The 66149-nt window shown below is 66.9% G+C and overlaps 1 protein-coding gene across 1 annotated transcript; it reads right to left on the bottom strand.

Moving 5' to 3' along the window:
• Positions 1–19360: 19360 nt before the first annotated feature.
• On the bottom strand, positions 19361–55028 carry TPO (thyroid peroxidase). Its single transcript, XM_055327672.1, has 16 exons — positions 54899–55028; positions 50274–50358; positions 44649–44818; positions 43885–44017; positions 38881–39010; positions 35699–35905; positions 33505–34014; positions 30497–30755; positions 29914–30084; positions 28025–28262; positions 27310–27518; positions 26378–26548; positions 23982–24113; positions 22611–22710; positions 20197–20328; positions 19361–19421 (listed from the first exon to the last, which is right to left on the bottom strand). The coding sequence occupies exons 1-16, from the start codon at positions 55026–55028 to the stop codon at positions 19361–19363; spliced, it is 2838 nt and encodes a 945-aa protein (XP_055183647.1).
• Between the last annotated feature and the right edge of the window lie 11121 nt (positions 55029–66149).

Here is a 66149-nt window from a genome sequence, read left to right as displayed (position 1 = left end):
CACTGCTCGTCCGCGTGGGCGCCCTGCCCAGCGTCCCGGGCCGGTGCTCTCCTGGACTTGCCCGGGGTGTCCTGCGTGGACGTCTGCTGTCCTGGAACCAGGACCACGTAATCCTAAGCGGTCTGAATGGTCCGAGAAGCAGCACGGGGTGTCTGCGTCCCCATCGAGTTCCGGAATCTTCCGGCTGCGGTGCCGTCTCTGTTTGGAAACCTTGCATTTGGGTTCTGGGAAGCGTTGGTGTTTCGTGGCCGCTGCAGCAAATGTGCTCAGAATTAACCCTGGAACCACCCGCCTGGGCTTCTAGAGGCTTCTAGGTCTCACCGGGGCGTCTCCTTCCTTCCGCAGGACGGCGCCGCTCAGATGTCTCCCAGCCCTGGGCCCCACCCGCGGGGAGGCCACTGGGTCCCCGGGGACCTGACGAGAGGCCGCAGCCGTCCTCCCCGACGGCCGGGCGGGTTTCTGGGGCCCACGGGCAGGGTCGTCCTACCAGCCAGACGGGGCCTCCCAGTGGCGCCGGCCAAGCCCGCGTTTCCTGGTGGGGAGTGGAGGAGGCAGCGTCTGGCGCGGCCACGCGGGCGGGTCCCCGGGGCATTTCTCCCACCCAGACCGTCCCGAGCTCAGGTCCCGCCGTGCACGGCCATCCAGCAGGAGGTGTCCCTGCCCGGCCCTGCCGCTCCTCCGTGACCCACTGTCCACCCGGAGTTCCGAGGCGGGGCTCCAGCGTGTGGGTCAATGTGTGATCCGGGACACACGTGATGACTGGCCCAGCACACGGGGCGCCCCCACGTCCAGCCAGCCCTGGGTCTCCTGGTTTCCGCAGGGGGTCTCGGGGCTGGGGCTGTGATCCCGACTGTCCCCTTACCCCGGTGGCGTGGCCCAGGCCCGCACACCTGCCCGCAGTCCCCTGAGGCGGCCCAGGGTCCCTGTGGTGCTGGCGGGGCCGTGTCCTGTGTGCTGTCCGCGCGACGGGGCACGACCCCCAGCTGCATCGCCCGTGGGACCGCGTGCTGCCCTCCCGCCCCCGCTGCTCGGTGGAGCAGAGCCGCGGTCCTCCGGGGGACACGGGCGTGCCTGCAGCCCCCTGAGCGTGGGCAGCCGGCGCCAGTGGGGACGGGGCTGCCGCCGGACGTCCAGCCTGCCCGCGACCGCCCCACGGAGCGTCTGGTGGGCCCGCAGCACAGCCGGACGGGCGCCCCGGGGTCGGATCGCCGTGACCCCTCGAAGCCCCGCGGGGACTCAGCCCCGCACTCCGCCCCGGCCTTCCTTCTCGGGCTCTGATCGCCTCACCAGCTCCGCGTGACACCCCTTCCTTCCCCGGGAGGGGTCCAGGCCTCCACCTGTCCCTCCCTCCGCGGGCCGGTCGCTAAGGGGGACTCCAGGTCAGCCGTGGCCCCGGCCTCCTGCGTCTGCCCCAAGCACCGTCTGTGCACCCGGCACCTCCTCCTCTGCAGCCGCGCCCGTGGGGACGGCCCCGCTGAGCTTCAGGGCCACAGCGCCCCGACCTGCGGCTCGGCTGCCCTCCCGGATCGGCTCTGCACCCCTCCGCACCTATTCTGGGCGGGTCCTTCAGACACACCTGCCCAGACGCCTGCTCTCCCTGTGCCTGTGTCCTCTCCAGGCGTCTCTTGTTTTTCATTTCACCAAGTCCTACTTCTCGATCTTCCCACGTCCGGGCTCCTTCCATCCGGGCTGAGAACTCTTGGGGAACATTGGTACCTTCTCTTACGCGGCCCTCTTGGACCTTAACTCCCCCTTCCGGATTTCGTTCTACAGTGTGTTTGGGGAGTAGTTTTTAAACGATTGATCTATGGGACACCTGGGGGGCTCAGCGGTTGAGCGTCTGCCTTCTGCTTGGGGGTGATCCCATGACCCCGGGGTCCTGGGATCAAGTCCCAGGTCGGGCTCCCTGCATGGAGCCTGCTTCTCCTTCTGCCTGGGTCTCTGCCTCTCTCTGTGTGTCTCTCATGAATAAATAAATAAAATTTAAGAAAAAATAAAAGATTCCTTTATCTTAGAGACAGTGGGAGCGTGAGCAGGGGGAGGGCAGACGGAGAGGGAGAAGCAGGCTCCCCACAGAGACCCCGACGCAGGACGCGATCCCAGGGCCCAGGGTCACAACCTGAGCCCCCAGGGGCCCCCAGGAAGTATTTGTAAGTAGAACACACCCAGGGGACCCAGGCGGGGGCGCGCCCATGCCTGTGTGTGGCGACCCGGCACCCTGGCCCTGGGGGTCCCGGCGTCTGAGTGGGGGCTGCACACGCGTGGTCTGTCCCTGGGGGGTTGCTTCGCCGGGTTTCCTGCGTGGAGACCACACGGCTGTGGCTGCTGTAGGTTCACGTCTGGGCGTGGAGCTCCCAGCCGTGTCCCCTTCTTGAAGGTGACCTGGCCGCTCCCCATCCCGTCCCCCGACACGCGTCAGCTTCCCACTGCCCCGCGAAGGAGAAAGGTCTGCAGGGATTTTGCTTTGCCGTTGCTTGGAGTCTACGATTAAATTTGGCCTCTAACTGATGTTCTCAACAACGTTCAATCCTCTCGTTCTTAAGTGCGAAATGTTCCTACATTTATTTATGATTTCTTTGTAGTTCGCAGTGATTTTTAGGTTTCCTAAACGTTTTGCACATTTTGGTTAGACATTTTCCCCGTTACCGCTATTTCATGCATTGCAAATGCCGTTTCTCTGAACATTTCACTTCCTAGTCATGTGCTGTTTCGATATGGAAACGCAGCTCAATTTTGGGCACTGGCGTCCAGTAAGCTTGATAAATTCAATTATTAATCCTAATGGCTTTTTAAAAATATTCCTTTCGATTTTCTGTATTTACAATATTTTTTTGTATGTCAAGACAGTTTTATTTGCTTGCTTGCACCCCCCTGGCGGTGGACGCCCTGCTGGCCGGAGCCTGGGGGTCTCACCTGGACGGTGGCTTCCAGGCAGCCAAGTCCCCGTTCTCACCTGCATGCAGTCGGCGCTCAGTCATTATTTGTGGCCTATTTTTGGATCTAACTATTAAAGTAAATTTGGGGTTTTTTTTCTGCATGTTTAGTATCCTTTTAAAAATACTTTCTTTGCGGTGTGTAAGTGCACCAAATATCCGCGTGGGCAACCTCACGGCTCGCGAACCTGGACCGCACGTGTGGTTTCCTGGCGTCAACGACACTTTGTGGCACTAAATGTTGAGTCTGGGGCGCGAGCTAGTCTGGCGGTTAGTGATGTACGTGCTTCCACGTTCCCTACTGAGTTCAGTACATCTTGGGCGGGAACAACCTCACCGACATTACTCCTCCCTTTGGAAGTACACGCCCACGCATGCACACGTGCAGGGTAGGTTCACACACACACACACACACACACACACACACTGGGCACGTGCACACACTCACACCCCCACCCACACGCACAGGGTAGGTGCACACACGCACCCACATGCCCGCACATGCACACACAGGGTAGGTGCACACATGCACTCACGCCCACCCCTGCACATGCACACACGCACATACATACACACAGGGTAGGTGCACACACACGCCCACATGCCCGCACATGCACACACAGGGTAAGTGCACACATACACTCATGCCCACACCTGCACACGCACAACATGCACAGGTAGTGTGCACGTGCACCCACACCCACACATGCACACACACACACGCACATGCACAGGGTAGGTGCACACACGCGCCCACATGCCCACACACGTACACACAGGGTGGTGCGCACATGCACTCACGCCCACACACGTACACTCACAGCCCACACGGGTGAACACACACACTTCGGCGTCCTGCGCCCAAGGGAAGGTCAGCGGCGTGGGAAGTGGTGCGAGTATTTCTGCGCCAAGAAGGAGCCGTGGCTTGGAGCTCAGCTCCCCTGTCTTGCCCACCCCTCTCCTCCCTCCCATTTATCTCCTCTCTTGTCCACTCTCGCCCAGCGGGTGGTTGCGTCCTGTCCTCCTTCTGAGAACCCTCCTGCGCATGTCTGTTCCTGGCCAAGCTGGTGCCCCGAAGGAGAATGTGGGCGCTTGGTCACCTGCCGATCTGTCCTGCTGACGGGTCCTGTGTGCAGCCGGCAGAGGGCACGGGCGCTGACTGACGCCGCTCCCTAGGCCCCAGGTGGAGAGCGCTGCCTGGGGGCCTGCGGGCCAGCTCACGCCCCACGCGGGACGGGCAGCCCCCCGGTGTCGTGACTCTGGCTTCTTTCCCTCAGCCTGGACACCCGTGCTGCAGCCTGGGCGTTTCGGGGCACGCCCCCGCCCTGCAGGTTGGTGGCCCACGCAGCTGACCCGGCGCTGGGCAGATCCCCGGGGAACCGCCCACGAGCCCGCTGCGCGCAGCAGCCCCTTCCCGGGAAAGACGAAGTAACCGGGCAGCCTGGAGGACCGGGGCCCCAGCTGACGCAACTTCGCCATCACATTGAAAAGCTTGGCGGCTACTTTGGCAATAACCTCCGTAACAGGGATGTCCCGTGCCACCCGGTCCTGTCCTCGCCGCCTGGAGTGACGGCAGGGGGCTCCTGAGGGCTGTCACGGGCGAGCTGGGGACCTGCCACCGCAGCAGGGCCAGGTCCTGAGGAGCCGACCCCGGAGCCGGCGGGCGGCCCAGCGCGGTCCTCCAGGCGCTGGCAACCCTGCCCTCCCTGCGGGCGCCACGCCTGCCTCGGAGACAGGCACCCAGTCGGTGAGAACCGTGACCGTGATGCCGTTTGCTGTGTTGCGGGGAGCGTGTGGGGTCTCCCCCTCCGTGCGCCTGCCCCTGGGCGCCTCGGCCAGCCTGCCCCCCGTTCCCTGCTGAGAACCACACTCTCCCCCCTCTAACCGTCGGGGTCCGGAGTTAGTCCCGGGTCCGCCTCCTGGCCGTCTGGGGCCGTGTCTCCGCGGCAGGCTGGCCACGGTTATTTTGCTGTCTTTTTCAGAATTTCCGAAAACCTGTGCCAGTTGCTCATTTCTCAGTATTAATTCCATACAAACTTCATAAAATGAAATCAAGCTTTCTCTGGGTCTCGTAAGGAAAGCCTGCACGAGACAGCGGTGCGGAGAGCTCTGAAAGCCTGTTGTGGCTGCGATCGTGTGCCCCTCTCGCGGGGACCGTGACAGCCTCACGCAGCCGCCGACATCACCGCCCCAGGCTCTGGCTCGCCCGCGCAGACTGAGCGTGAACCCAGAGATCTCCTTTTCCTTTTGTTTGCTGAGGTCACGATGTCCTGGTCCTTGAGCCGCACCTTCCCGAGCTGTGCCCCCGGGGGTCCATCAGGGCCGCACCCCACAGTGAGCGGCAGGTGAAGCCAGGGTGCTTCCCCCCAAAGGGCCCCAACCCCATTTTTTTGCAAGCGGAGCCTCAGCTGAGGGAAGTGACGCTTACACGCTGGTAAGTGAACAGACTCCAGGGCGCGTCACACCCAGTGTCCAGTGGGCTGGTTGGGCGCCCAGGGGAGCACAGGCCCCGCGAGCCTCTGGCCGCAGTTTCACCCACAGGTCAGCACACTGCTGCTCTGTGCTCCTGATTAAAGGCGCCTTAGGGATCCCCGGGTGGCGCAGCGGTTTGGCGCCTGCCTTTGGCCCAGGGCGCGGTCCTGGAGACCCGGGATCGAGTCCCACGTCGGGCTCCCAGTGCATGGAGCCTGCTTCTCCCTCTGCCTGTGTCTCTGCCTCTCTCTCTCTCTGACTATCATAAATAAATAGAAAAAAAATTTTTTAATAAAGGCACCTTACTCGGCATGGATCATGGATTCATTAACGTGCAAGTCACGGCCAACAGCGTGTGAGCCTGAAGGAACGTGCCTACTGGGTGGATTTCTCCTGTACCCAGATCCACCAGACGGCACCTCAGCACCGGGTGGGGGCATTTTAGCCAAAGGAATCCCCACCAAGAAGGATAAAATTGAAAAAAAAAAAACAAAAACTGGAGGGCGCCTGGGTGGGCTTGGTCGGTGGAGTGTCTGCCTTCGGCTCAGGTCGTGATCTCAGGTCCTGGGATTGAGCCCATGTTGGGCTCCCTGCTCAGCGGGAAGTCTGCTTCTCCCCCTCCTTCCTCCCCCCTGCTCATGGACTCTCTCAAATAAATAAATAAAATCTAAAAAAAAAAAAACCACACACACACAACAACCACTGCAATAAGCATGAAAAAGGCCCTTGTTTGCAGGATGAGCTGAAAGAAGAAGGGGGAGTGTGGCCTCGTCCCCCTCAGCCGGCCGGTGCACACGGCTGCCCGCGCCTCCCGCGGCTCTGTGCATGCTCACCGACGGCCTCAAAGTGCTGATTCGGGGGTCACAGACTTTAGCGATGAGCAGGAGGAGGAAGGTCCACGACGATCACGGGAGGCGAGCGAACTGGACGAGGCAAGGGACGTGTCTTCTCCCAGGCTCAGGGACAGTGCGTGTGTTGCCTTTGAGGGAAAGTGTGGTTTTGCACTGTTTGGGGTCTCGGCCCCAGGGCCTCAGCAAGCTCTGCTCGCACGTGGCAGACTCACGGGGGGCCTGGCGCGTCGGCACGGGTGCATCTCCCACGGCGTGCGGCGGACGTCCGTGGGCCAACAGGATGCAGCTGTGCGGCCCGAGGGGAGCGCTGGTCCCGGGGCAGCTTCTCCAACGCAGCAGCTGGTTCCCAGTGGAGGGATCCCGCTTTGTCCGGGTTGCTCCAGGGGCGAGGCCTTGCCCCCCGGGCCCGAGCTCAGCAGCTTCCCGCACGCGCCGCCGCCTGCAGCCCAGCTCCTCCGACGCGGAGTCGGGGCTCTGCGTGCACACACTTGGGCTGGAAACGATGAAAAGTGAAAACGGAGCCCAGCTCCCCGCCGTATGGAGGCCGCGCCCTTCCTAAAACCACAAACCGTACGAAAGATCGCTCACCAACCGTGGCGTCCAAAGCATTTTCAAAGGAAAATTGTTTTTCCAGTTAGGAGCTGGGGGAAGTGGGTTTAAGTGCTGCCAACAGAAAGCACTTCACACGGCAGTGGAGACGGCCCTACTTTCCCCAGGAGGAGTTTACGGCCCGGAGCCCGTGTGAGCGGCTTTGACCGAGTCTGTTCAGCATCCGAGGCTCTGGAAGCCCCGACGAGCAAGGAGTCCACCCACGCGCGGCCAAGTGGCTGGAGCCCGCGGCACCGTCGCTCGGTCGGGGTCTGACCCGCGCTGATCTGGAGCCGTGTCCACGGCCCCGCAGGACGGCCCACGTGGCCCGGGGCCCCGCGGGGGAGGGGGTGCAGCTGCCCCGACTTCCCCGCAGTGACGGCGCAGCTGAGCCACGACCGCCCGTGTGTCTGCCTTCCAGAACCTTCCGGGAGCAGGTGGGCTCCACATGGGCCGCGTCCCGGCTCCAGACCCTCCTGGACACCCTCCTGCTCGCAGGAACAGGAGGCGCCTCTCCAGGCGTCGCTCAGCCTTCGCTGCTTCCTCCTCGAAACTCCCAGAATCTTCTGAACCGTTCGGGATGAAGCGCCTGCTTCTCCCCGTTGAGTTGAACCTCCAGGCCAGGATGGAGACGGAGCGGCTGTCACCCGGGCGCCCAGTCAGTGCCCGGAACCGTGTCCCCGAAAGCCAGGTGCTCCCCTGTGCCTCCCGCCCCCCGCCCGTTCTGGGGTTCTCCAGACGGAGACCATCCGCATCTTGAAGCAAAATAAAGTTTGTCACCGAATTGTCTTCTCCCAGCGGGTTCGACACCCCCAGAGCGCTCCCTGCTGCGGCCCAACCCACCCACCTCCCCCCAGGACCCAGCAGGGGTGCGGGGGACCTAGCAGCCGGTCTGGGAGGCCGCCCACGGGTGCTCGCCTCCCTGTGCAAGTGGGGCCGTTCCATACACGGTGCAGGTAGGGCAGGTGGCTGGGCGAGGGGCGTCCAGGCCGACGCGGGGTCCCCACCTGCAGCATGACCATGAGAGCTGGGAAGCCTGGTCCAGGCGGGCCAGCGACCCGAGGGGAGGCGCCGAGACCCGCGTGTCCTTACAGCCGTTACCCCGGAGCCCCCGCTGGCGGGGAAGGACGCGCCTGCTGTCTCCCCGCAGCTGCAGTTCGGGATCTCCTGTCTCATGTTGGGGAGGCCCCAACCCCACGTCCTCTCCGACCACACCGGACACGCGGGGACCCTGCGGGGGACACCAACACGCGCTCAGCTCTGGCCTGGGCCGGGGGAGACGCTCCTCCAGGGGACGCAGCCGCCCGGGTCCCCCCGCTGCCCGGCACCCTGGGGCCGCCCTCGCCGCCGGAGGCCAGCGCGGCCACGTTCCCAGAGAGCGGGAGCCGGTCCGGGTGCAAGCCGCTGGCTTCTGGCGTGACCCGGAGTGAGCTCCAGAGGCTGGGAGGCCGGTTTCCGTCGGTCTGTGGAAAATCTCGTGGCGCGCTCTCCACCCTCTGAGAAAATAGCTTTTCCAGCTCATGTTTTCATTTTCAGCAGGGCCAAGTCTTGGGACGGCTTCTGGTTCCCGCAGGCCGGCGAGCGGGGCCTCTGCGGAAGCGGCCGGGCCGCGCGTTGGCACAGGCTGGGGGACGTCCCCGAGCCCCCGTTAGTTCTCCAGGCGCAGCGTCCTCGCCCCACAGCAGCCCAGGGCTCCGCTCCTCGTGGGAACCTGCGGACGCACAAACCACACTCCGGGAAGCAAAGCGTCCTGCCCCCCCCGGACTGGGAGGTGGCCGCTCCACGGAAGGGGGGGGGCTGGTTAGTGCTCAAACCTGGCTCCCGGGGGGTGGGTCCAGATTCCTGGAGGCTTCCGATTTCCCTCTGACATCACCCAGCTCCCAGACCTGGAGATTCACACGTCGGGCGCACCAGCTCCCGCACCCCTGGCCCTGGGACCCTGGGACCCCGGCCCCGAGAGCACAGCCCCTGCAATCCCACGCCTGCCCGGGGGCTCCCCTCCCCCCCGGACGACTCTACCCAAAGACCTCATGGGTGCAGGAGCCGGTTTGCTGCACCCTCTGGCGGCACAGCCACAGGACCCAGGGTGGGAGTCTCCTCACGGGGAGCAGGACCTGGGCTGGGCTCCAGCTGCGGCTTCCAGTGCTAAGTGGGCCTGGAGGCTGGGGTGGGCGTGCGGGGGCGGGCAGGGGCGCGGAGGCGTCATGGGGAGGGAAGAGCCCAAGCCAGTGCCCCACACTCCCCCGAAACCTAGAGCAGCGCCCAGCAGGACTGTCCCGAGGGAGAAACTGTGCCAACGCCGGAAATCGGGGGCGCCCTTTCCGGGCCCCGGCGCTCGCCGCTCTGGGCCAGCAGCCAATCTGAGCACTCGCCACGGCCACGCTCTGGACGCAGGCCTCCTCGGTCCCCAGGTGACCGCCCCGTGCTGGGGGACGGGGTGTCTGGGCAGCAGGGGGCAGGCGTGCGGACACCCAGCCTCTGGTGCCTGAGGCTGCGGGGGACCCAGGGCATCCGCAGGAGACACAGTGAGGGGCGCGACTCCCACCAGGACAGGACACGAGCTGTGAGCCGATCCCTCAGGACGTCCCCGAGCCCAGGAGGAAGGACGGGGCGTCCCGGGAAATCCCTGGTGTCCTGACCACAAGATGCGCTCCGCCTGCGGCTCCAGGGGCTGCAGGGTCGCTCCTCCTGCCCTTGACCAGGGCTGCGGCGGGGACGGCGCCCCGGGGAGGACGGGGACGGTGAGGGCTACACCCGGGAAAAGCCCCGGCAGTGGCCGGCGAGGGCTCCCTGGGCGCTTCCTCCCGCGGGAGAGCCTGCCCTCCGCCTCCCGGCCCTGGGGACCAGCCCACACCCTGTCTCAGCAAATCTGCATTCAAGGCCTGCTCGGCGATGACCCCCGTCTCCCCGGAGGGGACCGGCCTCCGCATGCGCCGCAGAACATTCCAGAAGGGGCCGCGAGGTGTTGAGGGCAGGGCTGGACCGACTGCACCGCCTCCAGCTCCATGGTTAGGGACGTCCTCGCCTGTGCCTCAGTTTCCTCTTGTGGAAACGGCCACGAGGCGGCTCCTGGCTCCGAGCTCGCTTGCTGTCCTAGGAAGGAAGCCACGGAGCCCGGGTGCACATGCAGGGCGCGACCCCACACCCGCCATCCCGTGGTTGCTCGCGGCGGAGTGAGCACCGGCCCCAGTGAGCAGGGCCAGGCCCAGGCCCCCCAACACCTGCTGCTCGCCTGAGGCCCCGGGCAGCGAGTCCCCCACGGGGTGTCCTCGTCCCTGGGCCGCTTCCTCCCGGTCCCCCACCCCGAGGGCCAGGAGCCACAAGGCCCCTCGCTCCAGGGCACAGCCCCCACCTTATAGCAGACGGAGAAGAATTTTCAGCCACGTGGCCAGGTCCGCGTCTGGAGGGGCCTCCCCAGCGCCGGGAGGAAATGACAAGGAGAGGACCCGAACCCTGGCGTCTGGCCCGGGAGGGCGGGGCTCCCTGGAATATGGGGTCCAGGATGTCGAGGATCCGGGGAGGGCGGGGTCCCGGGCAGCGTGCAGCGGCACAGACCACGTCCTCTGCCTCCGGAGCGCTGAGGCTCTGAGCACGGGCTCTGCCCACAGAGGGGCAAGTGCCTCCCTCAAGCGCGTGTGCACCTGTCGGGGTGACGTGTTCACAGAGGGGGGCCCCCCAGGTGCTTGACCCGGCCTGTCCTGCCCCTAACCCCACCTGCCCCTCCCGCCTCCCCCCCCGTCTTGGGCTAGAGGCAACATCGAGGCCCGAGCCCAGGGCCCTGGGGTCACTCACGTCCCTGGTGCCCCCCGGGTGTGCAGGGGGCACGTGTGCTGACAAGTGTCCTCTGTTCTCTGGTTGACCTGCCCTTTCCCATAGCCCCCCCCCCCACCAAGAGCTCGGAGGGGCAGAGGGGCCGTGACCACTCCTCCGGGGATGGCCTGGCCGTCAGGACACGCGGTGCCTCTCACGACCGGCCCAGGTGGGGTCGGGCCGGCCGCATCCTCCGAGCATAGGGAGCGTCCGTGTGGGGTCCTACAGGTGCGAAGCCGCCCCCAGACCCAGACCCAGCCCCAGACCCAGACGGGCCGCGGCGGTCAGCGCCCTCGTGTCCTCACGTCCATGCAGGTCCTGACGGGTGACGGGCTGAGTTTTATGAGGGACTCGCACGTCGTTGGCGAGGGTTCTGGTCCGCGGGCTGTCCTTCAGGGCACACAGTGCACGGACACGTGGGGGAGACCCCCCGGGATGCGGTCGGGGTGGCGTCCCAAGTGACGGGGCCCGTCTTGGACTCGTGCGTGTGATGCAGGTGTGATGCAGCCCTTCCTCACTGCACATCCGGCCTCAGCGGGGCCTCCCGCTCCCATCCGGCTCGGGGAGGTTGCTGCTGGCTGCCCGGTGACCGTCGCAGGCGTCAAGGGCAGATCCCGTCCGTCCCCGCCGTCGGGGGGCCTTCCCTGCAGCCACCGCGGCCTGTGCTGCGTCCCTGGCCCGGCCCCCCCACCTGAAGCCACCCCGCGGGGCGCGTCTGACCCATGGGGGTCCCCGGTCCCTTCAGAGACGGAAAGGAGGCACTGAAGCTCCCACCACCGGAGGAAACACCGCGCGTCCCTTCCCGACGATCGGCCCGCGGTGGCGGAGGTCACTTTGTCCCGGCGCCGCCCTCCTGGGCAAGGGGCGATGCGCAGCGCTGGTGGCCTCCACCTTCAGAGCCGGCCTCCCGGCCTCCTTGTGTCGGCCACGGTGAGCGGTCCCCGGCGAGGGAACCTGCGTCGTGAGCTCCGGAGGCGACAAGGAGGCGGGTGTGTGGGTGCCCGGAAGGCTTCCTGGAGGAGGCGCCACCTGGCTCTTTCAGCGCTTCATTTGCTCCGCAGGATTTCAACGGCTCCTGATGAAAACTCTGGTGACGGTGTTCGTGGTAAAGTAAGGACTCGGGCTCCGTGAGGAAACGTCACGGGGTGTCCCTGAAACGTGTGCTCCTGGGACCGCTGCCGACACAGGGTCGCGCGGGTCACAGCTCCGCGGGACAAGGGCGTCGGGGCCGGAGGGGAGGACAGCTGCTGGGAGGCTGAGGGGCTGGGGGCCGTCAGATGAGCAGGGGACGGGGGAGCAGGGCTGTGAACCTGGCGGCTGGGACCCAGGCAGGGCAGGTGCACAGGGGAGGCTGTGGGGGGGGGGACGGGGCCCAGGGGCGCCCTGCCCTGCCCCCCTCTGCAGAGGGTCAGCTCCCCGGGGCTGGCCTCTTCCCTGGGCGGGCAGGGTGGTCACCTGCAACAGGTGTGGCCGTGGACATGGGCACCCCCGAGGGCCAGGTCGCGGCTCCCCCAGCAGAGCCGTCCCCCGCCGGAATGGACCGGGGATCCCAGCACCCGCCGGGCCACCACCATGTCCCGGGCCGTGGCCACCAGGCTGGGGCGCATGTCAGGGGCCGCCGTGTGCCGCGGAGCGTCCTTCCTGCCGTCCTGGGATGGCCGAGGGGGCGGCCGGGTGTGTCTGGGCGGCTGCGCTGCTCACCGCCTGCCCCGTGGGAAGCAACCGCACGTCCCTGCCGCGCATCCTTGGTGCCCCAGGAGCGGTGTGGCCTGCGCCCCGCGGGACGGCGTGCAGACACGGGGCTCCCTGCGTGTCCCCAGCGGGCGGCCGGCCCCTCCCTGGGCCGGGGTGGACGGGGAAGCACCGCAAAGCCCACTCGGGGACCGCGTCCACACTTGGAGCCGCAGCCTGGGGCGCCACGCGGCCGGCGCCTGGGAGCGGCGTCCAGGGCAGGCGCCCCGCGGCCTTGGTCCCGGGCCCCAGCCCCAGCCACTCCAGCCACGCCGGGCGCGGGGACAGCGTCTCCGTCAACATCGGCACACGGTCCTGTCCTGCCGGTTGGCTCCGACGGGGACACGAGGGGGCTTCCCTCCGCCTGCAGCACCCGCAGCGGCGTCTAACCCAGCGGCGCACGCGGCTCAGAACTCCGGTCCCGAGCTTTGCGCAGCGGCAGTACCGGAGCCCGTGAGGCCGCCCCGGGCGCGGTTATTGCTGGTCCACGACTTTGGTTTATGGTTTACAGCTTCCCTTGGGGGCGTGGGGGGTCCGAGCTTTTGTAAAATTCTCAGAAAGTTTTTCTACTTTGTAAAAAAATTTTATTTGAGAAAGCGAGAGAGCGAGAGCGAGAGCACGAGCACAGGGAGGGGCAGAGGGAGCAGCAGGCCCCGCGGAGCAGGGAGCCCGACGCGGGGCTCGACCCCAGGACCCCCTGAGCCCAAGGCAGGTGCTGCACCGACGGAGCCGCCCGGGCGCCCGAGATTTCCTACGTTTAAAACCATGTGTGTGGGCAGCCTGGGGGGCGCAGCGGTTTAGCGCCGCCTTCAGCCCAGGGCGTGATCCTGGGGTCCGGGATCGAGTCCCACGTCGGGCTCCCTGCATGGAGCCTGCTTCTCCCTCTGCCTGTGTCTCTGCCTCTCTCTCTCTCTCTGTCTCCGTCTCTAATAAATAAATAAATAAATAACAAACAAACAAAAAAAAAACAAAACCCATGTGTGGTGTAGAAGTCACTGGCCGAACAGCACGAGTGGCCGAGCGTGTCCCCCGCGTGTCCCCCACCTCATGTGGGTGCTGCCGGGAGCGAGCTGCAGGGATGCGGGGAGGGGCCGACACCGAGGCCATTGCTCCGTGGACCCGACGGTCCACCCTCGTCCTTGTTCCGACCTTCATCTCCACCCCAGCCCTCTGCCCTCGCCCACGTGGTTTCCTCGCCCTGGCGCCTGCGGCCCCTGCCGCTCACAATGACAGCCGTGATGGTGCTGCACGCGGGCTGTGACAGTGCCTCCCCCTCCCCGCCCCGGGCCGGCTGGGGGGTCAGGCTGGGGGGTCGGGCTGTCTCTGCCCTGTCCTGCATCCTTGGGAATGTCCCTTCCAGAGGGCTTTTTGGGAAAATGCTTTCCTTTTCCTTCCAGGACGAGGGCTTTGGGCAGAAGAAGAGGATGCCGTGCTCCTCGGGGTTCTGGGACGCGGGGGCCCTCGGCCTGTGTGGCTCTGTGACCCCAAGCCCACCCCCTGCGCTTTGTGCCGCGTCCCCCGTGACAGCTTGTTCTGAGGCCTGCCGTCAGTCAGTCATTTGTCCGTCAGCGAGGGTTAGGACTCAGACGCCAAGCCACAAGCTCCCAACCCCGCGACAGCAGGGGCCTTGGGGCGCGTCTCTGTCGTCCTGGGAGGAAGCCGGCGGAGACTTCTCGGCAGCTGCAACCTAAAAATCGCCGTAGCGTCCTCAGTGCGATATAAAGAAGGGTCACGTTCCATGCAATTGAGCCTGAAAGTGATGGTCGCCGGCTCCCAGCAGACGGCACCGTGCCCAGGGCTGGCTAGCGACGCCACGGACGTGGGAACCAGGTCACGCCACGGTCGACTGACTGTCGCCGATGCTCTTTTATGCAGATTTCTCATCTCGAAATGAGGGAGTAACGAATATATTATAAAATACACCAAAGCCGGCAGATGCCATCACCCCGACGCGGATGTCTGGGACGCAGGGCCCGACGGGCTTGAGCGGGCGTCTGAGGGGTCCGGCGCTCCCCAGAAAGGAGGAAGGATTCTGAGCCGTCCTGGAGAAAGGGCGCCCTGCTGTGCACGGCCAGCGCCTCCCCCGAGGCCGGGCCGAGGCCGACTGTGCGCAGGACACGCTGCTGTGTCGGGACCAACCGCGTCCCTGGAGCTGGGGCCCGGGGGCCTGGGCCTGGAGCAGCCGGGACTCGGCGCCACCCCGGCCGGCTGGACGTGCCTGCACCTGTCGGATCTGCGGGGCTGAGTGACGGCGAAGGTGGCGGCTGGCGCGGGGGTGCGGGGGCTTCGCCTGAGTCCTGGCCCAAGTGAGGGTGAGCGCCACCCCCGCTGCTCGTCCCCATGCAGGCCATCCCCGGGTCCTTTCTCCTCCCCTCACGGGGCAGAGGCTGCTTCACCAGGACGTGGGTGGGGACCCCAGTGCACTCGCCCTCTCGACTCAGGGCTTGAAGCTTGGCTGTCCCCAGCTGCTGCCGTCACAAGCTCAAACTCCAGAGCTGCTGGCATGGGAGGGGCAGGATGGCCCGATGCCCCCCTCCGCTGGGGACCCGCTGTCTGGTCCCCACCCTGCCTGTCCCCACCCGGAGCGCAGGCCCAGATCCTGCACGCGTCCCTGCCAGCAGACGTGCTGTCCCTCCCCTCGTCACCACCGCCTGGACAGCCTCTCCTCGCCATGGGCGGGCTCTGGTTGGCCGCCAAAACCAGCGGGCAAAACACCAAACCAAACCAAACCAAACTAAAGATCCCACAAAACCAATAAACACAAACCCAAACCCCCAAATTCAACCCTTCTTCTCTGGAACCCGAAACCGCTCTCCATCTAAACCCACAAGGAAACGAGCCCTGCCAACCGCCTCCGATGCCGCCGGCCGGAATCCACCCCGCTCGCCCGCTCGCCCCCCGGGGCCTCCTCCAGCCGCCCAGGGGGCAGAGCCTGGCGCTGCACCTCGCCCCCTGACCCAGGGACGGGGGGACCGATGCTCTGTCGTTCTACAGTTGGCGCCAATTTTTGCACAGCATAGAACACGAACGCGCAATTGATACCAGGAGCTGGAGTCCTTGCGACTATTCATGGGGACAGCGATGCCCTCCTGCTGTGCTTGTCCTGATGGTTAGTGAGGCTGCAGCGGGCACATGGGGGTCGGGGCGGGTGGAGGTTGGGGTGTGTGGAGGTCAGGGTATAGAGGTCGGGGTGCCTGGAGGATGGGGAGCATGCAGTCGGGGCATGTGGAGGTTGGGGTGCGTGGAGGCCGGGGAGCCTGGAGGATGGGGAGCATGCAGTCGGGGCACGTGGAGGAGGTCGGGGTGCGTGGAGGTCAGGGTATAGAGGCCGGGGAGCCTGGAGGATGGGGAGCATGCAGTCGGGGCATGTGGAGGTTGGGGTGCGTGGAGGCCGGGAGCCTGGAGGATGGGAGCATGCAGTCGGGCATGTGGAGGTTGGGGTGCGTGGAGGCCGGGGAGCCTGGAGGATGGGGAGCATGCAGTCGGGGCACGTGGAGGAGGTCGGGGTGCGTGGAGGTCAGGGTATAGAGGCCGGGGAGCCTGGAGGATGGGGAGCATGCAGTCGGGGCATGTGGAGGTCGGGGTGCGTGGAGGCCGGGGCACCCAGAGGTCGGGAGGGGGTCCGTGTGCGGTGACTTGCCCCCGTGTAGTTTGCCCACAGAGGCGGAGCGCGGCCCCAGCACGTGCAGCCTGTGGACACGTCTGACTCACTCAAGACCTTCAGACCCGGGACCTGAGCTGGTCTGGGCCGAGGGCGGGGCTCCGTGCGGGGGCGGGGCTCCGTGCGGGGGCGGGGCTCCGTGCGGGGGGCGGGGCTCTGTGCAGAGGGCGGGGCTACGTGCCAGGGGCGGGGCTCCGAAGGGGGGCGGGGCTCCGTGCTGGGGCGGGGCCCTTGCGGAGGGCGGGGCTCCGTGCGGGGGGCGGGGCTCCGTGCGGGAGGGGGCTCTGTGCGGAGGGCGGGGCTCTGCGTGCGGGGGGCGGGGCTCCGTGCCCGTGGGGGGCGGGGCTCCGTGCGGGGGGGGGGCTCCGTGCGGGGGGGGGCTCCGTACGGGAGGGGGTTCTGTGCGGAGGGCGGGGCTCTGCGTGGGGGCGGGGCTCCGTGCCAGGGCGGGGCTCCGTGCGGGGGCGGGCTCCGTGCGGGAGGGGCTCTGTGGGGGCGGGGCTCTGCGTGGGGGCGGGCTCCGTGCGGGGGCGGGCTCCGTGCTGGGGCGGGGCCCTTGCGGAGGGCGGGCTCCGTGCGGGGGGGGGTGCTCCGCGCGAGCCCTGGGAGCAGGGCAGGAAGGTCACGGCCACGGAGGACCCGCGTCCCCGCCCCGGGCGACACTGACGCTCCTGGCAGCGGAGGCATCGCCACCGGGAGGGGCCACTCGTGTTTCCCTGGCGCTGCCGCAGGGAGAGCAGATCGAGGCTCTGCTGCAGAGCGGGCGTGCGGGGAACGGCGCGAGCACCTGCCCCGGGCGGGCCTCGAACCCAGGGCCCCGGACCGCTCTTGCAGGCCCGGCCGGTGGGTCGCAGGCGCAGCCCGCGGGGGGCTCGGGGTCAGGCCGCGCGGGGAGCTCCCTCCCTCCGGGCTCCGGGGGCCTGGGTTCGGGTGCGGCGGGGCAGGAGCGGTGCACCCGGCGGCTTGTCCTTGGGCTGCGGAGCCCGGGAGCGCCCGCACCTGCACCTGCAGCCTGTGCGCCGGGCGCCGCCTTTGCTGCCTTTGCACCCGAAGCAGCCGCGACAGGACCCCCGGCCTGTCATGCTGCCAACAGCCTCCTCCTGCCTGGACTTCGGGAAGCAGCTCTATCTATCACAGGACATGAGTCTTTTGTCCTCTAGATTTTTTTGGAAAATAAAAACCGAGCAGCATTTCCCCGGAATCACATTTCGTGAAGGGGATGGATTGTGTTCTGATTCGCAGGTCACAGCGACTCGACATGTGGTCCCAGCCGGGCGACTCGGGGCCCCGCACGCGCCCCCGCCCAGGGCAGCTTCCTGGGCCAGAAGTGACCACAAAGTGGGCTTTATTTTTTTTTTTAAGATTTTATTTTTTTATTCGTGGAGACACAGAGAGGAGAGAGAGAGAGAGAGAGACAGGCAGGGGGAGAAGCGCCATCGCGGTGCTGGGTGCCCGGCAGGAACTAAGCCTCCTCGGGCTCGGGGTGTGTTCCCCTGTGGGGCCCAGCAGGTGGTGCTGCCCGCCAAGGAAACAGGGCGTCCTCGGGGACAGTGCTCCCGCCTTTGTCACCAAGGAGAGGCCTGAGCGAGGTCCGGGGCGCTCGTGGGTGAAGCTCACGTGCAACATGCCCAGCACCCCCCGTGTGACCCGATCAGATGCCCCCAAGCAGCTCATGACCTTCGAAGCCCAGGTTTTGGGGACATATGGGGGCAGGTGGGTCCGCGAGGAGCCCCACGGACGGTGTTTCCACCGTCCTTGAACTTTAATTGCCCCGTGAGCCAGAGCAGGTCCCTTCTCGCACCCGGGACTCCGCTGCTCCTCTGAGCAATGAGGGAGCTGCACAAAGTGACCTTGGGGTGACGCCCGGGGCTAACGTCGCCTGAGGCTAATTATCCCAAGGACGCGGCCAGCTTGCAGGGCCATCCTGGGAACAGGGGAGGGGAGCCGGGCCGGGGACACAGGCGGGCTGCTGGAACGCCGCCCACAGGGCCCACGGGCAGCTCTCCCGTGCTCAGGTCCCAACAAACTCACAAATCCTGGCTGCGGACGGCCCAGACGGTCGTGCCGGCAAAGCGCCTGACTTCACGGTGTAGGGATCGCGGGCGACTGAAAGGACGCTGTGACCGTGCTCATGCCCGCTAAGGGTCATCGGGATCGGACCGTCAGTACTTAATTATCCTGGGAGCCCTACAACCCGGGGCTGTTCGTTCTGGCCAATGAGTGTGCATCAGCACAAGGAGCCGGGACACAAAGGACGGAAACAAGATCCCAGGGCAAGGGCTTGACCCCGCAGGCCGCCCGCTGGCCGCGATGCCGGCAGGAGCCCAGGGGGCACAGGGGTCGCGGATAGGATGACCCAGCACCTGTGAGGACCAGGACGGTGTTGGCAGGACGAGCAGAAGGGCTGTGGTGCAAGCGCTTCCTCGGCCAGCGCTCGCTCCTGGCGTCAGGGCAGCCGCTTGGGGGTGAGCTGGTCCCCACCGGTGACCGCGGTCTGCGGCTGGGGCAGGCGCCATGTGCCCGGTTCTGCGGAGGGAAGGCTTCCCAGCTGCTGGCGGCCTGGGCGGGACCGGCCCCCTCGGCGGGGTCGCAGCCTGCCACCGGTCACCTGGTGTGGACCACCGGGGCCATGACATGCTCTGTGGGGACGGCCGGCCCCCGACGGCGGCGAGGCTGGGGGGTACCTGTGTGTGGGGGGAGCTGGGGGGAGCGGCAGGTGCCCAGAGCGGGGCCAGCCCCTGGGGGGCGACACAAATCCCAAGAGCCGTCCTCCGTGCACACCACCCACAGGGAGGGCAGCGGGGGGGACGCGGGACGCAGGGAAGCGGGTGGGTGGGCGGAATCGGTGCAGAAGGAAGAGGAGAGGGACAGACAGACACGAGGGCAGGGAAAGCACGTGTCCCCGTCTGTCGGGCGGGACCAAGAGGCTCGTGAGCGTGCAGGCGCGTGTCCAGGCAGCCCCGGGGAGCGGTGCGCGGTGCACACAGCGGCTCGCGGCCAAGGGCCGACATTCAGTGACCTGAGCTGGAGCGTAACTGGGGCACAGGCAACACGGGCCCTGGTTTGGAAGCAGCCTCAGTGGCGATTTTGGGACCATGAACCGCGGTCCTGACCAGGCCTCTGACGACGGGCAGGTGCCCCGGGCCCGTCCCGCGGGACCGAGTGTGAACGACACGTGACTCCGGCTCGGGAAGCGGCACACACTTTATTAGGTGGAAACGTGGGGGTCGGGGTTGTTTCCAGAGGGAACACCATCCCCCGTCGTGCTGGGGACCGACCTCTGCTCCCGGGAGGCGGCCCGCAGCTGCCCCTGCTCACGCCGGGCTTCCCTGTGCCACGTGGCTCCCACTGGATGTGGGGCCCACGGCCTGTGTCCTGCAGGAGAGAAGAGGTGCTGAGCACACGGAAACCCGTGGGACCCCGGGCCTCGGTCGGGCTGCTTGGGGGCCTGGGGACACGCGTCCTCGGGGTGGCCGAGGGGGCTCGCGGGTGCATTTCCACCGGGCCGTTGCGGGGTCCCTGCCTGGGAGCAAACGCAGCCCCTGCTCTGCAGCAGATGCCCCGGGCACAGGGTGTCCCAGGCCGGGGACCGTCTACGTCACCAAAGGCCGGGGACGCGCCCGGTGACTGCCGGCGCCGCCTCTCTTGCGGTTGTGCGTACAAAGTTTATTAAAAAAAAAAAAAAAAGAGTAAAATCAAGTCTAGACCGGTTGTTTTCACACCTCTTACAATGATCCTCTTTTTTTTTTTTTTTTAAATGCATTTTCAAAGTCAGCCTTTCCTGTCAGCTTCCGGATCGTTGGCCGTCAGCCCTCGGCCAAGACTTGGGGCGACGTGGAGGCAAATGCCTGCGATCGGCCCTCGATTTCAAACTGGTTTGTACACATGGAAACGCATTTCAGGGCGCTCGCTCTGGCTCGCTCATCCTAACTTGTCTACGCTCTTTGAACAGTCGGTGAAAATTTTCACGAACTACCCTTCCCGCATAGATACGGTTTGTATGAGGAGTAAACGCAGAGCAGGAAGGCGAAGTGACCCGACCCGCGGGGGGGGAGCAGCCCGGTCGCAGCACCGGGACCTCCTTGATGACTGGTCCGAATGGGAACAGGCGATGTGTGGCGACCCTCCCCGCGCCCCGGCACGCACCCACCTGCCCTGCGGCCCGAGGGGGGGCACCAGGCTGCCAGAGGCGCCGTCCTGGCCCGCTCCACGGCCCGGCGGGGGGGCTCCTCTTCCGCCCGACTCCGCGATGCTCAGTGAGGCTTTGCGGCCTGCGTGTGCCCTGCGGACAAGCGTGCACCTGGTTAGGGCTGGCGCCCCTCAGAGGAACCCACTAGTGCCCGTCACGCGTGTTCCCTGTGGCCCCTGTGACTGCAGGCGGTGCTGGGCGCCTCCCCGACCGGCCGGGGGGACCCCGGGGCTGCTGGTCCACACAACGTGGCCTGCTCAGCTCTCCCGTCGGCCGAGGGGCACCCGGAGTCCCGGCTGCAGCCCGGAGGAGCGGCCCAGCGAGCACCCCAACCCCAGTCCCGCCGTCCGTATCCCGTCGCACGTCTACTTGGTGCAGAAATGCATTCGGCAAATCACAGTCCCCGGGGGGGAGACGGAGCTGCAGGCAGGCCCCCTGCTGCTGGTCGCCGTGTTAGGTTCCCGGGCTCAGCCAAACGTCACGGGGCGGATGGAAGCGGACAAGCCGGGACCCGCGGGCGCAGAGGACGCCGCTCACGGAGGTGACAGTCCAGTGATGCACGGAGCCGTGAGCGAGAAGGAGCACCGGCAGGGCCTGGGCTGCAGAGGGACGGCGGGGGGCCCAGGGTGGGGGTGCCGGGCGGGGGTGGGGGGTGTGAGAGGGAGCACCGGCCGGGCTGGGCTGCAGAGGGACAGTGGGGAGCCCAGGGCAGGCCTCCTTCCCGACGGCCGCAGCTCTCGAAGCCTCCGTGGGGTCTCCGCCCCTCCGTCTGGATGCAGGGTGCAGGCACGGGCTCCCCGAGGACCGCCCCCGGCGCCCTCCTGCAGCACCCGCCCCAAGGGCCCCCTTAAAGTGGGGTCCCCACTAGGTCATCCTTTGCTCTTTGCCTATTTGTGATTTGCTGCCATTTCCACTGGAGCCCTGAGTCCTGGGATCCATCCACGGGGGCCCGGGTGCATGGGGACAGGGACACGGGTGGCTTCAGTGCACAAGCTGTTCCCATCAGAAGCTCCCTGCGGTCGGCTCAGGCGGGAACACGCGTGTGCACGTTGTGCAGGACGCTCGAGCCCCCTGACGGCCCCGGTCCACCCGGCGAGGCCCACGCGGCCTCGGTGTCTCCGGGGCTGGGAGGGGCAGGCAGGGCCTGGCTCCGCGGCTCACACGTCCCCTCGCTCACAGCCTCGTGAAGGGCCCACGAGCGGGCCTCCGCCCTCCTGCGACGCCTCTGTCCTATCCACTCGAGAGATTTGAGCCTCAACTTCCTGCACATCCGTACCGGCCCCATAAGGATGCCGCGGCTGCGAGGTCCTGACCCCAGGTTGCTTCAGGGACCGGCGTCCGGGGGGAGGCCGCCTGCGCTCCTGCAGCCTCAGCCTCGGGGCTGGGCCCTTCCCCGCACGGCCGCAGGGACAGACCCCTTCACGCGGGCGCCCCGCTCCTGCCGCTGCACTTTCTCCTGGAAGAGCCGTGGCCGTGAGGACCCGAGCCCTCGCCGGCCGCCAGACCCCGGCTGTCCCTCCCGTGGCCCCGTGCTGCGCGGTGTCGGGGCGCGGGTGCGGGCTGGAGGCTGCCCCCTCGGCCGCCGAACCCGGCGGGTAGGACGACACCGTCTCGCTGTCCCCAGGCCGTCGGTTTTGTAGGTAGATGACCTCTGCCTGGAGGCCCCTAAATTGGAGCCCGCGCGCAGGTCGGAGCAGACTCAGCAAGGGGGACGTGTGTCTTTTGCAGGACGATTGGCTGTGCGGTGTCCTTAGTTAACGTTTTATCCACTAAAAACACGAGGACAAGCCACAGCCGGGAGGCGGTTGTGAGTTCAAAGCCGGTGCTCGCTGGGCAGCTGCTGCTGCAGGGCGCACACGGGCGCCTCGGTGACGTTGTCGGCGTCCTCACAGCGACGTGGGAGGTGGACCTCCGTGCCTGGGAGGTCAAGGCGGGCTCTCGGCCGCTGCGTGCGGGGGACAGTCCGGGAGGGAGCGGTCACTCTGCGGTGGGGCGGCCCCTCCGCCGGCACCAGCCCCGTCTCTCCGCAGACAGAGACCTGGCCCGACGCTCACTGCACATCCTGACGAAGAAACAGACCCGAGGGCCCGGTCGCGCCCCGGGGGCTGGAGGCTTCTCCGCTGCTGGGTACCCGGCGGGATTTGACCCCGGCGTCCGTCACGGCGTGTGTGGTCGAGGCCACGGGGCCGCCTGCACTATTACCCCGAGCTTCTTTTTTTTTTTTTAGATTTTATTTATTTATTCACAAGAGACACAGAGAGAGGCAGGGACACAGGCAGGGGGAGAAGCAGGCTCCCTGCGGGGACCCCGATGCGGGACCAGCCTTGCCCTCGGGGGAGGAAGTGGCCTCGCGTGGGCTTCCGGGGAGGACTTACCACCTGCAAACCAGCGTCCAGGTGAGCCCCGCCAGGCCGACGACCAGCACGATGCCCAACGCGATGGAGACCAAGGACGCCTTCGGGAGCCTCCCGGAGTCTGGGGGGAAGGAGCGGGTTAGCCAAGCCCACCCGCCGAGGGCTGCAGCCAGGGTCCCCAGGGGCTCGCCTCTCCCCGCGACGGTGCACACCCCGGGGGCACAGATCTGCCCAAAGGGCCCTTCCAACAGGCTCTCCAGAGCGCGCGGGTGGGGAGAGCGGGTGGAGACCACGGGGTGCCCGCCCGTCTTCAGGCCACAGGCCCTCCCGCGAGGACCGGCCAGGGGGCACACGTGAGCCCCTGGCGGAGGGGCTGGGGACCCGGCCTGCCTCCCCTGGGCTCAGACAGGGGCCGGGCGGGCAGGTGGTGGGACGCGCACTGGGACACCACGAGCTCGCGCCCCTGGCAGCCCCGCCTTGGCGCAAGTGCGTAGAGGGCACACTTTGGGGCACGTGTCGGGCAGGACTCAGAGCCCCGGGTCGGGGCCAGATGCAGCAGGTGTCCCAGCCACAGGGCCGATGTTTGTGAGCAGTGAGCAGGGTTGGCAGGTGCAGAGCGGAAGGGGCGCGTCTGCACGGGGCGAGGCCAGGGAAGGGGCTGCTGGCACCCCCGGGACACGCAGCGTCTCAGCGACGGGACTTGGGGAGCGCCTGTGCCACACCTGGGGGGTCTCTGCCCTGCATCGCCGGCCCCGTGTGTGGTGCGGGTCCCGCACACGAGCCGCCTCCGGGTCTGCCGGGGTCAGCACAGGCCAAGGACAAACACAGGAGGAGGGAAATCCCCTCGCAAGTTAAAGGTTAGACACCGTCGCCCGCGTAAAGCAGGCCCCGCGGGGAGCACGGCGCCCGGGCATCGTCCAGGTGCGGGCGAGAGACACCCGGGAGGGGCTGCCTCGCTCGGCTGTTTCCAAAACAAGAACGAGCCGCGTTCAGACACGCGCACCGGGGTCTGTGCGCCCGGACGGCAGGTGGCAGGTGCGCGCTGTCGGAGAGCTGCCCCGGCCTCCAGGGCGGACAGTGGGAATGGGGGGGGGGGGGCCAAGCCGGCTCAGCGCACCTGGGCCCGCCCGGAAGGCCCCGGCCCTCCCCACCTGCCGGATGTCCCCCAGCCTCCTCGTGGCTGTATGGAGACGGGTCCGAGGAGTGACCTGGGGTCAGTGGTCACGACGCTGGGCCCCAATTCCAGAAGCCGGTGTCCATCAGGACCCCGACGGCACAGGGACAGCAGGTGAGGACACGGCGGGAGATGCCGTCCTCGAGCCTGGGAGAGAGGCCTGGGGGGGCAGCCCTGCCCACGCCTGGGTCTCGGGGCGCACGAGGGGCGGCACGCACCTACACACGTCGTCCCGTCCTCCCCGAGCACCGCAGGGTCTGTGCACTCACACCTGAAGCCACCCTTGGTGTTCCTGCACCGGGCCGACCTGTGACAGGGGGGGTGGCTCGCGTCTTCACACTCGTTGATATCTGCGCAGAGCACATGGGGGGCAGGACACACGGGGGTCAGCACGCGGGGGTCAGCACGCAGGTCAGAGCACGCGGGTCAGGGCATGCGGGAGTCAGGGCACACAGAGGCCAGGCGATGCCCCCCAGCTCCCACCCTCACCTCGGGGCACCCGCACACTCCCTGCACCATGTGGGAGAGACCAGAGCCCCTCCCCGAGCACCCGCTTCCTTCTCTCCGGGTGGCCCCCCGCCCCGAGGTCGGCTCCGCAGATGGCCGGCCACTTTGTGCCCGCGCTGCACGGGGTGAGCCTGATGCACGGGAGGCCCGGCCGAGGCCGAGGCTGATCACGTGGGAGCCACGCGCTCGTGCTTAGCGAGAGGCGAGCAGCTGGGGCGCCGCCGGGGTGGGCGGTGGAGTCACGGTGCTGTGGGCAGCGGCGCCTCGTCAGACGTGGGGCCAGAGCCTCCCTGGGGACGCTGGCGCCTTCCCCTCCGGGGAGCACTTGGCCGTGCAGGGCAGGAGCGCGGGCCGGGCCGGGGCTGGGTCTGTGCCCCCGGGTGGACGGATTTCCAGCCCCGCGCTCACCCTCAGCGAGGGAGCCAGGCCTTGGGCCACAGCCTCGACCCTGCCCCTGCCCCTGCCCCTGCCCCTGCCCCTGCCCCGCGGGGCAGCACTGGCTGCGTCCTCGACTCCCAGGCCGCCGAGGGTGAGCCGCCGTCGGTGCGGGGGCGGGGGGGGGTGCTGCCCTGAGCCCCCTGCTGGCTCCTCGACATGTGCTTCCAGGTCACTTGCCGCGTCAGCTTTTCCTCAAATAACGTCTCTTTTCTGGCCAGTTCCAGGGAACACAGCGGTCTTGGTGTCGAGACCACATGTGTTACGGGCGACGGAGCGCGTGGTGGGTAACCAGGACACGCACCGCTGAGCGCTGGGCCGACCCGTGTTGGGGGAGCGACGTGACACCAGCTGGGCCCTCGCCCTCGTCCCGGACCCTGTGCCGCCCTCACTCTTGCAGGAGGTGGGGACGGGGCGCACGGGGACTCGCCGGGGGAGGTGACCCCTGCAGGGCTGGGGCATGACCTGAGCGCAGTGGCGGACGGAAGCCCCCGGCGTTGTCCGCGGAGCACGTGAGTGTGGGGTGCGGGGCGGGGGTGAGGGCGTCCCCCCAGCCGGACTTGTCCCACGTGTACTGGCCGTAATCATACGCCCTCGAGGCGTCGGGGTCGGGGTCGGGGTCGGGACTGCAGCGGCCTTCAGGGGACACGCTTCGCCCGGGTCAGCGGCCCCATGTTTGTGGTCTCCCGGCCGGGGGAGCCGCAGGGCGGGGGACAGACGTGCACTGGTCTCAGCCCCGCCGAGTCCCCCAGTGCCGAGCCCCCGGGGCTGCGTCCCCCCGAGCACAGGGTGCTGGCCGGGGCCGCACTGTCCCGGACGGAGCCGTGGCTCCCGGTCCTCAGGGCGGCAAGGACAAAGGGCTGCGACACCCCGCCCGTTACCCGCTCCGCATTCCCTCCGGAAAGCCCTCGTCGCTGCTCATCTGCCAGCTTCTCCTTCCCTCAGCCTCCGTGGGGTGGGGGTGGGGGCCGGGCGGGGGTGTGGGGTGGGGTCGGGCGGGGGTGCGTCGTGCAGGAGCAGCGTCCAGGGAAGAGGAGAGCGTGCGTCTCCCCGGGTCTGCGCATTAAATCCTGCCGTGAGCCCGGCGCTCCGTACTGCGGCCGTGGCCATGCGCGGTGGCTCGGGGCCCCCGGGTGACAGGCGAGCAGGAGGTGGCTCACGGCCCCTGGGTGACAGGTGTCGGGAGGCCTCTAAGGGCCCCTGGGTGACAGGTGTCTGGAGGCAGCTCGGGGCCCCCGGGTGACAGGTGACAGGTGTTGGTCGCCCACTGGCGCCGGCGTCCTGGCTGCACGTCCGCAGCTGCATGCCCGGGGCCCAGGGGGATGACACGGCGGGTGTCGAGCCTGCTCCGGGCTGTTCTGGGTGGAGCATTTCTTTTCGGTTTCGGTGGAGACACTGTCTCCGGAGGTCCTTCCTGTGGGTCCCTGGCTCGTCCCCTCCCCTGCCCGCGCCACCCTGACGGCCGTGCTGGGACGGGCCCGCCGCTCGCCGAGGAGAGACCAGTGGGGCGCGTGGTGGCCGGGAGGGAGCGCTCCTCGGTGCCCCAGCGGGTCCGCGGCCCATCGTGACGCGCAGAGGCCCCTCCTGGTGAGCGACACGGGCCCTTACCTCCCGTCTGAGGACCGCCGATTTGGGGGTGAAGTGAGTAAGGCGCGTCCTGGAGGCCACTGACCTCTGCACACGGGGGCCCGGACAGCCCCGCCCCGGGGGGAGCAGGCCACCTGCTCGGGGCCCTGCAGCTCGAACCCGTGGTGGCAGGAGAAGACGAGCACGCGCTGCCCGGCCTCGCCGCAGAGCACGACGTCCCCGTTGTCCACGCCGTCGGGGAGGCCGCAGGCGTCGCCTGCACAGAGATGGAAGGTGGAGCCCGTCAGGTGTTCGCTGCCCCCTGGCCCCGGGTCCCCCCGCACGGACCCCACGCCCCACCGTGTGGTCCGGGCCGCGCTCCCCTGGGCGCACAGGCGCTTCGGGTCGAGCCACACCTGCCCCGGTCCTCGGGCCGGCTCCCCGCGCCTGGTCCCCGCAGCAGAGCACCTGCGTCCGGGGGTGGCGGCCACGACCGCGCCACGCACCTCCCCGGCTGAGGCCTCTGGGCGCCCACCAGCGCCCCTCTCCCCCCGACCCTCACCTCCCTGAGCCTTTACCTCCCTGACCTCCTCCCCTCCTGACCCCCTCACCTCCCTGACCGCTCTCCTGTATGACCCCTCACCTCCCTGACCCCCTCACCTCCCCACCTCCTCTCCTCCTTGACCCCCTGGCCCCCTGCCCCCCTCACCATCTGACCCCTCCTCCTCTCACCCCGTCTCTCCCCTCCCCTCCCCTCCTGACTCCCTCACCTCCCACCTTCCCGCCATGCAGCCGGAGCCGCCTCTGCACCTCCCTGTGGGCGCGCAGCTTGTCGGCACCAGGGCATCCTGCGACGGCGCCATGGAGGCCGGTGCACAGCCCGCGCCCCACACCCCACGCCCACCCGCCCAGCCCTACTCAGGGTCCCGTGCGTGGCCGCCTTGGGGGCTCACCCCCTCCTTGGGTGCGCCTGCGGCACACGACACTCTTGAACAATCCACGTGCTACGACACAATCTAACAAAGGGCTTCAGGTCACCTTGCGGAAGGGCCTCCCTCCACACGTCCAGGTTCAGACCCGGAATGTTCTCGCACGGCTCAAAGTCCTGTGGGAACCTGCCGACCTGGAGGGCGTCCGCGGGCACGCTGGGGAGGCCCGTGTTGTCACAGATGACCCGGGAGAGGGAGTGCCTCGCCAGCTCGCGCCGCTGCTCGTCGGTGAACACCCCGCTGCTCTCCCACCAGAACCTGCGGGAGGGGGGCGCCGGGCGCTGCAGGAGCCACACGGGGGGTCCTGTCCTGTGCCGCTGCCCGGAGCTGCCAGACGCCTGACGCCTGACCCACGGGCCCGGGGCGAGGGGTGGCTTGGCCGCCTCCCTGGGGGACCCCGGGGCCTGGGCCGAGCCGACAGGGGGACAGTGCGCCCCCACCCCCGCGCTCGGGCGCCGTCCCCCGGCCCAGGCCTCGCGCCTCGGTCATCGCGCACCCGCCCGGTGCAGCAGACGCGGGAGGAAAGAGCCGGGGGTGGGTTTCTGGCCACGCGATGGCCGCTCGGGCGTGAGCGCGGTTTGCACGCGTCAACAGCAGCTCAGGGCTCAAGCTCTGAGCGCGCTCGGGCTCCCTTTGTGCGATGACCCGGGATCAGGGCCCTGCAGGGACGGCCTGGAGGGCCGCGCGAGTGCCCAGGTGACCTGAGCGCCCGGCTGGGGACCCGCGCACCGCGGGCCGCAGAAGTGCCGGGCGGTGACACCCACCGGTCTCCGTCCCTCAGAGCCTTCATCTGCCTCCCGATGAGGCACGCAAACAGCGGGCCCGTGCGCGCCCGGGGGAGGAGGGGCTCGGCCAGGCCGCCCAGCCAGACGTCGATGTTGTCCGGGTGCCCGTACAGGTCCAGGATCCGGCCGGCGAGGGTGGCGTTGGCGACGGCGGAGCGCAGCTCGGCCCGCGTGTGCAGCCGGCCCAGGCCGCAGAACTCCCTCCACGCGTTGTAACCTGCGGGCAGGGACGCCGTTCTCTCCTTCCGCGCGTCCACCCGCCGCCTCACCGGAGCTGGGCCCCACGGAGGGCCACCGCCCTGCCTCGTACCTGCCGAGTGGAACGTGCCGGAATAGTCCAGCCCAGAGTCAGGGCCTCCCTGAGGACCCTGCCTCGCACCATGCCGGCAAGTCAGTGAGGATGAACCCCAGACACCGTATTGCACAGCGACCAGAGTGCGGCCGCCGGGGGCCTAGGGGGGAGGCCCCGAGGCAGCGGGACTGGCTCCCCGTGGCCGGTCCATGACCCCCGCTGCACAGCAGAGGGGACCCGTGAGGGGTGCCCCTGGCCCGGAGGAGCCCCCAGGCGCCAGGCAGGTCCATACATGCAAACTGGGTGTTGGTGGCAGGGGCCTTGCACGGTGAGCAAGGTCGACCATGCAGCTGAACGACGGGGTCCCCTGGAGGAAAGGCCACGGCTGGCGGGGGTCAGGGAGGGGCGGGGAGGGTTGGGACAGGTGACGGGGCCGGGGATGGAGTGGGGAGCTGGGGGCAGCCCGGGAAGTGGGTCCTGGGTACACAGAGTGGCCAGAGTTGGCACTGCCAGTGGGTGACAGCCTGGAGGTGGCAGGACGTGTGCTGGCCCCGGGAGCGGTGAGAGGGAGGGACAGCTGGTCAGTGGGCCTGCGACGCCCCGACAAGCACCAGGCCAGACCCCCTCCCTCTGCCTCTTTGGGGGCTGCTCTTCCTAAACGCCGGGCTCCTGCCCCACTGGGAGGCCTGGGCACCCTGCCGGGCTCTGAGCAGCGCTGAACGGTCCCCCGTGGACGAACCAGGGCCCTAGAACTCGGCCGGGGATTGGAGGCCCTGTGCTTCTGACCCCACAGGCCCTCGTGGTGAGCCCCACAGCCCAGGTTGGAGGCAAGCCTGGGAGGAGTCCAGGGGGAGCTTGGGGAGGAGCCTTGGGGTGAGAGGTAAGCCAGGGGAGGAGTACGGGGAGGAGCCCGGGAGGAGCCTGGGGAGAAACCCGGGGAGGAGCCTGGGAGCAGAAGTTTAGCCCAGGAAGGAGCCCAGGGAGGAGTCTAGGGGGGTGATGAGAGTGGGAGGTGAGCCAGGGGAGGAGCCTGGGGAGGAGCCTGGGGAGGACCCTGGGGAGGAGCCTGGGGAGGTGATGAGAGTGGGAGGTGAGCCCGTGGAGGAACCTGGAGAGGAGTATGGGGAGGAGTCTGGGGAGGAGTCTGGGGAGGAACTCTAGAAGGATCCCTGGGAGGAGCCCGGGAGGGAGAGGTAAGCCAGGGAGGAGAACGGGGAGGAGCCCGGGAGGAGCCTGGGGAGGAGTCTGGGGGTGGGAGGTAAGCCAGGGGAGGAGTATGGGGAGAAACCTGGGGAGGAGCTTGAGAGCAGAAGTTTAGCCCAGGAAGGAGCCCAGGGAGGAGTCTGGGGAGGTGATGAGAGTGGGAGGTGAGCCCGTGGAGGAGCCTGGAGAGGAGTCTGGGGAGGAGCCCAGGAGCGAGAGGTGAGCCCATGAAGGAGCCCTGGGGAGAACCCAGGGAGGAGCCCGGGGAGTGGGAGGTAAGCCTGGGGGTGGCCCTGGGGAGGAGTCTGGTGAGGAGCCCTGGGGTGGGAGGTGAGTCGGGGGGGAGCCCGGGGAGGAGCGGGAGTGGGGAGACCTGGCAGGCCGTGGTCCCGGCCCCGCTGCAGGTTTATGGACGCCAGGTCCAGGCTGCCCGAGCTGCCCAGCACGAACAGCCTCTCGGTCAGCTCCTCGTTCACCAGCTGCCCCTGCACCGGCAGCTTGGCGGGGCTCGCGAGAAGGCCCCTCAGCACGGGGTCCAGGCCGCCTGCAAAACATCAGGGCAAGGCGAGGTGGTGCGAGGGTCCTCGCGTGGACAACCCGGCTTGTGCTTAACAGAAAACCCCTCAAGGCCACGCATTCACGTTGTGCGGTTCTGCGGCTTTCAGGGGCCGCGTGGGTCCTGCCTGCGGGGAGCCGGCACCCGGTGGGGCCCCGGGACTGACCGGCAGTGCGGGGGGGCAGGTCTCAGGGCCCAAGGGGACCCAGGGCCGGAGCCCGGGAGCCCTGAGGAGCGTCAGAGAGCCCACGGAGGTGTCTGGCCGAGCGCTGGAGCCACTTTCCCGTGAGCACAGCTAAGGGACCGCGCTCAGCGCAGTGTGCTGGCAGAGCCGGAGGTGCCAGGGAGCGACGCGGGGTGGCGGGTGCATCCGGGGAGCACCGGCGGGGGGGGGGCGCACCTTCCTTGAGGAGCCTCCAGGGGCTGAAGAAGGCGTCCTGCAGCCGCAGCGGGGGGAGGCCGGGGTGCTCCTGGAAGCGGGCGTCCAGCCGCCTCACCAGCGGGTGCACCGTGGCGTGGCCGAAGCGGAAGGCGGCCGTGGAAAACACGTTGGACACGGTGGGGTCCACGGTGGGGTCGTAACCCTCGTAGGGGCCCACGTGCTGCTGGAAGGCCTCGGGGCCCAGGACTTTGGGGACGTAGTCCCGCAAGGTGATGATCTAGGAGGAGGGAGAGCGGGACGGCTTCTGAGCAGGGGCGGCCGGCCGCGGGGGAGGGTGCGGCCTGGGCGACACGCAGCGACGGGGGAGGACCTTCTGCTGCGCATCCGGGGGCCAGACTGGTCCCGGGAGGGACAGGCCGTCCAGGCGAGGGGACAGGTGAGTGCATCAACGGGCATCCTCATAGCTCAGACCTTTATGGGGCCGGGGAGCCATGTCAGCAACACCCCCAAATGCCACCCGGGCAAGGCAGCCCCACAAAACTTGGGGTGCACCGCACAGATGCCGGGCTGCCCCCTGCACCCCCGACCCCACCCCTCGACCCCTTCACCCCGGGCGCCCCGTCGACGCTGCAGCTCAGAAGGGAAGTGAGAGCCCCGGGAGCTCCCGGACCCGAAGCCTCTTTGCCGGGGTTTCTGGGTTAGGCCTGCGCGGTGTCCACGGGGCAGGGGCGTCCACTGCCAGGGCGGCTGCGAGCAGCGGGACGCCCCCCGCGGGGAGGAAGTGCCGGGCGCCGAGGGTGGGAGGGTGGCCCGCGCTCCGGGCGGCTCTCGCAGACTAGAAGGGATGCTGGCCCGTGTCCTTCCTCCCTCCCCGGGCTGCGTCTGAGCTCGTGGGCTCTCCTCGTGGGAACGGAAGGAGGCCCCCCTGCAGGGTCTCCTCGGCGGGGGCCCAAACTGCGCGCATGGGTTTCGCAGACCAGGCCTCCTCCCACCGTGGTCCCGGCCTGGAGGACGCGTCGCATGGCTCTTGGCGCTCTCGGGGGCAGCGGCGTGCTGGGGGCGGCAGGGGGGAGGGCGTGGTGGGGCTGGTGGCATCCTGCAGCCACGCGGCCGGCCCTCGGCCTGCGGTTCACGGGGCAGGGGCCCGGCCTGGCCTGCAGCGCTTGAGCCCCAGGCTCCGATCCCAGCGCCCCTGCCGCCCCGGAGCCCCGGCAGCGGTCCCGAGGCCGCCAGCGCCCGTGGCTTCTGTTTGACGTGCGGTCCCGGGAGGACCGGGCACGGGGGCTCCGCTTGCAGCTTCAACAGTCACTCCCTTTGCTGTAAAAATCAGCGTCCGAGTCTTCCGGTGTTTGCTGCGACCTTGGCCAACGGGGGGCATCCAGGGCGGGTCAGCCGAGGGGAGCCGTCCCGTCCGGGCACGGGGCTCTCGGGGGTCAGCCTGTCAGGGCCCCCGGCTGCTGGAGGAGCAGCAGCCCCTCCACACAGGACGTGTTTCCTGAGTGCCTGGCTGTGCTCTGCAGGAGAGCCGCGGGGAGCACCCCCGCCTCCGGGCCGGGGGACGCCGGATGGACGCTGGCCCAGCGCCGCCAGCCAGATGGCTCATCCCGGGGAGGTTTGGGGACCAGAGAGCGGCCCTGGGTCACGGGGGGGCAGGGCATGCAGACCTGTGACGACCTGGTTGTGCAGGACCTGGTCCTCAGCCCAGGCTGGCGTCCCAGGCGCGTCCCAGGGCTTCTCCCACCTGCCCAGGGGTCCAGGCGGCCCCTCCCACCCGGCGTGGGCTGGGCTCCACGGCTGTTCGGTCTGCCAAGGGCACTGGGCGCCTCGTCCTGAGCACGTCCCCCCACAGACCCGCACAGGCCCCGTGAGGAGGGAGACCCCGGGGATGCGCCGCCCGGGGCTGTGTCGCGGGGCAGAGGGGAGTCTGGGCAGCGCTGCCGAAGACGTCTGGGCAGAGGCCTCCGCGGCGAGCGGCTTGGGGCTCTGGGGGACAGAGCGGGGCTGGTGTGGGGCTGGGCGGGTGCAGGAGGCAGAGGGGCGGCTCCGCTCCGGGTGCGTGGGGGGAGCAGCAGCCACAGCCCCCGCCGCGTGTCCCTGCACCTGGCCGCTCAGAGCTGGGGTGGCGGCCGCGGGGCTGGGCTCTCTCTCTCTCTCTCTCTCTCTCTCTCTCTCTCTCTCTCCTCCTAATCTGCAGACACTTCTTTTAAGGACATAATGCTTGTCAGGAGGGAGCGATCCAGGCCAGGGAAGCGGGGAAGGGGGACAGTCTTGCGGGCCACCAGGGACCCCTCGGACGCAGCCCACCTCTCGGCAAGGGTTTTATCGACGCTGGACGCGACCTCGCGTTATTTTAGGGTTTCCACCGTATTTGCAAAAAAACACCGAAGAGAAGCTATTGGCTGAAAAAGCACGTCAGGGAACCTGGAAGTAAACGGTGACGCCAGGAAAGGCTGACAGGTCCTGGGCAGACGCGGGGCGGGACTCCTGGGGTGACGCTGGGGGCCCGGCTTCCCTCGCACGCTCAGCACACCCCCCACCCCGAGCGCCCTCGCCGGGCACGGCCGGTCCAGGGGCCGGGACAGCAGAGCCCACGGAGCTCACGCGTGGGGAAGGGGCACGGACACAAGGAAGCACGCCCGCCGGCGGCGGACACAGCTGGGAGGACTGCCCGGGGCGGAGGCGATCAGACACCCCCAGGTGGGGCCCGAGAACCGCTCCCCTGAGCCTGGGTGAGACCCCACTTTGTTCAAGGTCGGTCCCGTCTGACGAGCTATGGGATCGTGCTCCCAAAGGGCCGGGCCTCAGGCCGCGGTGGATCGTCCCGCCGATGGGCCTCCAGCCCGCTCACGGAGCCCGCACGGCTCCCGCTCACTCCACCAACGCCGCGAGGTCACCGTTCGCTGCCCGGCCCGTCGGGGCTCGGCTGCGTGTGTAACGTGAGCCTCGGGCCGTCGGTGGGCGTGTCGGGGTCCCACGCTCTATCCCGCCCCCACCGAGCACGCGGGGCACCCCAGCGGCTTGCGCACCTGGTGCAGGGCGCCCACCACCTTGCGCGCCTCCTGGTAGGCGGTGTCCGCGCTCCAGTGAGCGTTGAGAGCCTTGAGCGCCGAGGCCAGGCGGTTGTGCTCGCGCAGCCACAGCGTGTGAAGGGCCGCCAGAGTGGGGACCTCGCTGGCACGGCTGTCCCCCGCCAGGAAGCAGGGCGCTCCGGCCGTCCCGCGGGTGCCGGGCTCGGGCACGCAGGCCGCGGGCGCGGGCGGCCGCGTGAAGGGCAGGTGGGCGCGGCCGGCGTCCCAGTGGCGCGCGTTGACGCGGAGCAGCCCCTCGGCGCTGGTCCAGTTGCGCAGCTGCTTCTCCAAGGCCGGGGAGCTGCCGTACACCGTGGACGCGTCCAGGAAGGACGTCAGCCCGTTCATCTGCTGGCGCGGGTTGGCCGAGCTCAGGTTGCCGAAGAAGGCGCCTTGGATCCCGGTGCCGCAGGCGGCAGAGGAGCGGGAGAAGGGCAAGCAGGCGGGCCCCGAGGCGTCGGGGGGCAGCTGCCGGGACAGGGCGGTCAGCCGGCTCTGCAGGGACCCCGGGCCTAGGAGGGGCCGCGGCCTGCGACCCCGGCGGCGCTCTGGCCCGTCCCCCTGCACTCTGGCAGGAGCTGTGTCCTGCCCTCACTCCAGCGGGCCACCCGGTCCTGCGGGGTCAGCGAGGCGCCTGGGGCCCAGGGTCAGCGAGGTCACAGGGGCCCGTCCCCACCTGGTCCTGCAGGGTCAGCGAGGGGACAGGGGCCAAGGGTGAGGAGACAGGGGCCTATCCCCACCCGGTCCTATGGGGTCAGCGAGGTGACTGGGGCCTGTCCCCACCTGTTCCCACCGGGGTCAGTGAGGTGAGGGGGCCGTCCCCACCTAGTCCTGTGGGGTCAATGAGGAGACAGGGGCCAAGGGCGAGGCGACAGGGGCCCATCCCCACCCGGTCCTGCCAGGGTCAGCAAGGTGACAGGGGCCCAGGGGCAGCTAGGCCACAGGGGCCCGTCCCCACCTGGTCCTGTGGGGTCAGTGAGTTGAAAGGGGCCCATCCCCACCTGGTCCTGCCAGGGTCAGTGAGGTGACAGGAGCCTGTCCCCACCTGGTTCTGCTGGGGTCAGCAAGTGAGAGGGGCCTGTCCCCACTGAGTCCCGCCAGGGGTCAGCAAGGTGACAGGGGCCCATCCCCACCCGGTCCTGTGGGGTCAGTGAGGTGACTGGGGTCCGTCCCCACCTGTTCCCACCAGGGTCAGCAAGGAGACAGGGGCCGTCTCCACTAGTCCTGCTGGGGTCAGCGAGGTGATAGGGGCCGGTCCCCACCTGGTCCACAGGGTCAGCGAGGCGACTGGGGCCCATCCCCACCCAGCGAGGCCATAGGGGCCCGTCCCCACCTGGTCCTGTGGGGTCAGCGAGGTGACTGGGGCCCGTCCCCATCCAGTCCTGTGGGGTCAGCGAGTTGAAAGGGGCCCGTCCCCACCTGGTCCTGCCAGGGTCAGTGAGGTGACAGGAGCCTGTCCCCACCCAGTCCTGCTGGGGTCAGTGAGGTGAGGGGTCCTGTCCCCACCGAGTCCCGCCAGGAGTCAGCAAGGAGAGAGGGGCCTGTCCCCACCCAGTCCACAGGGTCAGCAGGCAACAGGGGCCCGCCCCACCCGCCCCTGCAGGGAGGTGTTAAAGCCCCTCCGTGTGCTGCTCCTCCTTGCGGGATGAGGGCGATAGGACAGTATTTACAGGGACCACCTGGCTCGTCTGTGGAAACCCTGGTCGTCCCGGCGCCCAGCCCCGGGGCCACCCCCGCCCGCCGACGGGTGCACACGTCCTGACACGCGCCTCGCTTCATCGCGTGTGGCGGCGTGGAAGCAGCAGAGCTTAGAACGACGTAGATGCTCGTGGACGAGGGGGTTGCTTCAAGAGCCATAATGCGTATTTCAAGACTCTAAGAAGCCCTAAAACAATCAAATTTCCGTCCACTTAATGAAGTGGGAGAAGTGCACTAACTATGGCTGATGACCCCACGAGGCTCAGAGCCGCACACGGAGAGGACACGTGGGCACACACACGCGTGGACACCTTCTGGCCAGATGCACAGGCTATTCCCGACCACTCACCTCCCCGCGAGGACACGTGGGGATTTTGACATTTCACTTCCTAGTTCTCCCATTCTGGAAGTGACGTCTGCCACAATGAGTATCTTAGGAAGTGTAAGATTCTACCTGGATGGGAAAACACGGGCTCCGGTTCTCACACGTCAGCTGGCAGTCAGCTCCCGCCCCGAACGCCGCTCCGCTGGCACTCTGCGGTGTGAACGCGACGTCGTGGTCGATGTACTGGCCCCACGCCGTCAGGAGATCCGAATACTGGTCGTCCTCTGTGACGGCCTCGTTGGGGACCCGGATAACCTGTCTGGTCACCTCCCGCACCTGGTGAGAGACACCAGCTTGTCACGTGGGACGGCGTCCGCAGAGAAAGAGGTCACCGGGGGAGCATGCGTCGTGGTGCGGCGGCCGCTGGCGGGACGGGGAGCCCTAGGTCGTGACCTCGGGCGGGACGGGGAGCCCTAGGTCGTGACCTCTGGCGGGATGGGGAGCCCTCAGGTCATGACCTCTGGTGGGACAGGGAGCCCTAGCTTGTGACCTCTGGTGGGATGGGGAGCCCTCAGGTCATGACCCCTGGTGGGACAGGGAGCCCTAGGTCGTGACCTCTGGCGGGTGGGGAGCCCTCAGGTCATGACCTCTGGCGGGATGCGGAGCCTTAGGTCGTGACCTCTGGCGGGACGGGGAATCCTCAGGTTGTGACCTCTGGCGGGATGGGGAGCCCTCAGGTCATGACCCCTGGTGGGACGGGGAGCCCTAGGTCGTGACCTCTGGCGGGTGGGGAGCCCTCAGGTCATGACCTCTGGTGGGATGGGGAGCCTTAGGTCGTGACCTCTGGCGGGACGGGGAATCCTCAGGTTGTGACCTCTGGCGGGACGGGGAGCCCTCAGGTCATGACCCCTGGTGGGACGGGGAGCCCTAGGTCGTGACCTCTGGCGGGACGGGGAATCCTCAGGTTGTGTCCGCTGGTGGGTCGGGGAACCGGTACACCGAGGTGTGGCGCCCGCTCACGGATGGCTGGTGCCCGTGAAATCCAGCGGTGCGGCACAGCACCACCCTGAGCCCGGGGCGTTAGTGGGGAAGGCACCTGTGGGCTGTGTCCAGCCTAACGCACCGGTTTGAGGTGATTTGGGGCCTTAGGTAACTGCTCTGAGTCTCAATTTCTTTGTCTGTGAGTGGATGTGAGATGCTGACCTTTGGGGTTGTCCTCGGGATCAAACCAAGAGTCGTTTACTGAACGTCTGGCCATCGGTGAGGTGATGGCTGTGACTGGGGGCAGGGCCGGGGGCCCGGAGGGCTGTTCCCAGGCCGCCACCCGTTTGCAGACCTTGAGATGGGGGCGAGCCTGGGTTTCCACGGGGATCCAACACCACCGTGTGGCTCCTAAACTCTGAGAGCCTCTCCCGCCTGTATCAGAGGGGATGCGGCTTCGGGGGCCGGGGAAGAGGATGCTCTGTAGCCCCGTCCACACCAGATGGTCCCCTTGTGAGCCCCGCGCCTGGATGGTCGCCCCAAGAGCATCACTCCTGGACGGTGGCCCCGTGAGCCCCGCGCCTGGACGGTGGTAGCGCTGAGTAGTTTCAGCAGGAGCAGGACATCACCAGCCCGTGTGAGGATTCCTGAGCCCATTGTTCTAAGTAGCCGTGAAATTCTGGCAAATACGGGTTTACAGACCCTAGTCCCTGAGTGCTGAGTCCGGAGGGCGCGGGGCTTGAACAGCCTGGCATCGAGCAGGAAGGGGAAGGTGTTACCCCTCTTTAGGGACGGGCGGACGGAGGCTGGGGGACCTCAGACACCCGAGCCCGTGCCCTCCCACAGGGCCCCCGGCTGCAAGGAGCACCCATCCTCCTGCTCAGTGCCCCCGGCAAGGACTGCCCGGGGAAGGGGATGGCTTCGTGGGGGACGGCGTGCTGGTCCCCAAGCTGCTGTGGTCAGGTCCCGACCTCTCAGGCCGAACAGAGCGTCGCTGTCATGTTTCTGCAAACGTCCTTCATCACACACGGCACGAGGCCGCACAGACTAAGTCACGGAAGCCAGTGGTCGGACTGAGGGCAAAATGCCCACCTTTTAACCAGAGCGATCGGTGGACTGGACTTGGCTTGCTTCACCAAATAACGTGCTGCTGGGGTAAAGCCACCCACTGGCATCAACGAGTGAGACACTAAACACTAAAAAGTATCTTTGCTACGCCTCATCCTCTGCCGGCGGGTAAAGGAGTGAAGGGGTTTATTTCAAAATGTCAAAAATGAAGGCCCCCGGGCGGCTCCGTACATTAAGCAACCGACTGTTGGTTTTCGCTCAGGTCATGACCTCAGGGTCTGGGGCCTGAGCTCAGGGCTCAGCAGGGCGCGTGCTTGGGATTCCCTCTCTCCCTCTGCTCTCCCCTCCACCCTTAGAAATAAATCTTAATAAAAAAATTAAAAAAAAACAGAAAAGGCAAAATGATGCCGAGTTAGATGAGCCTTGATCTAAATCTGTTTTGTCCTGGTCACTGGCCGGTGACACTAATCCCTCCACACCTCAGCTCCCAAAACGTGGAGCCCTGAGCAAAGCTGCCAGACACAGGTGCTGGGGGGTGGAGGGGACGGGCCCCGAGCCTTCGCGGGGAGCCCCCCATCCTGAGCGGGGTGCACAGGTGCTGGATGGAGGGGATGGGCCCTGAGCCCCGTGGGGAGCCCCCGTCCTGAGCAGGTGCACAGGTGCTGGGGGGATGGAGGGGACGGGCCCTGAGCCTCCGTGGGGAGCCCCCATCCTGAGTAGGTGCATAGGTGCTGGGAGGATGGAGGGGACCGGCCCTAAGCCCTGCAGGGAGCCCCCGTCCTGAGCAGGTGCACAGGTGCTGGGGGGATGGAGGGGACCAGCCCTAAGCCCTGCAGGGAGCTCTCGTCCTGGGGGGTGGAGGGGATGGGCCCCGAGCCTTCGCGGGGAGCCCCCCATCCTGAGCGGGGTGCACAGGTGCTGGATGGAGGGGATGGGCCCTGAGCCCCGTGGGGAGCCCCCGTCCTGAGCAGGTGCACAGGTGCTGGGGGGATGGAGGGGACGGGCCCTGAGCCTCCGTGGGGAGCCCCCATCCTGAGTAGGTGCATAGGTGCTGGGAGGATGGAGGGGACCGGCCCTAAGCCCTGCAGGGAGCCCCCGTCCTGAGCAGGTGCACAGGTGCTGGGGGGATGGAGGGGACCGGCCCTGAGCCTCTGCGGGAACCCCCCGTCCTGAGCGGGGTCTCAGCAGCAGGCTGGCATAGACGGCGGGCGGTCTGGGGGCGTCTCGGGGACCTGCATAGCGCAGCGGGCCACGGTGCCTACCGGGGGCAGTGGGAAGCCGCTGTACAGGACGTGGGGGTTCCACCCTCTGGGCTCACTGATGCCGTCTTCATAGGCGGGCGGCAGCCACCTCGCCAGCGCTGTGTTGGAGGCTCCCCACCTGGGGTGGTCTCTGTGGAAACAAACGTGACACGTTCGATCACAAAATACCCTGTATTCGTAAAAAAACAAAAAACAAAAAAACCCAAAAAACGGAAAACAAAAAAAACTGATAGATGCATTAGAATGGAAATATCAGTGCAACGCATGAAAGAAATGCAAATTTTCTTATTGAGAAAAATGTGATATTTTTTTAAAATGGCTATTTGGGCATAAGATGGCCAGGTGCTCCCGTTCCCTGGCATTCATCAACCAGACCCCGTGGACACCCCCGGCAGCGGGCGTCCCTGTGGTGGCTGCAGGGTCTTTGCCGGGAACGGCGTCAGGCGGCCACTTTGGGGCAACGTGCGGACAAGTGCCCGGCGCGGGAGGTCACGTGGCCGGGGGGCGAGAGCTGGCAGAGATCGGGACCCAGACTCGGTAACTGGCCTGCGCATCGGGGTGCAGGCACTCGGGACACCGATGTAGCCAAGTCAGCAGGATCGTGACGAGGTGAACGGTCTCCTACAGGTTTTGGAGTTTTCAGGAATATAAATGTTCATGCGCCCGTTGCTTTGCTCCGACCGAAGTCGTCGTCGCTATTAAGGACAGCGTGTTCGTGGATCCTTCTTACATACGGGACCGATTTCGACGCGGTGCCGAGGGCTGAAGGGAACCGGGTGCCCCCGAGGGCGTCGCCGGTCTGGGCCTCAGAGACTCGCCGCGTTTGATGGGGACACTTGGTCCTGGCATCGGGGACAGACTGAGCGGTCGGTGCCACACGGCCCCGGACTGACCTTCGGGTCCCGGGTGGCTGCTGCCCCGACCGGGAGCCTGGGGGGGGCTTGGTGGCAGGAGCGACAGGCGTGTGCGTGTCCGCAGGGCCCGCGGGGCCTCGTTCTACTTTCGATCCGCTGTTGACTCCAGGACACCGAAGTGGCTCAATTTGCAGAACAAGGGGCGGGATGGGTCCGCGTGGACGCGGGCGTGCGCTTGAACACAGGGTCGGGCTCCTCACGGGTTCACCGTGACCGACAGTCCAGGACGTGCCGCCCGGGGGAGGCGCAGCGTCACCCAATTAAACAAATGAGTCGCTCGCTTCACCGCGTGGTGAGTGTTTTGCTGATGGACGTTGATCGTCCAGGGGCTTCCAGGCCGTCGCGAGAGCCCCGGGGCGCCTGCCCGTGTCCGCGGGTCCTCAGCCGGGCGGGACCCTGCCCGCGGGGCCCCGGGAGGGAGCGTGGCCGAGCTGGGGCGGCGACAGTGCCGGCGGGGTCACTGGCTGTCACAGGGCCGCCCAGCGCGGCGCGGCCGACGTTGCTCACGCGTCACTGGCCCTGCCCGCCGTGGGATCCCCGGTCCGCTGCGCATCACGGGTTGTGAGGCTCGGGGGCTCGGCCGCGTTGGGGACTTGGTCACGAGCTGACCCGGGTGAGCGGACGGGAGCATCTCTGGCGGAGACGTAACCAGGGCCGCGGCGCCTCCAAATCGCTGTGATGAGCTGGACGTGCCAGCGCCCCGTCCGAGGCTCGGGCACCCCGATGCCCTGACGTCCCGGGTCCGAGAGACAGAGGCAGGTCTCCCTCCCGCCTGTCCGAGCTGGAGGCTGGAGGCTGGGAGGCTGCAGTCAGCGTCTTCCTGGCCATGGCGGGGGGGGGGGATGGGCACACGCTCTTGAGGTGTCTTGAGGTGTCACCTGGTGTCACATCCTGGGGGGCCCTCACGGAGCTCTGACCTCTGAGTGACGGCCCTTCCCACGTGGCTCCCACCTGCCTGACGCCCCGTCGTTGGTCCGAGGTGTGAGAAAGCTCAGTGCACGGCGCGGGGGCCTCTGGCTGGAGCTCCTACGGGAGGTGCCGCAGCCCCGAGAGGGCGGGATCCGCGCGGGTGGACGCCGGGCCCCAGGACGTGCCTTCCCATCACGGGTGTGGGGTCGATACCAAAACCCCTGAAGCCTCACCCGTCTGGCGACGCTTGTCCCCGTGTTGGGCCCCACGTATCCCATCCAAGCAGCAGCAGCAGCAGCAGCGACACACGCGCTTCCTCAGAGGGTCAGGCTCCCCGGGCCGGGGTGGCCGCGGCCCCGTACGGGTCCCGTGTGGTTTCGGCTCTTGTTCCAATTCAAGTTCAGGGTTCGTCCACCACCTTCCCCGACCTCGTGCTCCGGGCAGCCGGCCTGTCCTGTCCGGTGGCCGCCGGTTCAAGCAGTGTCAGCGCAGCCCCGGGGCCGCCGCTCTGTGAAGGACGCTCGGCGCGGGAGCCGCAAGCACCTGGTGCCCGGAGAGAAAGGGGCGGGCACACGTGCACCCTCACCTGCTCACGCTCGGAAGGCGGAGCCCACGTTTAATTTGGGTTTTGACAATTGTTTCGAAGACTGAACCCCGAGAATCACGTTATCACGGAATTACGCCCTGACGCCCGGCGTCCCCGGGGCCCGCAACTCAGGAGCAGACGTCAGACGTTGCCTTCGGGCCGGTCCGACTCTGGGCTTGGAGGCCAGATTCTCCAGCGAGGGGGCTCCGTGCGGAATCACCGGGTAGTGGGGTCACGTCCCGCAGCCGCGAGGTGTCCCCAGTGTCGGGGAATGGCAGGCCGGGGAATGGACCGGCTGACGGGCTGCGTCTCCGTCGCTGCGTCGATGCCAACGGCCTCTGGGTCTCCATCCGTGCGGTGGGCGGCGGTGGGCGCGGGCCGGGCTGGCGGGCCGTCGTCGATGACCCACGTAAGCCCGGGCCACGACAATTCTGTGCGATTTGGAGAAGCAGCCGTGGCCGCGCATGGTGGGTCGCAGCAGCCGCCCGGCGGGAGCCTCCCCGCGGCCTCAGCGGTCACGCTCACGGCCTGTGGCGAAGCCTCGGGCCACGAACCAAGAGGTCAGATCCCGTCCGGTCATCCCGCGGTGACGTCCCTTCCGGGGTCGCGGTCGCGGGCCGCAGGCAGGCACTTCAGCACCGGACACACTGCGCCAGGTAAGCGCCGTCGCCTTTCACGGAGGCAGAAACGGCCCAGACGGCCGACGAAGGCCACCGGGCGGCCACTGCCCCGTCCTGCGGCCCGACCCGACGGCGCCGCTCACCTAACGCCCCGCTCCCCGTATCTGGAGACCGGGTTTGCTCCCAGGGAGGACGGCGGCGTGCTGCCCACTCGCTCTCGCGCGGACGAGGGAAACGAGGCCCCACCGAGGACCAGGCTCCCGAGCGCAGAGCAGGGCCCCGCGTCCACGGGCGCCGTCCCCCCTCCCACGAGCAGCCCTCGCAGCGCCGGTCACGTCACGCAAACTGCCGGCGGGACAGCCTCCTTGCCGCTGCCGCTAATGCCTCGTGTGGTGTGTCCGGCCGCCGGACAGTCTCGGCGAGCGAAGGCCAGGCCGCACCCCACGGGACACCCGGCCCGCGCGCCCCTGCGGGAAAGCCAGGAGAAGTGAGGAGCTTCTAGGTCCAGCCTCGGGAACTCAGAATTCACGCTGCGGGGCCTGAGCGCGTGTGGCCTAGAGACGGTCGCGCGGCCGGGAGGCAGGACCCGAGCCCGAGCCCGAGCCCGAGCCGGCGGCACCGCGACGGATGAGAGGTGAGGGGAGCAGGAAACAGGCCACTGTGCGTCCACCTTCCGTCCAGGAGGGACAGGGACCCGTGGGCGGGCCCCAGGGAGTAGGGACCAAGGGCGCTGACGCTTTAGTGAGAAACAGGGAGCGCGGCGGAACTACCCGCACATCCGAGCCCGGAGCCTGGAAACCGCGTAGGGGAGTCCGGCCACCGCGGGGCCTGGGACGGACGGACGGACGGACAGACGGAGGCCTGCGTCCTGCTCACCCCAGACGTGCCCTCCAGCCCGAAGTCCGAGCCGGCCGCGTGGGGGCGGCCACAACCACCCGGGGGCGCAGAACACGCGACAGGAGGACACCAGCCTGCCTGTCGTCCCCCTCCCTGCACAACCCGCCGTCAGATGAACCCGCGGAGTGGGCTGGACCCGGGTGGTGAGAGCACACGCAGGCCGGCGGGTGGCACGGACCCGCCTCCGGGAACTGCCCCGTGCGGGGTGTCCCGTGTGCCCCGGGGACACCCGCGCTGCACAGCCTGTCCCTCGGGCACACCCAGCGCCATCGGGGGGTGGAGGCTGGCGGAGGAGCCTGGGGCGACAGGAGAGGTCCTGGATCAGGCACAGGGGCCTGGGGATGCCCACAGGTGTACAGGATCCCAGGGGATGCCCAGAGGTGGGGGACAGGGGCCCAGGGGACGCCCACATGTGGGGTGACAGGGGCCCAGGGAACACCCATGGGGGGGGACAGGGGCCTGGGTGCCCCCCAGAGGTGGAGAACAGGGACCTGGGGACGCCCACAGGTGGACAGGAGCCCAGAGGATACCCAGAGGTGGGGTGACAGGAGCCTGGGGGGCACCCAGAGGTGGAGTGACAGGCCCGGGGGACGCCCATGTGTGGGGGACAGGGGCCTGGGGGACACCCAGAGGTGGAGAACAGGGGCCTAGGGACACCCACAGGTGGACAGGAGCCCAGAGGATTCCCAGAGGTGGGGTGACAGGAGCCTGGGGGGCACCCAGAGGTGGGGTGACAGGGGCCTGGGGGGCACCCAGAGGTGGGGTGACAGGGGCCTGGATGATGACCCCAGTTGGGGAGACAGGAGCTTGGGGGACACTTGTGGATGGGGTGGGGTGGCGTCCAGGATGGGGTGACATCGGTGGATGGGGTGGCTCCAGTGGATGCTCGTGGACGGGGTGGGGTGGCGTCCAGGGGACACTGGTGGATGGTGTGGCTCCAGGGGACGCCCGTGGACCGGCCGTGTGAGGGGCCCCAGGGTGCTGAGAAGCGGGAGGAGACCCCCCCGGGCCCGCAGCCCCTCCGGGTGGCCTCTAACCCCGCTGCCCCCAAAGCGGAGCGAAGCCGGAGTGCACCCACCTGTTGTTGCAGGCGCCCGTGATGAGCCGGTACTTGCGGGCCAGGCAGGTGTCCGGGCACCTGGGGGGCAGCATGTGGGGCCGGCACCCGGACGCGTTGGCAATCGTGTCCAGCACGGCTTCGGGCAGCGTGTCTAGGGGAGCACCACGCGCGTCATCCCCGTTGGCAGCCTCTGACCTCCCTGCTGCCTCCCTCGGCCGACCTCTGCGCTGGGGACGCGCGTGGGCCCGGTCGCTCCCCACGGGGGCCCGGCTTCTCCTTCAGGCCGCGGCTCATCAACCCGCGCCTCCCGCTGCGGAGACGGGCTGACAGGCGACGGCGGCTCCGCGACCCGCGGCCAAGAAGCCAGAGCTCGGGGCGTGGAGCCGCCGGTGACTGTTGTGCAGCCGGTGCCATCCGCCGGCCCGACGCCGCCGAGCCCCTGCCGACCTGGCGCCCCACATCCTCGCCTCCACCCGGCGCCCCAGGTCTTCGCCCCAACGCCCCCACGTCCTCACCCGACCCCCAGCTGCCCCCATTCTCACCCTGACCCTCTGCCCCCACGTGACTGCACCTCCTGGACGGGCTCCTGCAAACCCCCACCTTCCGTCCGGGCCGGGCCAACACCCCCGCGCTCTCTGATGCCAGGACGGGGCTGCCGGGGGCTTGAGCCGTTTCCCCACGTCCGGAGGGGGCCGCAGGACCTCCCAGGGGAACCCAGACACCTTCCCTTGGCCATGCGGTCCTGGGTCGAGGCCCTGGGGCCTGCCCCTCGGGGCGCTCACCGGTGAGAGGCCGGGATCGCCCCAGCTTCCCGTAGACCCGCGTCCTCACCGCCTGCACGGAGGCTTCCATGATCTCCGCCGCTCGGGAGACGGCTCGGCTGGTCGGCTCGGGGAGTTTGGAAAAAGACAGAAGCTGCGACGGGGAAGGGAGCCCCCTCTTGCTGAGGTCTCTACGGCACAAGGGGGGACATAAAGTGGGTCACTCAGAAGCAACCGCTAAGCTCTCGAGCGGACCGTGGGGCAGGAGCCGGGGACCAGCACCGAGCACCGTGCGGGTTGGAGGGTGGGCGTCCCCGGACCCGAGCACGGGGCCAGCGGGAGATAAACCTCCTCGCCAAAGTCCAGGCGGACGCCCTCGTCGTGCTTCCCCGGGGAGCGGGGCCCTGGGCGCGTGCACCCCGTCGAGGGCCCCGGGTCAGCCAGACTCCCAGCCCGGCTCCTCCCTCCCGCCAGAGCATCACCCCCAAGGGCGAACACGGTGACAAAGCTGCTGTGGGAGAGCCCAGATGGCCCGGTGGGGGTGGGGGTGGGGGCGCCCTGCACCGTCCCCGGCCTCTCACGTATCACCTCAGCCCAGGCCCAGGTCGCTGTCTGCCCCGACCTGGGACCCAACACGCCCCCACCACTGCCTGCAGCCAGACCCCAGGATGCTCCCACCACCACCTGCAGCCAGACCCCAGGACCCTCCCCACCATCACCTGCACCCAGACCCCAGGACCCTCCCCAGCACCACCTGCACCCAGATCCCAGGACCCTCCCCACCATCACCTGCACCCAGACCCCAGGACCCTCCCACCACCACCTGCACCCGGACCCCAGGACCCTCCCCAGCACCACCTGCACCCAGACCCCAGGACACTCCCACCATCACCTGCACCCAGACCCCAGGACCCTCCCCACCATCACCTGCACCCAGACCCCAGGACCCTCCCACCACCACCTGCACCCAGACCCCAGGACCCTCCCACCATCACCTGCACCCAGACCCCAGGACCCTCCCCCCACCACCTGCACCCGGACCCCAGGACCCTCCCACCACCACCTGCACCCGGACCCCAGGACCCTCCCACCACCACCTGCACCCGGACCCCAGGACCCTCCCCAGCACCACCTGCAGCCAGACCCCAGGACCCTCCTCACCATCACCTGCACCCAGACCCCAGGACCCTCCCCAGCACCACCTGCACCCAGATCCCAGGACCCTCCCCACCATCACCTGCACCCAGACCCCAGGACCCTGCACCTAGACCCCAGGACCCTCCCCACCATCACCTGCACCCAGACCCCAGGACCCTCCCACCACCACCTGCACCCAGACCCCAGGACCTTCCCCCCACCACCTGCACCCGGACCCCAGGACCCTCCCACCACCACCTGCACCTGGACCCCAGGACCCTCCCACTACTGCCTGCAGCCAGCACCTTCCTGCCCCTGATGTGTCGGTGACCCTTGTCACTTCCCGGGGTATGTGGGGTCACAGTCCTGAGCATGTGGGTCCTGGCCGTGGGCACGGGGGTCCCATGGCCAATTCATGCACCTTCCTCCTTGAGTCTGCAGCTGCTCCCTCGGGGTACCCCCCCCCATCTTCTCTCCTCCTGCTCCCGTCTGTCGGCCTCCCTGTGCGTCCGTCTCTCTCTCTCCGAAGCAGCAGGACCACGGCCGCTCCCTCCTCCAGCAGAGGACCCGTGGCGGCCAGGGCGATGCCTGCATCAGGTCACGGGGTCATGCACTTGGGGAATGAAGACCTTAGAGGCGCTCGATCCTTCCAGTCCCACCAGGCTCCCACCGATGGGACTTTTCTCCTGGTTTTAGCAGAATTCACGAGAGCCGCCGGGCACCGGGCGCAGGCACCGCGGCTTTAGCCTAGGACGTGCTTTGGAAGCCTTTCAGGGATCAGGATAAAAATACTGAGAAGTGGTCTCGTTTGGGGGACTCGGGTTGCGCGTTTCATTGTTTCACAGGCCAAGTGAGCGAGCACCGAAGTGTCGGCGGATCCTCGCTGCCGTGGAATGACTTCCTGGAACACGCCGATGCTTTCCCTGGTTAGTGAGCGAGGAGCGAACGGCCGGTAGCTCCCCGACCACAACTGGGAGGCGACGACGGGGCAGGGGTCTTTCTCGGCGTTTCGAGCGGGAAGAGCAGCTGGGGGACGGGGTGAGGCTGTCGCGGGCTGCGAGGGAGGCTGCGGGGGGCGGCCCGGCGGCTCCGGGACCGATGTGCGAGCGCCGAGCGGTGCCAACCGCCCCCCTCTGTCCTGCGAGCCGGCGCCCAGCCCCCGCCGTGCGGACCCCGGACCCGTGGCGCTGACCTGCCTCCCCCGGTCCCTGTTCTTCCAACAAGCGCCAAGTCTGCCGGCTTTGCCCGCGCAAACGCTGCCTCCCCTCCGAGCACGTTTCCGGTTCCTGCGTGTCCTGGACCCGAATCCCCAAGGACCCCAGGTGGCCCCCGGGTGCAGCCGCAGGGACTTCCTGTTGGACGCTGGTCCTAGAAGACTTTTGAAGAAACATCTAGAAGCCACCTCAGAAGACCTCGCCGATGACGTCCGTGATTGGTTTCGTCGTCGTGGCGTTTCCATGGAGCCTCCCCACAAATCAAGGGGGTAAAAGGAATCCGGGCCCCAGTTCCAGGGCGCAGGGAGGAGGGAGACGAACGGCCTTCCTTCCCTGGGACGTGGCCGGCCCGGGGAACCCCAGGGACCCGGTCCTTGGTCCTCAGAGCGCAACAGCCGAACAAGCCTCGGGATGACCCTGAGACGGCGGCTGCCTCCCCGTGCACCCGTGACACCTGAGGGCCCAGGTCCCCCCAGGCCCAGGGAGGAGCCCTCGGCCCCGAGGCAGGCCCCATGGCCCGGCTTGTGCAGCCGGAGGTCCCCGGAAACAGGCATCTCACCTGCAGCCTGGGGTCACGGGGCAGCCGCTGACCCCGCCGATGGGCTGTGGGACACGTGGATGTGCCCCCGCCCTGGTGCTCAGACCCACGGGAGCCGTGACCCGGGGACAGGCACGTGGGAAAGCCTGCGGAGGCCGGGGCGGCGTGTGCACGGGGGCAGACGCCGCTGGGGACAATGCCCTGGAGCTCTGGGCTGCTTCTCGACCCCTTATGGAGCAAAGGATGCTCCCTCCTTTTTCCCCGTCCACCTTGACAGGGACGCTTAGGAAAGGGGCAGCTTTGGGGGCACCCGGCGGGCTCAGGGTCATGAGTTCAAGCCCCACGTTGGGCGTGGAGTCTGCTTAAAGGGGGGCAGCGTCGGAAGGCGGAGGTGGTGTCTCCCCTGCAAAACGGTCCAGCGTAGCACAGGCAGCGTCCCACCGTCCTGTCCAGGGCAGGGGCCGGGGGCGGGGTGCCCGGGGCACAGCGGGAGCTTTGGAAGAGCAGGTGACGCTGGGTGGGGGGCCTCATCTTGGTGACTTTAGGGTGCTGCCTCCATCGTAGGTCCAGGGACGCAGACTTGGAATTGCCGGCGACGGGGTCAACAGGGAGACTGTGGGAGAGCGCCAGCTCCATCCCCAAACTGGACAAACCCACAGGTACGGCAGCCAGAGCCCCCGAGCCGCCGCCGCACCAGCGGGGCACACGCAGAAGCCCCGGGGAGTCTGGTGAGCGAAGGACAAAGTGCAGGTCCCCGAGCTCGGGGCGTCTAGGGAGGGAGGGGCCTCGGGCCGCAGGGACCCTGCAGGTCCCCCTGAGGTGACAGCGTGACGCCCCCGTCCCCAGCGCCTCTGCCATCAGCACGGGGCGCGGCGGGCTGGCCGCTGGCCTGTCCACAAAAGCGCAGACCCCCCCGCCGTCTTGACACAGGCAGGGCCTCGTGTGTTTTCCCACCGGCACAGCGAGCGGGGCCGGCGCGTCACGGCGCCTCCTCTGCGTATCGTGATGGGAAAGCCGTTCTCTTCTCCAGCCGCAAAATCATTAGATTTGTTTCGAGGCGTAAAGATATTTCATCATTAGCATGTTTTAGGGCCCCTGGGTGGCTCGGCGGTGGAGCATCTGCCTCCGGCTCAGGGCGTGACCCCAGGGTCCCGGGATCGAGTCCCCATCGGGCTCCCTGCACGGAGCCTGCGTCTCCCTCGGCCTGGGTCTCTGCCTCTCTCTGGGTCTCTCGTGAATAAATAAATAAAATCTTTAAAATTTTTCCTGCAAGCTGATGCTTCACCAGCTGGTCGAGCGCCGTACGTGTCTGGTGGCCTGCAGCGTGCCCGTCCTCAGGGGCAGGTGCCGCGTGCGTGTGTGCAGAGGGGGCGTGAAGCGCGGCCGGTACCTGCGGGCCCGGCACCCGGCGTGGACTGCAGACGGCATTGGCTCAAGAAACAGAGTTTGAGTGAGTCAAGCATGATTCGAGCGTCCTCCAAAAGCAGATCTTTCCCATAAAATGCCCCCGCTGAGCCCCACACGCTCCCAGCACGCAGTCCATCCTCGGGGACGTGAGCCCGTCCCCCACGACCGTCCCCCACGACCGTCCCCCACGACCGTCCCCGTTCTTCAGGGTAACCTGACACGGCGCCGCTCCCGCGACGGCACGAGAAACGTGGTGTCTCTCTCTTTCCCGCGTGGACTCAAGCGCTTAGAAGACAAGTAAAAACTGGCTTGCAGCCAAGATGGACAGCAGGGGATTTTTCGGGCGAAATGATGGCAATTTGGAAGGAATCGACTCCGCCTTGTGACCCGTTGTAAGAGCTTATGTGGTTACGAGTCAACGGCCGACGAGATGAGGTTGAGGCCAAGACCTGCTGCTTGCTGCTTCTACGACATCTCCTGTGACCTCAGTCCCTTAGTGTTGATGTCGTCACACATTTAAAACCAAGGCGCTTCTCAAGGACTTGGAGCAGGTGGACTTGGTCCTGCAGCAAACGCCCTTGTGAGGCCGTGTCCAGCCCACCCCGCTCTGGCCTCCCGGCTCCTCCTCTCTGCCCCCAGGAGAGCAGCCTGCCTGCTGCCGGGACCCCCGCCTGCCACCAGAACACCCCACCTGCTGCCGGGACCCCGCCTGCCACCAGAACACCCCACCTGCTGCCTGGACCCCCCACCTGCCGCCTGGACCCCCACCTGCCACCTGGAACCCTACCTGCCACCAGGATCCCCCACCTGCTGCCTAGACTCTTCAACTGCTGCTGGACCCCCCCGCCACCACCTGGAACCTCCACCTGCCGCCTGGAACCCCCTGCCTGCCGCCGAGCACTCCTGCCTGCTGCTGGGACCCCCTGCCTGCTGTCTGGACCTCCACCTGCTGCCTGGACCCCCCACCTGCCGCATAGACTCCTTACCTGCCACCTGGATCCTCCACCTGCCACCGGGACCCCCGCCTACTGCCTGGACCCCCTGCCTGCCACTGGGACTCCCCACCTGCCGCCTGGACCCCCGCCAGCCACCAGGACCCCTGCCTACCACCTGGTCCCCCACTGAGCACTGGGATCCCCCGCCTGCCACTGGGACCGCAGTGCCGAGTCCCGGTGAGATCACCCTGCTTTGCTCTGTGCCTCGTTCTTTGAGGATCTTGCCACGGAGCCAGGGAGGTGAGCTCCTCCTTGGCAGACTGGAGATGGGGCCTGGCGGTGGACGGCGCGCGGGGCCAGCCCTGCCCCGGCCACGGCCCCACCCGGCCCCGCCCGGCCCCGCGGGAAGGCCTACCTCCTCCCGGTGTGCTGGATGGCGCCGTCCACCACGCGCCGGCTCTCCTCCACGATGCCGAGGACACTGGCCTCTCCGCTCTGTCCTGTGGGACAAGGCGCCACACGGAAGCAGGTTCGAGCGCGTCACCCTCTGCTGTGGCCAGTGTCCCCCACGGGCTCCGGGGCCGTGTGCGGGGTCCTGACCCGGGTGCCCCGTGGGCCCTGTTTCCACGCGTCCCAGGGGCAGGGGCTCCCCCTGCAGAGCCGTCCGCCCGCCCAGACGCCCTCTGGTGACCCCGAGAGCCCTGAGTCCTGTTACCTGACCAGTGACGCGGTGAATTCATGATATTGCCCTGATTGAAGCTGTGCATTTCGCCAAGATGAATTACTCCCATACGGCAGCGGTTTCCAATGACAAGACTTGCATTTTATTTCACGCTGGAGCTATTTACCAAGTCCTATGCCCCGAGCGCTCAGTCCCCGGGAACTTGGTACACTGAGGCCTAACCCCCAGCGCCCCGTGTGAGCACAGTCCCAGGGGCCCCGTGCTGGCCTTGGGGATGAAAACGCGAGCTGTGGGGGCCGCGCGGGGGCTCGGGAAATCTGTGGGAATCGCAGAGGCAACGGGTGCCCTGCCCATGGGACCCTGCGCCCGCGGGTCCGCGCAGCGGCTCTGGAGCCAGGCCCCGGGAGCCCCCCGAGGCTGCACCGCCGGCCCGGTGCTCACGTCGGCTCCGCTGCCCGGGGATCGCTGGGACGGAGGCGGGAGGTGCTCCCGGCGTCAGGGGCGGCTCTGCTCCCCGGTCCCCGCCGCCAGCCCCCCGAGCGCCCCTCCTCAGGTGCGACCCGTGACCCCTCGGTGGCTCCCGGCCTCCCGGCCAGCAAGGCCCGGCGAGGACAAGCTCAGCGGCGGCCTTTCGTCCCTTCCTTCACCTTCCAGTGCTGACCTCCCGCAGCCGTTCGGTCCGCGCTCACCTGCTCACCTGCCGCGGGGCTGGGAGGGCCTCCACCTGCGGCCCGGTAGGCGGCGGCACCTGCGCCAGCCTCGTAGAGCAAACAGCTGCTAGGCCTGTGCCACGCGGGGCGGCCGCCAGGACCCCGGGGCCGTGGGGACCCTGCAGGGCCTCCCTGGGGCACCGCGCTCGCCGTCGGCTGGAGCCCGTCCCCTTGGGGACAACTTCTCGGCCCTGTGCACCCTTCACCTCGGGTTCGGGTGCTCCCGGCTGCTCCTCCCGACACGCCGCGGGGTCCGGCACCGGGAAACGCATTTCAGTCCGTCCTCCCCGTGGCCTCCTCAAGGGCGGGCTTGAGCTCGTCCGCGTCGGGGTCTCCTCCCGAAGGCAGACCGAGCGCTGGCTCTCGCCGGGCAGTGGCCGGGGCCAGTTAGCGGGTCCGCGGCGCAGGCGACCCCGGACATTGGCGGCCGTTAGTGGGGCCGTGGGGCTCCGCCCATCCTGTTGGGCCTCCTCTCCCCCCTCCTCTCTCCTCCCCGTCCTCTCCTCCCCCCTCCTCTCTCCTCCAGTGTCTTCCGACCAAGCCTTCACTGGCATTTTCACATCAGCGTCACAGGCTTGCGGGTTATTCTTCAGAGCGTGTGTATGAAATACGTTCTGGTGCTGACAACCCTCGCCCAGGGAAACCTGATTCTCCGGTGTGACCGTCCCTGGCGGCGTCTGCAGGAGCTGGGTCGGTGGGCTTTCGGGTTCAGGGCCGGCTCCAGCTTGGGGGGGTTCCCCACACCCCGCAGCGGCCGTCGCTGGCCGTCCCAGATTTCCGATTTCCACTCAGTCCTGCAGGATCCGCCTGGAGGTGGCGTCACAGCCCAGGGCGTGGGGGCTCAGCCCGCAGGACACAGGCCACAAGTCCCAGACCGGCAGCTGTGCCTCTGGCCCACGGCCACGCCTGGGGGGCTCCGAGGACCTGGTCCTTAGCCCCTTGACTCTGCAGAGTGGCCCGCGGAGCTCAGGAAACACTCGATCCACTAGTTTGCTCAGGGATGCAAGTCAGCAGCCGGAGGACAGATGTGTGGGGTGAGGTCCCCATGACGCTTGGGGCCAGCTCAGCGGGGGCCTTCTGTTCCCCAACCCGGACGCGCTCCAAGCCCGTGCTTCTGGGGTTGTAAAGGCTTCGTTACAGAGTCACGGTGACCAAGTCACTGGCCATTGGTGCCGGGTCCACCCTCCGGCCTGTTCCTTCCCCAGAGGCGGGGTTGGGGCCTCGCATCCCATGGTGGGTCCTGCGGCCACCAGCCCCCACCCCGGGTCACCTGAGAGCTTTCCACGTTCTCCTTATTAATGTCACAAAGGGGTCCTGTGGCCACTATCAGGGGAGACCCTGAGTGTTTAGGGGCCTGTGAGCAAGAAAGGGGAGCAGACTGTCTACACAGGAGACATCCGTCCTGGTGTGGAGGACTGAGTACGTCCTGTGCGATCACGGCAGCGCAGACGTGGCTCCTGAGATCCTCTGTCCTGCCTGGGGCGGCGGGCCCGCCCTTCCTTCCGCGCCCTGCACCCCCAGCGTCTCAGACCTGGCGACTCTGCACCTGCCCTCTCCCTTCTGGAGAGTTCCAGGGCGGGTCCGACCGGAGGACACCTGCCTTCCGAGGCGGTCCCGGCTCCCCAGGACGTAATCGTGTACGTGCGGGCGCTGGAGCCTGGGAGGCCGGGGCCAGTAACCCCCGTGCTGCCCAAGGGAGCAAGTGGAGCGTTTCCGGAGTGCTCGTGACCAGCAGGGAAGGGCAGGGGCGCCCGGACCTGCCTTCCGGAGGCCGCACCCCACGGAGCCCCCCGCGTCGCTGCTCCCTGACCTGGGACTGGTTTCGCTCCGAGCCCTGCGCCAGGGGCCGTCCTGACGGAGGCGGCTGGCCGAGACCCGATGGGCCGGAGGAGGTTGCCACTTCCCTGGCGCGGCACATCCTCGCCGCGGCTTGTTTGCAGCTTCCCGCGGGGCTGGCGGCGCCTCCCATGGCTCCCGGGCATCGGTTCTCCGTGGCAGCTGCAGCTTGTGGCGCTTGCCGTGGGGGTGATGGTGCATCGGTCTGGACTCTGCACGGACGACGCGCACCCCCCCCACCCTGTGCTGATGAACACGACCTCCGTGGGGACCTCCCCCGGTCTGCAGAGGGCACTCGCCCTCTCCTTAGGCTCGCGGGGCCATGCAGGTATTTTCAAGCAAAAATGGAATCTCCCAGGACGCCCGGGGGGCTCAGCGGTTGAGCATCTGCCTTCGGCTCAGGACGTAACCCTAGAGTCCTGGGATCGAGTCCCACGTCGGGCTCCCTGCATGGAGCCTGCTTCTGCCTCTGCCTGGGTCTCTGCCTCTCTCTCTGTGTCTCATGAACAAATAAATACAATCTTGAAAAAAACCCTAAACCTCCCTCCACCACCAACTCATTCTTGCCCAGAACGTTCAGGCGCCGCCGTTTACTGCCCCTGAGCTGAGCCCGCCTGGGTCCCACTCTGGAGCTGTGCCTTAGTACGAGGGGGCCCCGGCCTCGCTCCTGCCCCCAAACAGCCTGACCCTCAGGTGTGCGTGTCCAGGACCTACATGTGTCCTTGACCGTGTGTCAGCTGGTCTGTGGTCCAGGTGTGGGGCTTCCATGGAAGGACCCAGAAGACAGTGAGCTTGGACACAGCTGCACCTCTGGCCTCTGGGGCCCCCGGAGGTGACCGGGCCCTGGACCCGGGCCTCTGGGCCCCCTTGGGTGGCGATCCTCTTCCCGGCTGCCAGCCCGACGAAGACCCCACCCGGTCCGGTGATAAGAACCCGAACTCACGCAGAAGCACAGCAGCATCACTAGTTAACTCGGCTGCAGTGAAGTGTGACCATCTCTGAAGGTCTACCACGGGCGATCATGCCGTTTCTAAGCTGCTGTTAGCCGGTCGTCAACCGGGAAAACAATAATCCGTTATATTAATGAATGCAAACTGGGAGCACTGGGAGAGAAAATATATCTTCTGAGTGAGTAATTTGTGACGTAAGCAGTTAATAAGGCAGCTTCCAAAATACGGCAGTTGGCAACAAAATACGCCGGAGCGCAGCGTTCTGGTCAGACGGTGCATTGTGCGTCCCTCATACACGTATTCCGGGTTTAAGCAGGAAGAAAATCCAACTCTGGGAGACGGGGCAATAACAGAGCTAGCGACGCTGCAGAGACCACATGTCCCGGTTTTTTAAACTGTGATTCCCGAATCCAAAAATGTGCCGCAGGCAGGCGGCGACGGTCTGACGAAGGCTCCGATGCATGACCACCCGGTCACGTTTGCCACCCGACTTCTAGCTTTGCTAGTTTGTGGTTTTTATGGAAGGAACGAAGTAAGAGGACCAACTCCTTCACTGGCAACACGTCTGCTGGACAGGCACGGCGCGGGCGGCTGGGGTGGGCGCTCAGCCCCGTCTGTCACCCAGGACCCTGCTTCCAGGACATGCATCATTCACAGGAAACGCTTCTACGGCAAAGGCATGAGCAATTTCTCCCAAAGAAACTTTTTTTTTTTTTTTTAGATGTTCAAGCAGGTAATACGGGGATTCTCAATGATCAGAGGATGCGTGGGGCTGTTCCGGGGTCCCCCGACCCTCCCCCGGGGCGACCGTGGACAGTGACCTCGTCGAGGGTCGATGGTCACAGACCTAGTTGTTACTCACCCCACAGGAGGTCCCGGCCCCCGAGGAAGAAGGGGAGGAGGCCGCGCGCGAGGGCCACCAGCAGCGTGACGCCCAGGACGGCGAGCGCTCTCACCCCCCAGGCGGAGCCGGCGGGGACCAGGCCGACCATCACCATCGGGGCAGCGTCCTCGGGGCGGCTGTTCCGGGAACTCGGTCGTCAGCTGGACGCTCTCTCCGCGGCTCTTCCCTACTCGTCTCGACACCGGCCCCGACCCCACAGCTTGCGTCTGAAGCCCTGGAGACTCCGGTCGCCTCCCGGACCGAGGGTGCGGCTGTGCGGGGCCGAGGCTGCCGCCCTATAAACCCTCCAGTGCCCACTCGAGCGTCAGGAGCCGCGGTGGCTCCGGGGCCTTGGGTCTGCGCCAGGCTGCCTGGTGCCGTCACAGGTCCTCGAGAGGCGGAGCCCCGGCCCCGCGATGGAGGAAGGGGGGAAGGGTGTGCGTGTAGACGGGGAGAAGCCAGCAGGTCGCCCCTTGGATGTGGCCATTCCCGGTGGGCCGCGAGCCCGGGCGCCTGGGGTCACGGTCCTGGGTCCGCACGGCCAGCGGGCGCCTGTCCCGGGCTGGGCGGGCACGGACACCGTGTGCAGGAGGCAGGGCTCCCGCCGACCTGGGGCCGGTCTGCATCGCGGGCTGGAGACTGGCCCAGGCCCCTTGGCCGGTGGGGGCAGGGTTTCGGGGTGGGCCTCGTGGACTCAGCAGGAATGCGTCAGCCTAGCTCGCGGCCACGGGGCCTCCCTCGGGCTAACGATGTGTGGCCGGCGGCCTTCCGTCGCCGAGGTCCTCACGGGTCCTCACAGACCTGCCCTGAGGGGCGAGGGGCGGCAGGGGTCCAGCAACGTCACATCCAAACCCGGAGCCCGGGACTCGGCACACAAGATGGGGCGACGGGCCTCGAGGTGGCGAGGGGCAGTCACAGGCCCCCCGCGGGACGGAGGCCACAGGCCTGAGGGCGGCGGCAGGGGCCGGAGGGCTGGGACCACGACCACGCAGGTGCCCCAGAGCCGGAAGGATCGTGGGGTGGACCCTCCTCCGGGGCCCCAGAAGAAACCAGCTCTGCGGCCCGGATCTGCTCCCCTGCGGCGCCCTCAGCTCGGACCTGCAGGACTCCGGGGACTAGGTCTGTGCTGGCCAAGGCTCGGAGCGCGTGCTGGTTTGTGGCAGGGGCACGCGTGTGGACGGGCGGTGGCCGTCGGGGACGCCCGGGGACTGAGGAGGGCGGCGTTCAGAGCCTGAGCCGGACCGTCGCTGGCTCACGGGCGCCCCTCCCCTCCGTCACGGTGACAGCGGGAAGCCCCGCGTCGATGGGCCTGGGGAGGGGGACGCACACCCGTGGGAGGCTCGATCGCCCCAACCCGTCTACACAGCTGTTCTGCAGCATTTCTTAGGCGACGCCCTCACCTCCGGCCCAGCATCAACTGCAGAAATAATCTGTCGGCTAGAAATACGCAGATTTAGCTGTTACTTTGTGAGTTTCTTCCAAGATCCACTGAGCCCATAAGGGTGCGGCCAGAAAGCAAGGAAGACGCGCGGCACGGAGGGGTCGAGGGATGCAAGGGGCAAAGGCCCAGGATGGCAGCGCATCCGTTTCTAGAGACTTTGGCAGGAAGGTTCCCCGGGGAAGAGCCTCTGGGGGAAGATGCAAGGACGCAGCACGCCGGGAGTGGGAGGGCGGGGAGGGTGGGGCAGGAGGTCCAGGTGGGGAGGGTGGGGCAGAAGGTCCAGGTGGGAGGGTGGGGCAGGGGGTCCAGGTGAGGCGAGAGGTCCAGGTGGGGTGGGTGGGGCAGGGGGTCCAGGTGGGGCAGGAGGTCCAGGTGGGCACAGGAGGTCCAGGCGGCACAGGTGGGGCAGCCTGTGCGGAAAAGCCCGGAGTTCTACAAGGAGGTGGCGCCGTAAGCATCCTGCAAGCATCACAGGCTCTGCGGGGAGGCAGCCAGGGCCGGGGGGAACAAAGGGGGGGGGGAACGGCGAGTGTGGGAAGGACGCCAGGTGCTCCCAGGGAAGGACGACAGTAGGAGGAACGTGACGGGAAGGAATAGATTTCTTCTTCCACCAAGACAAAGGAGGACAAGAAGTTCCAGTGGAAACAAGGAAACTCAGGGTAGAACCCGAAGCGGCAAAGCGCGGTGGGATGTCCGGGGCGTCGGGGCCTCACAGACGCCAACACGTCCCTGCACCCGGGCCGAGCACAGAGCACCGAGCACCCAGGCAGCCGGGGTGGGGGTGCACAGTGTGCAGGCCGCCGCCCTCAGGCCCCCGTCCCGGCCCCAGGGCTCACTGCTGGGGAGACGTGGGTCTGCTCAGGCTGGTGCTCGTGCGCCCCTCACTCCCGGGATTCGGGGATCCAGAAGCTTCATTTTCACTCCCATTCCTGCTGCAGGCCAGTGAGCCATCGCCTGGTTCTGGAAGATTCCATCCAACCTCCTTTCCAGGCTCCGCGGCGGCTCCCAGTCGGCCACGGCGATTCCCGGGGTGCTGGCTTTGCTCCCAACGCCTCCTCCCTCCGGTGTCCTGTGCACTCCCCTCCTGACACGAGGGCTGCTGGGGAGCACACGGTCGTCCACACCCCAGTGGGGTTTCTTACCAAAGACTTCTTTTTCTTTTTCTTTCTTTTTTTAAAAACTTATTTGTTCACGAGAGACGCAGAGACACAGGCAGAGGGAGAAGCAGGCTCCATGCGGGGAGCCCGACGCGGGACTCGATCCCGGGACCCCGGGGTCATGCCCTGAGCCGAAGGCAGATGCTCCACCGCGGAGCCTCCGAGGCGTCCCCGAAGGCTTATTTTTCTACTCAGTTATGATATTTTTTTTTTAAATCAAAGGACTCAAAAGCGATCAGTGTAAAATGCGTGGATGCCACACGGATTCAGGGGCTCCTCCCTGGGGATGCGTGATCATCCGCTCAGGATCCTGCCCCCCTGTTCTGCTTTGTACCTCAGGACGCTGAGCATCACCAAGTGCATGTTGTCTGCCGACACACACGGGGCATGCTCCGAAGCTCTGCGTGCGGGACATCTTACGGGAACGGTTTTCCAGGCGCCGCGCTTCATTTCGCGTCTGCGCTGGAGGCTGTCCCATCAGGTTTCCCACAGCTTTTTCATGATGCAACATGGACCTTATTCTGTTAAGAAAGAAAAGCGCGTCAGCTCATAGAGTGCAGAGCACCGGGCTCTCGGAGCCAATGGTCCCGCGTGAAGGGACGCTCGCGCGGTCGTGCGTTGTGTGTGTGCCACGGGGTCACGGAGGTCAGCGACGAGGGCACAGGGCGGAGCGGCCTCAGCGAGAGTTTGGGCTGGGAATGAGGGACGTGAGCCCGCGAGGGCGTGGGAGGGAGCGCACGGGCGCGGGGCGGGGGGGGGCGAGGCGCTGGCGACTCGGGGTGGACCGTGGACCAGGGAGCAGGGACGATGGGGAAGGACGGACAGATGAGAGAGAACGAGAGAGAGATTCTTACTCAGATGACAACCCGCCGCCTCCCGCAGGAATCCCGAGTGTTCCCGGGAGGTTGTTTGCCTTTGCTTCTGCTGCCGGTCGGGGTGTCCTTGTGCGTGACATCGTTCCTATGAGGACAGGCCGCCTCGCCGCCGTCACAAGGCCGCGCAATGTCACAAACCACGGTGGCTCCGGGCATTTGAGAATACAGAAGTCACCGGTCTGCCGGACGCCTGCCTGCCCGGGGTCCCCGCACCCCCTCAGCCTCGCCGGCGACACCGCACCAGGCACCCAGAAGGTGGAGGCACCCGGGAGTCTCCCGCCGTCTCATCCCCACGGCGGGAAACCGTGTGGCAGCTCCTCCCACAGTCACAAAGCAGAAGGGGTCGGCGTGCAGGGCCCAGTTCCCCGCCTGGGCGGACGACCCGGAGAAATGAGACGCTGGCACCCCGCGAGCACTGAGGTGCTCCGCACAAGCACCCCGGAGCCTCAGCAAGAGGCCGACTGTCCACGCGCTGAATAGTCAGCCTGCAAAGACGGACCTCCTGACGCCCGCTGGCCCGGCACGGACGGGCCTCGGGGACACCGTGCTCCCTGGGATGAGGCCGTGGCCGCAAGACCAGTGCTGGAAGAGTCCACCCTGACCAGGCCCTAGGTCCACACGGGGTCCCTGCCCGTCCCTCTGGCCCTGGTTCTGCAGAGGCCCCGCCCTGGGAGCTCGCGTGGGGTTAGCCCCGGGCTCCGACGCTGCAGACCCTGCAGACGCGCCCCTCCTCCTCCTCCTCCTCCTCCTCCAGCTGCAGGTTGGTGCCTTTTACGATTCGTCCTTGATGAGTCACCCACTCGGGACACTGCTCCCCCGGCCCTGGGAGCTGCTCTGGCCAACAGCGTGGCTCTGCAGCCGAGTGGGAAGGGGTGTGGGGAGCCTGCGGACCCCCTGCAGGGCAGCCGGCCATCCGTCCGTCCGTCCGTCCGTCCATCCGTGAGACACACAGCTGGGGTCAGGGTGCTCTGAGGCCGGAGAGGAGAGCAAACCAGTGGGTCCCCGGCCGGGCCTGGAGCCGCGCGCCCATGCACGCGGAGGGTGTGGTGCCGGGCGGGGACGGCTCGGCGGGCGCAGCGTCCAGGGAGGGGACGGGGGCGTCCTGGGCGGGACCGGAGGCCGCCGATGGCACGAACCGCAGGCCCGAAGACGGCCACGGTGCTGCGTTTTCTGTGTCATGTATTTCACTACGATCACCCCCCAGTGTTGGCGGCTTCTGTGTCCCCCGCCCGTCCTCACTCACCCGGCCTCAGGGGGTGTCCCCCGCCTGGCGCCGCGTCGTCCCTGCAGGCCCGGGTCAGTGTGTGCTGCTGTCCCCTGCCCCGGGCAGCGCCCGTCCCACGTGCCCCTTGCTGGCCCTGCTGGTGGCCTCGAGGTTTCCCAGCTGGTGACGGTCCGTCCGCAGCCCAGGGCGTGACACACACCACGGCCCCTCACGCGGCTCCCCGGGACGCCGCCCCGCGCGCCCGCAGCCCCCGCATGCATGTCCCTCCCGGGCCACCCCCTCTGGCCTCCGTGCTCGCCAGGTGTGTCCCCGACGCCTGCCCTCGAATGCCCAGCGGGCGGCGCACATTCGTCCCAGCGCTTCCCGTCACCGTCCTGTCTGTACCACCTGCAGGCGGCGACACCGCCCTCCCGGGGTCTGCGGGTGCGTCCGGGGCACCAGCACCCCAGGTCACAGCACACATCACACCCCCCGAGGCCTCCCGCCCCTCACCACGGCCGGCCGTGTGGGTCCCTGGGCACCCGAGGGCCTCAGTCCCTCCCCACGGCAGCCTGGCTGAGCGCTGGAAACCTCTCCTGACTCAGACACCAGCAGGGCCCGCGTCCCCCGGAGCGGCTCTTGGGCCCTCAGACCTGCCCCCCCAACCCCAGTCCTCACCGTCCTCGGTTCCCTGCAGCTCCTCCTGGCACAGGTGACTCCCACCTGCCCGGCTGCCCGACCTCACAGCCCAGAGGGCACCTGTGCCCCTCGGATGCCCCAGGTCACCGTTGCTCCATCACCGTCCCCCTAGCACCTCCTGCCACATACGTTCAGGTTCCTGCTCTTCTTTCCTGATTGTTCTCCCGGATTCAAGTGGCCACGGGGTGTTTGCAGCCGCGCTCGTGGTGGAGGGGGGCCGGGGGGGCTCAGCATCCAGCATCCTCACTTAACCCCCGTCGGGTGCACGCAGCACCTAATAATGAGTAAGAAAGTAAGAGTCAAGGGTGCAGGGACGCCTGGGACTCAGGGGTTGAGCATCTGCCTTGGGCTCAGGGCGTGACCCCGGGGTCCCGGGATCGAGTCCCGCATCGGGGTCCCCGCAGGGAGCCTGCTTCTCCCTCTGCCTGTGTCTCTGCCTCCCTCTGGGTCTCTCATGAATAAATAAATAAAATTGTTAAAAAAAGAGTCAAGGGGTATTTCCTTTTATTCAAATCAATAGAAATGTCCTGAGCTCATCTCTGTAAACTGCGTGTGAGATAAACCCAGTTTTCGGCGTGTAAGGGGGGGCGGGTCTCCCCGGGCTGTGACACAGAAGCTCGTCTTCTCCGTGGCGAGGGCCGCTGAGAAGGCGCGGCTGGTGCGGGCGGAGCGGGAGCTGGATATTTGAGGGGCTCTGACGTCAAGGGGCTGTACAGCAGCACACGGGGCAGCCGCGGCCCTGGGGTCCCGGGGTCCATGAGCCCTGGGGTCCCGGCCCCACATGAGTCAAGAGCAGGGCTCCCGCGGGACTACGTGGCTGTTCGTTTTCCACCAGGGGAGCTTGCACTGCAGGACTCAGCTCCTGGAAGCATCCCCGGCGCTGCGTTAGAGGACGCCCTCCGCCCGGGGTTGGGCGGTCTCAGGACCACGGCGTCGCTGGCAGAGGCCCAGCCAAGAGCCTCCAGGTGCTGGCTCCCCCCGAATCCTTCCAGAAGCTTCCATCACAAGAGCCACTCACAGGCTCGGTGAGGCCAGGCGCCCTGCCCCAGGGTTGGCTCCCGTCCACCTGCGGAGTGGGGCACACACTCTCCTTTCCATGTCGTCACCATGTTCCAGAACATTCTGTTTCTTCTAAGAACATCTCTCCGAGGTCGTCGACCTTCCTGCAGGCTTGTTGCTGACGTTGAGAGAGTGAAAATAACCACTTTGGAGGGTTGACCCAAGGAACCGCTTGTAAGAGGCTCTGGAAGCACGTTTCTGGGTCGCCTCCCCCCGCCCCCGAGGACGGGCGGCGGGTGGGTGTGGGGGGAAGGCCCCGGCGAGGAGCGGGGTTGCGTCCCAGGGCACGTGGACCACAAACAGGCCGCGGTGCAGGGTGCATGTGCCGGCTGCCGTCTCAGGGCCGTGTGACCTTCCCGGGTGCAAGGTGCCCGCTGTGCCCAGGCTCACGTGCCTCACACTCGGGGAGTTCCTCCCGGAGCCACGCGTCCCCCACGCTTCGCTTCATGTCAGTCGGCACCTGCCAGGTCTAGCGGGGAGAGGGCCCGGGCCCACGCGGACGGACTGACTCGGGGGCGGGGGGGCTGGGAGCTGAGCGCGGGCGGCTGGCCGTCGGGGCAGACGGGCCTGGCCTGGAAGAGCCGCAGGAACCCGGTCAGGCCCATGGGGGCTGACAAGGTCGAGCACCAGGGCACAACCTCCCGGTTTGGGTTCAGGGTTCCCCGTGGCACAGGTGCGGGGGGTCTGGGCCTTTTCCCGCCAGTGACATCGCAGCGGGGACTCCCCTGGGGCCAAGCCCCGCGGGCCCTGCTCTGGCCGCCGTGGCCACATCCTGGGATGGAGGCCCCTGCACGGACGGGGCCCTCCTCCTGCCGTGGGGCCGCGGCTGCTGGGCCGCCAGCCTCGGGGTGACCGGAGCTCAGGCGAGCGAGCCCATCTCTGCGGAGCTCCCCGCAGGCTTCCCGGAGTTTCCGCTCACACCAGCCCTGCTGCGTCTGTCTGTCCAGAGCACCTGCCACCTGCCTCCCTGACCCACGGCCGGGCCCTGCTGCTGCGGCTCTCGGGGGCCGAGCCCCCCGACTCTGCCCACCCGGGCAGTTTGCATTTCCCAATGCATGCCGAGCGTCTGAACGGGGCGCTGCCCTCGGGGAGGACCTCCCACGAGTCCCCGCAGGTCCCCAGCTGGGGCAGGGCCCCGGCAGTCTCCACCTGTCCTCGGCTCCCGCAGACGCTTCCCTCCACCCTGGCGGCACCCGCAGCTCACGTCGCAGAAGACGAGTCACATTCTTTCCACCACCTGTGGGGCCCGGGGGTTTGTAAGGTCCCTCCCTGGGGGGAAGCAGCGGGCCCTGCTCTGAGCCCTGGGGCACCGTGCCCGGGACAGTACGACTGCCCGGTCCCTGCCATGTCCCTGTGTCTGGGGGCCCAGCGCCCAGAAGGACGGACTCGGTTACGTGAGTTTTGTGCTCAGAATCTCATAACTAGCGAGTGGTCCGAGTACGTGCTCAGTGAGCCTGCGGGTGAGGAGGGGCCCTGCGGCGGCGGCACCTGCTCAGGACTCCGGGGCCGCCCTGGCTTCCCTGCGGCCACCAAGGTCCCCGTGAATGAACGTGGCCACGTTGCAATGAAGCTGCGTTTACGAAAAACCGTCCCTGGACTGGACGTGGCCCACGCCTCGGGCTTTCCTGTCCTCTGCTCTCGAGTAACATCAAGACAGTCATTAATTAAAAAAAAAAAAAAAAAGAGCAGAGGCAACCACCCAAATTATTTACTTCCTGAGTTTGAAATCAGAGAGTATAAGCTAAGAGCGACTTTATTTTCCAAATAGAATACACGTAAGTGGGCGCCGGCAATTGCCCAAACTGCGGGGCCGCGGGGCCGGCTCCACCGTCCGGGCACCTGTGCGCTGAGCCCCCACTTTCCCTCCGGGGCGGGAGAGGCTGCGGGGCTCAGCTGCAGCACCTCCCTCAGGCCCCAGGACGCAAGACCTGAAGCCAATGACGCAGGGCCGGGCCCGACCTCGCCCCGTGTCAGCGTCTCCGGGTCGGGGCTGCGCTCCTACGCAGGCTCACAAAAGCCCTCGCCCGTGGACGAGTGGCCACGTGACGGCCCCCCAGCCGCCAGCCAGCCGCCTGGCTGCCGAGCTCCCGGGGCGGAGGCTTGGCACACGATCCCGGACCGCGGCGGGGCGATTCCACGGACCGTGACGGGCAGCGGGTCTCACCCGGCAATCCGCCACCAGACCTCCGAGGGTGAGGAAGACTCTGGTCCGTGTGTGAGGGTAAGACGTGGCCAGAGACGTCTGCTGGCACACACAGGCCGCTGCCTTCCCCCGACGACACACCGGGTAGTTGGGTTTTGCATTTGCCTTTCGTTCCACTTTTGTTTATTTTTAGAGCATTTTATTTTATTTATCTATTTATGAGACACACAGAGAGAGGCAGAGACACAGGCAGAGGGAGAAGCAGGCTCCCTGCGGGGAGCCCGACGCGGGACTCGATCCCAGGACCCCGGGGTCACGCCCTGAGCCAGAAGCAGATGCTCAACCACTGAGCCACCTGGGCTGCCCCCGGGTTCCAGTTTTAAAGGAAAAATTCATTACAAGAGAAAACTTTTGCTCAGGAAAGTATATATTATTTAATATTCTCATTGTTGGTATAAATTTACTGTTAGGGACAAATGAGAAAATGCTCCACATCACTGGCCATCAGGGAAATACAGATCACAACCACCATGAGATCCCACCTCACCCCAGTGAGAATGGGGACAATTAACAAGGCAGGAAACAACAAATGTTGGAGAGGATGCGGAGAAAAGGGAACCCTCTTACACTGTTGGTGGGAATGTGAACTGGTGCAGCCACTCTGGGAAACTGTGCGGAGGTTCCTCAAAGAGTTAAAATTAGATCTGCCCTACGACCCAGCAATTGCCCTGCTGGGGATTTACCCCAAAGATTCAGATGCAATGAAATGCCAGGACACCTGCACCCCGATGTTTCTAGCAGCCATGTCCACAGTAGCCAAACTGTGGAAGGAGCCTCGGTGTCCATCGAAAGATGATGGATAAAGAAGCTGTGGTCTATGTGTACAATGGAATATTCCTCAGCCATTAGAAACGACAAATACCCACCATTTGCTTCAACGTGGATGGAACTGGAGGGTATTATGCTGAGTGAAGTAAGTCAATCGGAGAAGGACAAACAGTGTATGTTCTCATTCATTTGGGGAATATGAATAATAGTGAAAGGGAATATAAGGGAAGGGAGAAGAAATGTGTGGGAAATATCAGAAAGGGAGACAGAACATGAAGACTCCTAACTCTGGGAAACGAACTAGGGGTGGTGGAGGGGAGGAGGGCGGGGGGTGGGGGTGAATGGGTGACGGGCACTGAGGGGGGCACTCGACGGGATGAGCACTGGGTGTTATTCTGTATGTTGGTAAATTGAACACCAATAAAAAATAAATTTATATATAAAAAAACAACAAATACCCACTATGTGCTTCAATGTAGAGGGAACTGGAGGGTACAATGCTGAGTCAAGTCCGTTACTGAGACAAAGACAATTATCATAAGATCTTGCTCCCATAATTAACAAAACAGAAGATCCCTGTGGAAGGGAAGGAAAAATAAAACGACAAAATTAGAGAGGGAGACAAACCATAAGAGACTCTTTTTTTTATATTAATTTATTTTTTATTGGTGTTCAATTTGCCAACATATAGAATAACACCCAGGGCTCATCCCGTCAGTGCCTCTTAATGACAGGAAACAAACTGAGGGTCCCTGGAGGGGGCGGGCGGGGTGACAAGGTCACTGGGGGACGGGCGTGAAGGAGCAAACGTGTGGGATGCCGCACCCCTGACCTCTACCTCTGGCACTAATAATGCACCCACCGTATGTTAATCAATTGAATTTAATTTTAAAAGCAAACATTTGCTACAGTAAAAATAATTCACTATTCGATAAACAAATAAAATAGAAATCCTTGTCCCAACCATATTCTGTGTTGCATTTCGTCATTGCTAATCTCGGCCGCCAAAGCCCCTGGGAGATTTTTTTTTTTTTTAGAAAAGTGGATTTGGTTTTCCTTTTGCCAGAAGCATTTACGTGTGCTCTGCTTTCACAAAAGCGCTGTTTTCACGTGGGGGTGATATGGTGTTGTGTGATAAACGTGCTTACTTTAGGTCTTGGGGGGCTGGGCACGGGATCAGGAGTCAGACGCGGAGGCCTCAGCCCCTTAGGGTCCTATCCCACAGGTGGGGGGTTAGGGGGCTGCGTCCCCACCTGTCCCCACCCGGCTGGGCGGCCACCCCAGGGCCGACTGGGAATGAAAGCCGGGCGGTGGCACGGATTAAGCCACCGTCCAGGGTTGTGGGTTGTGTCCCCACTTTGACCACGGTCCTTGTCACCAGGTTTCCATAGTTCCCGTTGAAATGGGATAGAAAACCCCCAAGAATGGGAGGGAAAACAGGCCACATTTACAAGACAGCGATTTCTTCCCGAGAAGGAGCCCCGGGGCCGGGGCGTGAGTTCCGAGGCTCAGCGCACGTGGCTCCGTGGAATCGGGCTCGGCCTGGGGTCCGAGGGCCTGGCTCACCCGGCGCCGCGAGCAGCCCGGCCTCAGTCCTGCGCGGAGCCCGCGGCCTGCCCTGCCCCGTACGGCGGGAGCGAGGGTGCACCCGCGTGTGAGCCCAGAGGGGACGGTCTCCCGCAGCAGCCAGCTTCCCGCACAGGAGATCCGCGGGGGCCCCGACTGATTAAGGCGCAAAACTGAGATTTTTAGGGTTAGCCACATATTGTGAATGAAAATAAAACCATTTCCAAACCAGCACCCGACAGCCTGGCGGAGAGACTG

The sequence above is a fragment of the Nyctereutes procyonoides genome, unplaced genomic scaffold (genome assembly GCF_905146905.1).
Source record: "Nyctereutes procyonoides isolate TBG_1078 unplaced genomic scaffold, NYPRO_anot_genome, whole genome shotgun sequence".
In the NCBI taxonomy this organism is placed as follows: Eukaryota; Metazoa; Chordata; class Mammalia; order Carnivora; family Canidae; genus Nyctereutes; species Nyctereutes procyonoides.
The sequence above is the reverse complement of the archived record's forward strand: the minus strand, read 5'-3'. Positions and strand labels throughout refer to the sequence as shown.

Coding starts and splice junctions, on each gene's coding strand:
- TPO (XM_055327672.1), bottom strand. CDS start 55,028: ATGGTCGGCCTGGTCCCCGCCGGCTCCGCCTGGGGGGTGAGAGCGCTC. Junction 39,011..43,884: donor ACGGGCGCCTGCAACAACAG/GTGGGTGCACTC, acceptor TTGTTTCCACAG/AGACCACCCCAGGTGGGGAG. Junction 30,756..33,504: donor TGGTGGGCGCCCTGCACCAG/GTGCGCAAGCCG, acceptor CCCTCCTCCTAG/ATCATCACCTTGCGGGACTA.